The 72089-nt window shown below is 45.4% G+C and overlaps 1 protein-coding gene across 2 annotated transcripts; it reads right to left on the bottom strand.

Annotated features, from left to right (window-relative positions):
* Nucleotides 1-28482: 28482 nt before the first annotated feature.
* On the bottom strand, nt 28483-43859 carry LOC116982415 (tigger transposable element-derived protein 1-like). 2 transcript variants are annotated; one of them, XM_033035624.1, is made up of 2 exons: nt 43818-43859; nt 28483-31377 (listed from the first exon to the last, which is right to left on the bottom strand). In XM_033035624.1, the coding sequence occupies exon 2, from the start codon at nt 31263-31265 to the stop codon at nt 29640-29642; it is 1626 nt and encodes a 541-aa protein (XP_032891515.1). In that variant the 5' UTR covers nt 31266-31377; nt 43818-43859; the 3' UTR covers nt 28483-29639. The 2 variants fall into 2 exon arrangements, with proteins under 2 accessions (XP_032891515.1, XP_032891523.1); XM_033035632.1 differs by lacking the exon at nt 43818-43859 and adding an exon at nt 33278-33327.
* Nucleotides 43860-72089: the final 28230 nt, after the last annotated feature.

The following is a 72089-nucleotide window of genomic DNA, read 5'->3' as shown; positions in this document are numbered from 1 at the left end:
CTAAAGCACTTAGACCGCACCTCCCCAATCCGAGACAGGTACGGAATGAGTGTCGCATCCGGAATACATGTAAGGCAACTCCGCAGGAGAACCGGTCTCACCCTGGACACCCATGGGTCTACCTGTATATGGACCCCCCCCCACTGAAATCCCCCTCTCCACCACTGTGGCCACATCCTCCCGGTTCTTCAATATCATCTTAACCTTTCCCCTCTCGAGCTCGGAAGAGACAATAGCCCCCCTACCAAGAAGGGCATTCATAGCCTTCGTAATTACTCCTCTGGACATCTGGGGCCCAGTTTGAACCGAGATACCAAAACTGTCCCAGTCCAAGTCAACATGAGGCTCATATTCAGATGGCCTCGCTTCCGCTGCTGAAGGGGTCACTGCTGCGTAGCTCCTCTCCTTCAGCCGCGCCCCCGCCATCGCCATCTGGGCAGAGGCACAAACCAGCTCCCGGCAGCCCAGCAGCTCAGCAAATTAATTCCCAGGGACAGTCACAGTCCAAAGCAATCCTCAAAAAACAAAGTCCTCCAGCTGAAGAAGGAAAATTCTAAGCTCGTCCACGCCAGCTCGCCCTGTCTTGCCGAACGCAAAAGCACCTTCTTCACATTAAGCCAGGCAGCCGCACTGTGCAAAATGACTTTAGGGCAGAGAATCAGTGCCAAAATACGGCAAAGGCACCGAAATACTTTAACCCTTGATATCCAGGCACTCTTGGCAGTCCGCCAATGACAGCCGCACCCTGATCCCTCGACAGTGTAGAAAAGTCTCAGGGGATTTTCACACTAAATGGAGGAGTTTTTAAAGCATTGGAAAGTTTCAACAGTCCAACAATAAGTTAAACTATGAAGCCCCTCTGCCTCTGTTCCTTTCCCATCGACAGAATCCTTGAAAGGCTGCTTAAAATTTCTCAGCCACTGGAGCTGAGAAAGACACAGCCTCTCTCTCTCGCTCTCTCTCTCTCTCTCTCTCTTTTTTTGTTGGGGCAGTTACTAAAACATTTAAAATACACTTGGACATTGCGAGACAAGGAACTGCAGGTGCTGGTTTACAAAAGAAGGCACAAAGTGCTAAACTAACTCAGCGGGTCAGGCAGCATTTCTGGAGAACATGGAGAGGTGATGTTTTGTGTCGGGATTGTAGTGGAGAAGGGGAAGAAAGCTGGAAGAGAGGAGAGTCCTGGACCATCATCTGCAGTTCCTTGTGCCTATTGTTTATGTGTAAATGGACCATGGATTACCCTATGGTAAGAGACTGGCACATCAATAGTGGAAAACCTGAGGAGATGAATGAAACAGGTATATTTTATCAGTATTTTTGCTCGAGGGTAAAGGTAACAATAAAGGATTGGACAGACTAGATGCAGGAAAAATGTTCCCCATGTCGGGGGAGTCCAGAACCAGGGGGTCACAGATTAAGAATAAGAGGTAGGCCATTTAGGACTAAGATGAGGAAAAACTTTTTCACCCAGAGATGTAGAATTGTCTGCCACAGAAGGCAGTGGTGGCCAATTCACTGGATGTTTTCAAGAGAGAATTAGATTTAGCTCTTTGGGTTAAAGGAATCAAGGGATATGGGGAAAAAGCTGGAACGGGCACAGATATTAGATGGTCCTGCACCTACTTATTTTTGTTCTTTATTTCTAATACGAAACACCCATGAATTTGTATTGGGAAGGGAAGTACTTTGAGACTCTGGAAAATTCCAATCACCAGAAATCTTCTCTAAACTCTTTACATGCTACAACAGGGTGACCGCTGGCGGACCGTGACTGAACAGTTACGGTGGCGCAGCAGTAGAGTTGGTGCCTTACAGCAAAATGCAGTACTGTAAACCCAGGTCCGATCCCGAATATGGGTGCTGTCTGTATGGAGTTTGTACGTTCTCCCCGTGACCTGCGTGGGTTTTCACTGAGATCTTCGGTTTGCACCCACATTCTCTCGTACGCCGTCAAGACGCTGCGTATGACTGCGATGTGCCTGCGTGCCGACAGGCCGTTGGCGCGTTAAGATTTCGGACACTGTCAGATTTTCGGAGCCCCGCGCGATCTCGGGACCAGCCCCGCACAACTCCGCGCTTCTACGTGGGACCGGCCCCGTGCGGCTATACGGTGCCCGTAAGCCTCAAGCGACCACGTTTGGTCGTGCCACACGCAATCATTTGCATGCAAGTGGGACAGGCCCTTGAGCTTCTTAATGCCACAGCAATAAGAACATTGGTGAAGCAGCCTTTTTCAATGACGCCCCCAAGGTGTGGAATACCCGGCCCAGGGCTATGAGAGACGCCCACTCAGTTGGCATCGTTAAACGGCAACTATAAACTTACCTTGTTAATCATTTTAATTTTTGTCTTTTTACATTCTCAATTTTATATTTTAAATATTTATATATATCTCTGCTTTTTACGCTATAAACTGCATGTGTCTTTACTGTTTTAAATTGTATTTTTTGTTTAGACCTGTGTTTTTGTGAAAGCACTTTGGGTTACATTCAATTGTGTGAAAAGTGCAGCACAAATAAAGTTATAATATATATACACATATATATATTATTATTATTATTATTATTATTATTATTATTATTATTATTATTATTATTATTATTATTATTATTATTATTATTATTATTAGTATTATTATTACTACTATTACCTGTACTCCTAGATCCCACTGCTCTACAACACTCCCCTGAGCCCTGCCATTCAATTCTAGGTAACTAATGTAACTAAACTAATTTTTCAAAATTCTTGATATTCTAATATGCAAATGTTAACAAAAAAAAAGAAGACAAATGAAACCACAGGCCACATGGAAGGAACAAAGGTACTGGTGTGGGGGGACCTCTGTGACGGAGGTGGGGGGGGGGGGGGGGGGGGGGGGGGGAGAACAAATGTGGACATGGCACAGCGGGGGGGAAATTTGAAACTTTGGAAGAGCCCTTTATGGGTGACTAAAGCAAAGAATTTCACTGTGACAATAAAGTATGGAAATCAATTCAATTCAATTCAATGTTGTGGGTAAAATATTAATAGATATTGACTTTACAGCAGGATCGGTTGAAATTTGAGTTAACTAGGCAACGTCAAAATGGTTTTGTGAAAGGGAGCCATTACGAAGTAGCGTCCTCAGTCACCACCTCAAACCTACTGGGTCTGATAGAAAATAGGTGCAGGAGGAGGCCATTCGGCCCTTCGATCTGTTCACTCAGTTGAGGAGTGCTAGCTGCTTATCTAATTACCTCAGAGACTTGAAGGCACCAGTTCTTGATGACCACTGAAAATCAAAGTTGAATGGAGAAGCACACAAAATGGCAACAATAAAATTAAAGAAAAAATTAAACCAGCCTTTAACTCACCAAAGTCTGCACTCAGTCAATGCACCTGCTTTTGTGTTTGAGTTCAGTTTACTGTTGCGTGTACAATACATGATTACAATCAAAGCTCTTATAGCGGACAATCAAGTCAACCAGTGTCTATAGAGCTTGCTGTCACCTGATAATAATGTAGCCAATTGTAGGCTATGTCATCTGAAAATTACCAGATTAACTTGTTGAACCTGATTTGATTCTTGATTCATCTCCCAATAGGAAGCAGGACACATCCCTTTCCAAACATCAACTCCACCTTAATGCTATTTTTGACAGTCAACAACATCAACCACGTAATAAATGAGGACATTACTGAAGGGATGGAGTTGAAAGCCAAAGTGTCAGTAGAGAAGGTTTAAAGCTTATGTATGGTGGTGGTACGTTTAAATTACAGGCCATGCAACCCCGTGAATATAGTGAACGCAGTCTCCACTATCCCCTCAGGAGACTTGACTTATAGGGGTGTACAAAATCAAGAAGGGACTATATTGAGGAAATGCGCAGAATCTTTTACCCAGAGTAGAAGAATCAAGAACCAGAGAATATAGGTTTAATGTGAGAGGTAAGAATTAATAGTAAACTGAGGGGCAATCTTTTCACTCAGAGTGGTGGGTGTATGGAATGAGCTGCCCGAGGAGATTGGTGAGGCAGGTACTACAGGGAAGAAAAAGACAATTGGAGAGGTACATGGATAAGGAAGGTTTAGTAGTTCTCCAGAGATGTTGCTTGATCTGCTGAGTTATTCCAGCACTTTAAATTATTGTATGTATCCACCAGCAGTTCCTTGTTTCTACATTTTGACTAAAGTTTGGAGGAATATGGGCTAAATGTGGACCAGTTGAGATGGGACATCTTTCCTACAGCCCATTTCCTTACAAGTTGATGAGGTGGAAACAGGAAGAAATTGTGAAGCCAGAGGAAGGAATGTAGATGGAAGGGGACAGGGGGAGGGGGAAGAAGAGAAACCGGTGAAGCATGGTGGTGGCAGCATCATGCTGTGGGGATGTTTTTCAGTTGCAGGAACTGGGAGGCATGTCAGGAAACAGGATCGGAGCGAAGTACAGAGAGATCCTTGATGAAAACCTGCTCCAGAGCATTCAGGACCTCAGACTGGGGCGGAGATACATCTTCTAACAGGACAACGATCCTAAGCACACAGCCAAGACAACGCAGGAATGACTTTGTGACAAGTCTGTGAATAGAATAGAATACAATATAATACAATACAATACCATTTATTGTCATTTGAGCCTCAGTGAGGCTCAAACGAAATTCCGTTTCCACAGCCATACAAACAAAGACAATTTCCTACAGACATACACACAATTTAATTCACACAAACATCCATCACAGTGAACCCACTGTGATGGAAGGCAAAGTCTTTTCTCTCCCCTGTTCTCCATTTCTCTCCCGATGTCCAAGCCCCAGGCGGGCGATGATAAGTCCCATGGCCATTTTAGGCCGTGCCGGGCGATTTACGGCCCCGCTCCCGGTCTAAAAGTCACAATGTTGGAGCCCCCGGCGGGCGCTGTAATGTCCCACGGCCATGAAGCCGTGCCGGGCGATGTACGGCCCCGCTCAGGGTCGTTCCAACCCCGCGACACGGGCTGGAGAAGTCGCGTTGTGGGAGCTCCGGGAAGCGGTCTCTCCATCCGGACCCGCGAGCTCCCGATGTCCCAGTCCACCGGACCTGCGGCTGCGTTGCTGGAGCCTCCGAGCCCCAGGAGTCGAGTCGCAGCAGCGAGTCACCACCGCTCCCCACGCTCCGAGGCCGGCCAGCCCCACGATGGTGAGTAGTCTGCAGCTCCGCAGCCTCCCGAGCCCCCGGGTCGTTCAGGTTGGAGGCCGCTCCACGGTGCTAGGCCCCAACGACAACGGAGACCCGACAGGGAAAAGGTCGGGTCTCCCGGACAGGGAAGAGATTTTAAACAGTTTCCCCCTCCCCCCTCCACGCCCCCCACATATACACATTTAAAACCAGTATTAAAAAAACACCAACACTACATTTAACTAGACAAAATATTTTTAAAAAGACAGACAGGCTGTAGGGGCCGCTGCAACGGGTGATTCGCACCGCCAACTTGAATGTTCTTGAGTGACCCATCCATAGCCCGGACTTGAACCCGATTGAATATCTTTGGAGGGACCTCAAAATACCTGTGCTTCAATGCTCCCCATCCAACCAAACAGAGTTTGAGATGATCTGCAGAGAAGAATGGGAGAAATTACCCAAATACAGGTGTGCCAAGCTTGTAGTGTTATACCCAAGAAGACCTGAGGCTGTAATCACTGCCCAAGGTGCATTAACAAAGTACTGAGTGAAGAGTCTGAATGAGATATTTCAGTGATTTATTTTTAACTACTTTGCAAAAATTTCTTTTTCTTCTTCTTATTATTATTTTTTATTATGGGGTATTGTGTCGAGATTGATGATTAAAAATATGAATTTAATCCATTTTAGAATAATGCTGTAACGTAACAAAATGCGGAAAAAGTGAAGGGGTCTGAAAACTTTCTGAATGCACCGAATATCTATGTATATATAGATATTTGTGTGTGCATGTATGTGTGCATATGTAAGTGTAAATATATGTAATTATACCAACAGTGAACCTTATTTATTATATTGTTTACTGTGTTTCTCATGTTACATATTGTGTTGTTCTGCTGGAAGTAAAGGGCCTGTCCCACTATGGTGATCTAATTTGCGAGTTTAGAAGAGTTTGCGTTCGCCGCAAACTCGCAGCATGGTCGACACATGGTCCTAGGAGGTCACTGTAACTCTCCGTCATGTTCGAGAGAAGTTCCTGCATACTCGCAGCCTCAGTTTGGTCGAGGAAAGTTTTTCAACATGCTGACATTTTTTTGCGAGTAAAGTTTTGTCGGCATGGTCTTTTTAACATGTGGTGCAGAGGTAAGTAAGTAAGTAAGTAAGTAAGTTTATTGGCCATGAATTTGCCTTGGTGCTCCGCCCACAAGTAACAACATGACATACAGTGACAGTTACAAATGGCTCAGAAAATACTAAACATTAATAATAATAAGACATTAATGATAAAACACCATTGATCAAGCATGTGAACCAACAAAATACCAGATCAAAGAGAGGCTACAGATTTTTGGCTGTTGAATAGAGCAACTACTCATGGATAAAAACTGTTTTAATGTCTGGCTGTGGCAGCTTTGACAATCCGGAGTCGCCTTCCAGAGGAAGGAATGTAGATGGAAGGGGACAGGGGGAGAGGGGTCAGGGATGATTTTGCCCGCTCGCTCCCTGGCCCTTGCCATGGGGTTGCCATGTAGTTATAGGTAGTCGAGGTAGCCGTAGGCAATCTCCTTTGCTCGGGCATTTTAATTGGCTCATTGGGTAATAAAAATGTAAGCACGAGTTTTCAGAACTAAGGAAAACCGACCGGAAATGTTAAATGCCCGCTAAACTTTATTAAAAGTTGTCTGTTTTCTTAAAAGTGTCTCCATTCCTTCTCCCCCCCTGCTATTCCCTTCTCACTCCTTCTCTCCCCTGCTCTTCCCTTCCCCTTCTGCCCCCTTCTCTCCCTTCTCCCCCCTTCTCTCCCCTTCTCTCCCCTTCTCCCTCCTTCTCCCCCTTCTCCCCCCTTCTCCCCCCTTCACCCCCCTTCTCCCCTCCCACCCCCCCTCTTTTACGGGACTTACCGTACACTGTGCCAGCCGTCGTTTACCTTCCGGTTCATTGCGGGAATCATGTTGGTTTTGCACCATGTGAATTTCAGACAGTGCTCCCCCGCTTTCCCTGGCCCCCGCCTTTGCAATGTGTTTGTCTGTGTGTGCTGACGGTTGATCCAGCACGTGGTTTCATCGCTGACAGTCGATCCAGCTCACGGTTTTTCAGGCAAGTGCCCGGGAGCTTGAAGGTCGAAGACAGTTGCTGAAAAGTCGATAGAAACATAGAAAATAGGTGCAAGAGGAGGACATTCGGCCCTTCGAGCCAGCACCGCCATTTATTGTGATCATGGCTGATCGTCCAAATCAATAACCCGTGTCTGCCTTCTCCCCATATCCCTTGATTCCACTAGCCCCTAGAGCTCTATCTAACTCTCCCTTAAATCCATCTGGTGAATTGGCCTCCACTGCCCTCTGTGGCAGGGCATTCAACAAATTCACAACTCTATGGGTGAAAAAGTTTTTTCTCACCTCAGTCTTAAATGGCCTCCCCTTTATTCTAAGACTGTGGCCCCTGGTTCTGGACTCGCCCAAAATTGGGAAATTTTTTCCTGCATCTAGCTTGCCCAGTCCTTTTATAATTTTATATGTTTCTATAAGGCGCCCCTTCATCCTTCTAAACTCCAGTGAATACAAGCCTAGTCCGTTGGAGCGAGTGGAGGAAGGTCAGGGCGGTGAGTATATAAACGGGCGCGGGGCTTTCTTTCACAGAGGCCCGGGACCGTTGGAGCGAGTGGAGGAGGGTCAGGGTGTAACGTTCCACACTCCATAGGGAGGGTTCTGGTGGAAGCCGCTGATTGGCAGAAGCAGACTAGAGGAAGCAGCTGATTGGGTGCAACCTCAGGTTAGCATTTCTGCTTTCTGGTTAAAGGTACAGTGCTTTAGTAAAGGTACAGTGGGCTAAAGGTACAGTGGGCTAAAGGTACAGTGGGCTAAAGGTACAGTGAGCTAAGGGTACAGTGCTTTAGTAAATGTACAGTGAGCTAAGGGTACAGTGGGCTAAAGGTACAGTGCTTTTTGTTTATATAATAAAGGTGCAGTTTAAAGGTCAAGAGGGAGCAGCTGTTTGTGAGTCAGATACCTGCTGATTTCTCCCAGCAGTTTCTATTGTATTATACTGGTATCGGATCCAGGGTAAGGCGAGAGAATGACAGTCAGAGCAGTGTACTGTTCTGGATGTCAGATGTGGGAGCTCATGGTGTCGGATGGCCCTCCAGCGTCCACATCTGCACCAGGTGCAGAGAGATGGGGCTCCTAAGGGACCGTATTAGGATCCTGGAGCAGCAGCTCGATGACCTCTGTCTGGTCAGGGAGAGTGAGGAGGTCATAGAGGGGAGTTATAGGGAGGTGGTCACTCCAAAACCACGGGAGAGAGACATGTGGGTCACGCTAAGGAAGGGGAAGGGGCAGAGGCAGGGACGAGTGAGTACTCCAATGTCGGTACACCTTGCAAATAAGTACTCCTGTTTGAGTACGGATGGGGGTGACAGCCTACCCGGGGGTAGCGACAGCGGACGGGCCTCCAGCACAGAGACCGGCCCTGTTGCTCCGAAAGGTAGGGACAAAAAGAAGAGGGCAATAGTAATTGGGGAGTCTATTGTTAGGGGGTCGGATAGGCGATTCTGTGGACGCAGTTGGGAGACCAGGATGGTGGTCTGCCTCCCTGGTGCCAAGGTCTCGGACATGTCTCAACGCATCCAAGATATCCTGAAATCAGAGGGAGAGGAGCCTGAGGTCGTGGTACATATAGGTAAAAAAAGGGAAGAGGTCCTGAAGGGAGGATTTAGGGAGTTGGGAGGAGAGTTAAGGAAAAGGACCAAAAAGGTAACAATCTCAGGGTTACTGCCTGTGCCACGCGACAGTGAGAGTAGGAATGGAGCGAGGTGGAGGATAAATGCGTGGCTGAAAGACTGGTGCAGAGGGCAGGGATTCAAGTTTCTGGATCATTGGGACTTCTTTTGGGGAAGGTGGGACCTGTACAGAAAGGATGGGTTGCACTTGAACCCGAGGGGGACCAATATCCTGGCGGGGAAATTTGCAAAGGCCACTGGGGAGACTTTAAACTAGAATGGTTGGGGCGAGGGACTCAAATAGAGAAAGCTAGTAGACAGAATGGGAGGCATGAAGCAGAAAAGGGAAGCACTCAGACACAAGAGGAGAAAGAAAAAAAAGGAAATAAACAGAGAATAAGAGACGGGGGGTTTCTTAAATGTGCATATTTTAATGCTAGGAGCATTGTAAGAAAGATTGATGAGCTTAGAGTCTGGATAGACACCTGGAAGTATGATGTTGTGGCGATCAGTGAAACATGGTTGCAGGAGGGCTGTGATTGGAAACTAAATATTCCAGGATTTCGTTGCTTCAGGTGTGATAGAATTGGAGGGGCAAGAGGTGGAGGTGTTGCATTGCTAGTCAGGGAAGATATTACAGCAGTGCTTTGGCAGGATAGATTGGAGGGCTCATCTAGGGAGGCTATTTGGGTGGAACTGAGAAGTGGGAAAGGTGTAGCAACACTTATAGGGGTGTATTATAGACCGCCAAATGGGGAACGAGAATTGGAAGAGCAAATATGTAAGGAGATAGCAGATATTAGTAGTAAGCACAAGGTAGTGATTGTGGGAGATTTCAACTTTCCACACATAGACTGGGAAACACATTCTGTAAATGGGCTGGATTGTTTGGAGTTTGTAAAATGTGTGCAGGATAGTTTTTTGCAGCAATACATAGAGGTACCTACTAGAGGAGGGGCAGTGCTAGACCTGTTAGGAAATGAAACGGGACAGGTGGTGGAGGTATGCGTTGGCGAGCACTTCGGGTCCAGTGATCACAATACCATTAGTTTCAATATAATTATGGAGAAGGTCAGAACTGGACCTAGGGTTGAGATTTTTGATTGGAGAAAGGCTAACTTTGATGAGATGCGAGATGATTTAAAAGGAGTGAACTGGGACATTTTGTTTTATGGAAAAGGTGTAGAAGAGAAATGGAGGACATTTAAAGGGAAAATTTTAAGAGTACAGAATCTTTATGTTCCTGTTCGGTTGAAAGGAAACAGTAAAAATTGGAAAGAGCCCTGGTTTTCAAGGGAAATTGGACATCTTGTTCGGAAAAAGAGGGAGATCTACAATAATTATAGGCAGCATGAAGTAAATGAGGTGCTTGAGGAGTATAAGGAATGTAAAAAGAATCTTAAGAAAGAAATTAGAAAAGCTAAAAGAAGATATGAGGTTGCTTTGCCAAGTAATGTGAAAGTAAATCCAAAGGGTTGCTACAGCTACATTAATAGCAAAAGGATAACGAGGGATAAAATTGGTCCATTGGAGAGACAGAGTGGACAGCTATCTGCAGAGCCAAAAGAGATGGGGGAGATATTGAACAATTTCTTTTCTTCGGTATTCACCAAGGAGAAGGATATTGAATTATGTGAGGTAAGGGAAACTAGTAGAGTAGCTATGGATACTATGAGTTTCAAAGTAAAAGAGGTACTGACACTTTTGAAAAATATAAAAGTGGATAAGTCTCCAGGTCGAGACAGGATATTCCCTAGGACATTGAGGGAAGTTAGTGTAGAAATAGCCGGGGCTATGACAGAAATATTTCAAATGTCATTAGAAACGGGAATAGTCCCCGAGGATTGGCATACTGCGCATGTTGTTCCATTGTTTAAAAAGGGTTCTAAGAGTAAACCTAGCAATTATAGACCTGTTAGTTTGACTTCAGTGGTGAGCAAATTAATGGAAAAGATACTTAGAGATAATATATATAAGCATCTGGATAAACAGGGTCTGATTAGGAACAGTCAACATGGATTTGTGCCTGGAAGGTCATGTTTGACTAATCTTCTTGAATTTTTTGAAGAGGTTACTAGGGAAATTGACGAGGGTAAAGCAGTGGATGTTGTCTATATGGAGTTTAGTAAGGCCTTTGACAAGGTTCCTCATGGAAGGTTGGTTAAGAAGGTTCAACTGTTGGGTATAAATGCAGGAATAGCAAGATGGATTCAACAGTGGCTGAATGGGTGAAGCCAGAGGGTAATGGTGGATGGCTGTTTGTCGGGTTGGAGGCAGGTGACTAGTGGGGTGCCTCAGGGATCTGTGTTGGGTCCTTTGTTGTTTGTCATGTACATCAGTGATCTGGATGAAGGGTTGGTAAATTGGATTAGTAAGTATGCAGATGATACCAAGATAGGGGGTTTTGTGGATAATGAAGAGGATTTCCAAAGTCTACAGAGTGATTTAGGCCATTTGGAAAAATGGGCTGAAAGATGGCAGATTGAGTTTAATGCTGATAAATGTGAGGTGCTACACCTTGGCAGGACAAATCAAAATAGGACGTACATGGTAAATGGTAGGGAATTGAAGAATACAGTTGAACAGAGGGATCTGGGAATAACCGTGCATAGTTCCTTGAAGGTGGAATCTTATATAGATAGGGTGGTAAAGACAGCTTTTGGTATGCTAGCCTTTATAAATCAGAGCATTGAGTATAGAAGCTGGGATGTAATGTTAAAATTGTATAAGGCATTGGTGAGACCAAATCTGGAGTATGGTGTACAATTTTGGTCGCCCAATTATAGGAAGGATGTCAACAAAATAGAGAGAGTACAGAGGAGATTTACTAGAATGTTGCCTGGGTTTCAACAACTAAGTTACAGAGATAGGTTGAATAAGTTATGTCTTTATTCTCTGGAGCGCAGAAGGTTAAGGGGTGACTTGATAGAGGTCTTTAAAATGATGAGAGGGATAGACAGAGTTGATGTGGACAAGCTTTTCCCTTTGAGAATAGGGAAGATTCAAACAAGAGGACATGACTTCAGAATTAAGGGAAAGAAGTTTAGGGGTAACATGAAGGGGAACTTCTTTACTCAGAGAGTGGTAGCGGTGTGGAATGAGCTTGCAGTGGAAGTGGTGGCGGCAGGTTCGTCGGTATCATTTAAAAATAAATTGGATAGGCATATGGATGAGAAGGGAATGGAGGGTTATGGTATGAGTGCAGGCAGGTGGGACTAAGGGAAAAAAGTTGTTCGGCACGGACTTGTAGGGCCGAGATGGCCTGTTTCCGTGCTGTAATTGTTATATGGTTATATGGTTATATAGTCTTTTCAATCTTTCCTCATATGACAGTCCCGCTATCCCAGGGATCAATCTCGTGAACCTACGCTGCACTGCCTCAATCACAAGGAGGATGTCCTTCCTCAAATTAGGAGACCAAAATTGTACACAATACTCCAGATGTGGTCTTACCAGAGCCCTATACAACTGCAGAAGAACCTCTTTACTCCTATACTCCTATAGGTGAGAAATAGTATTGGGTAGGCTAATGGGACTGAAGGATGATAAATCCCCTGGGCCTGATGGTCTGCATCCCAGGGTCCTCAGGGAGGTGGCTCTAGAAATAGTGGACGCATTGGTGATCATTTTCCAATGTTCAATAGATTCAGGATCTGTTCCTGTGGATTGGAGGATAGCTAATGTTAGGTGGTGGGAAAGTTTTTTCTCACCTCAGTCTTAAATGGCCTCCCCTTCATCCATTTTACTTGTCACATCCTCAAAAAATTCCAGAAGATTAGTCAACCATGATTTCCCTTTCATAAATCCATGTTGACTTGGATTAATTATTTTACTGCTATCCAAATGCCCCATTATTACGTCTTTAATAATTGACTCGTACTGTAAGTGGGACTGGCCCTTCAGAATTTCATTGTTCTATCTGGGACATGTGACAATGAAACATTCTTGACTCTTGACTCAATGTCACTAACAATATACATACACAGGATACATTGCTATCACCTGTACACGCTTTGTTGTTTAATTGATTGTTTGCTGCTTAAAGGTGCAGCTGGAAATTAAGTAGTTTTAATACAGGCAAATGTAAGGAATGTAGAACGACAAGGTTAAGAACTGCAATGGCTTCCTCCTTTTCACGATGCTTGGCTGAATTCAGCAACATGAAGTGTCCATGAGATCGAAAGGAAACGTTAAACAAAGGTGATTCTGGCCATTCCCTCCTCCGCTCTCCCATCGGGTAAGAGGTACTGAAGTGCGAAAACGCGCACCTCCAGATTCAGGGGCAGTTTCATCCCAGCTGTTATCAGGCAACTGAACCATTCTATCACAACCAGAGAGCAGTCCTGAAGAAGGGTCTCAACCCGAAATGTTACCCATTCCTTCACTCCAGAGATGCTGCTTGTGCTGGAGCACATTCTGTTTACATGTATTAATGCCACCTGCTGCATATTCCGGTTCCTACAGCCTTGAGTTACCTTTCCAGTTATACAGGAAGTTATCATAAACTAGGAAGTCCAGCTCAGAGAGAGTACCGCATGGTGTAAGTGTAATTCTCAGTGTGTAATCTATCGCCATCCTATCCCATCGAATTTGTTAAACGCAATGTCTGTGAGTAATCATGTTTGTTAACAGCATCTTTATATGTTACTAGACCAAGTGCAGACCCGTTGGGTCTGTTTCCCCAACGGCGTTTTGCGGGGGGGGGGGGGGCTGCGTCATCACACTCACATTAACCACCCCCCAAACACACAGGTGGGGGGGGGGGATGTGAAGAGGGGAGGGAGGGGGGAGAGGAGGTGGCGGAAACAGGACAGATTGGGAGGGAAGGACAGAGCGGGGTTAGAGGCGTGAGGAGAGGGGGATGGGAGGAGAGAGAATGGATGGGGGGATGGGGAGTATGGGGAGGTAGGGGAGAGGGAGGGAGGGGGAGAGGGGTGGGGGAGGAGCGGGAAAGAGTGGGGAGGGAGGAGTGGTGGGGGGAAGGGGGAGAGGTGGAAGAGTGGGGAGGGAGGTGCGAGAGGGTAGAGGGGAGTGATGGACGAGGGACAGAGGTGGTAGGAGGAAGGGGTGCGGGTGGAGAGAGGGAAGGGGGTGGCGTTGAGAGGGAAGGGGGGTGGGGGAGAGAGGGATGGGTGGGAGAGGGAGAGGGGTGAAGAAGAGGGAAACAGAACCATTGAAATTAAGTGCAGGAGTAGGCCATTCGGACCTTCGAGCCTGCACCACCATTCAATATGATCGTGGCTGATCATCCAACTCAGTATCCTGTACCTGCCTTCTCTCCATACCCCCTGATCCCTTTAGCCACAAGGGCCACATCTAACTCCCTCTTAAATACAGCCAATGAACAGGCCTTCAACTACCTTCTGTGCCAGTGAATTCCAGAGATTCACCACTCTCTGGGTGAAAAATGTTTTTCTCATCTCGGTCCTAAAAGATTTACCCCTTATCCTTAAACTGTGACCCCTTGTTCTGGACTCCCCCAACATCTGGAACAATCTTCCTGTATCTTGCCTGTCCAACCCCTTAAGAATTTTATACGTTTCTATAAGATACCCCCTCAATCTTCTAAATTCTAGCATGTACAAGCCGAGTCTATCCAGTCTTTCCTCATATGAAAGTCCTGACATCGCAGGAATCAGTCTGGTGAACCTTCTCTGTACTCCCTCTATGGCAACAATGTATTTGAACATTGGGCATTGTGACATCATACAATGGAACGTTCACCAAGTGCTTGTGCTCCTGCAAAGGCATATGTAAATTAATCCATTCCGATTGGACATCTGTGAGCATTGGGCATTGTGACATCACACGATGGAACGTTCACCAGGGGCTGGGGCTGTTTCTATGGGTGTGATGCCAGTTTATTTTTGAAATATTTTGGGGGGGGGGGGGGGGGGGGGTGGATTTGTTTAAAAACGTGCACTTAAACACGACGAAATGTAATTAAGTGCGGATACTTAGAAAGATAAGTGAAATCTCTACCAAAATGGAAAAGATGTCGGCTATTCAGCTTTCTCCCTTATCCTTAAACTTTGACCCCTTGTTCTGGTCTTCCCCAACATCCGGAACAATCTTTCTGCATCTAGCCTGTCCAACCCCTTAAGAATTTTATACGTTTCTGTAAGATACCCCTTTAATCTTCTAAAATCTAGCGAGTACAAACCGAGTCTATCCAGTCTTTCTTCATATGAAAATCCTGACATCTCAGGAATCAGTCTGGTGAACCTTCTCTGTACTCCCTCTATGTCAACGATGTCTTTGAGCATTGGGCATTGTGACATCACACGATGGAACGTTCACCATTGGCTGGGGCTCCTGCATAGGCATATGTAAATGAATCCATTCCGATTTGACATATGTGAGCATTGGGCATTGTGACATCACACGATGGAACGTTCACCAGGGGCTGGGGCTGGTGCTGGTTCTTTGCGTGAGAAGCCAGTTTAGTTTTGAAATATTGGGGGGGGGGGGGGGGGGAAGGATTTGATTAAAAACGTGTACTTAAACACGACGAAATGTAATGAGGAGCGGATACTTAGAAAGAAAAATGAAATCTCTACCGAAATGGAAAAGATGTCGGCGATTCTGCGTCTGGTTTCGGAGTTGCAGAGAATCAAAGGAAGAAACGCGGCCGGAAGCCGTACATGTAAATGGATCCATTCCGATTGGACGTCTGCGAGCATCGGGCATCGCGATTGGACGTCTGCGAGCATCGGGCATTGTGACATCGCACGGCGGGAATGAATCGAAAGGCAGAAAGGCAGCCGGACGGATGTCGGACGGATGGGACGAGAGTTTTATATAATAAATAGACCAAGTGCAGCCCCGTTGGGTCTGTTTCCCCAACGGCGTTTGGGGGGGGTGGGGGGGTGAGAAGAGGGGAGGGAGGGGAGAGGAGGAGGAGGAAACGGGATAGATTTGGGAGGGAAAGGAGAGCGGGGTAGGGGGTGAGAGAGGGGGATGGGGAGAGAGATGTGGGGGAGGGGGAGGATGGGGAGGTAGGGGAGGAGGGAGGGAGGGGGAGAGGAGTGGGGGAGAGAGGGGAAAGAGTGGGGAGGGAGAGTGGAGGGGGAAGGGGGAGAGGTGGAAGAGTGGGGAGGGAGGTGGAGAGGGGTAGGGATGTGATGGAAGAGGGACGGAAGAGGGACAGAAGGGTAGGAGGAAGGGGGCGGGTGGAGAGAGGGAAAGGGGTGGCGTAGAGAGGGAAGGGGGGTGGGGGAGAGAGGGATGGGTGGGAGAGGGAGAGGGGTGATGAGAGGGAAACATAGAACCATTGACATTAAGTGCAGGAGTAGGCCATTCGGCCCTTCGAGCCTGCACCACCATTCAATATGATCGTGGCTGATCATCCAACTCAGTATCCTGTACCTGCCTTCTCTCCATACCCCCTGATCCCTTTAGCCACAAGGCTAACCCCCTCTTAAATACAGCCAATGAACAGGCCTCAACTACCTTCTGTGCCAGTGAATTCCAGAAATTCACCACTCTCTGTGTGAAAAATGTTTTTCTCATCTCGGTCCTAAAAGATTTACCCTTATCCTTAAACTGTGACCCCCTGTTCTGGACTTCCCCAACATCTGGAACAATCTTCCTGCATCTAGCCTGTCCAACCCCTTAAGAATTTTGTACGTTTCTGTAAGATACCCCCTCAATCTTCTAAATTCTAGCATGTACAAGCCGAGTATATCCAGTCTTTCGTCATTTGAAAGTCCTGACATCCCAGGAATCAGTCTGGTGAACCTTCTCTGTACTCCCTCTATGGCAACAATGTATTTGAATATTGGGCATTGTGACATCACACAATGGAACGTTCACCAAGTGCTTGTGCTCCTGCAAAGGCATATGTAAATGCATCCATTCCGATTGGACATCTGTGAGCATTGGGCATTGTGACATCACACGATGGAACGTTCACCAGGGGCTGGTGCTGTTTCTATGGGTGTGATGCCAGTTTATTTTTGAAATATTTTGTGGGGGGGGGGGGGGGGGGGGTGGATTTGTTTAAAAACGTGCACTTAAACACGACGAAATGTAATTAAGTGCGGATACTTAGAAAAATAAGTGAAATCTCTACCAAAATGGAAAAGATGTCGGCTATTCAGCTTTCTCCCTTATCCTTAAACTTTGACCCCTTGTTCTGGTCTTCCCCAACATCCGGAACTATCTTTCTGCATCTAGCCCGTCCAACCCCTTAAGAATTTTATACGTTTTTGTAAGATACCCCCTTAATCTTCTAAAATCTAGCGAGTACAAACCGAGTCTATCCAGTCTATCTTCATATGAAAATCCTGCCATCTCAGGAATCAGTCTGGTGAACCTTCTCTGTACTCCCTCTATGTCAACGATGTCTTTGAGCATTGGGCATTGTGACATCACACGATGGAACGTTCAACATTGGCTGGGGCTCCTGCATAGGCATATGTAAATGGATCCATTCCGATTGGACATATGTGAGCATTGGGCATTGTGACATCACACGATGGAACGTTCATCAGGGGCTGGGGCTGGTGCTGGTTCTTTGGGTGAGAAGCTAGTTTAGTTTTGAAATAGTGGGGGGGGGGGGAAGGATTTGATTAAAAACGTGTACTTAAACACGACGAAATGTAATGAGGTGCGGATACTTAGAAAGAAAAGTGAAATCTCTACCGAAATGGAAAAGATGTCGGCGATTCTGCGTCTGGTTTCGGAGTTGCAGGGAATCAAAGGAAGAAATGCGGCCGGAAGCCGTACATGTAAATGGATCCATTCCGATTGGACGTCTGCGAGCGTCGGGCATCGCGATTGGACGTCTGCGAGCATTGGGCATTGTGACATCGCACGGCGGGAACGAATCGAAAGGCAGAAAGGCAGCCGGACGGTTGTCAGACGGATGGGGCGAGAGTTTTATATAATAATAGATAGATAAACGTTATTGAGCAGGATTGCTATTATTAACAAAGTTAAGAATGTTTCATGTACCCTGGTTGGTTTCTCACATAACAGCATTGTATTTAGCGGTGGCATTATAGTTTATGTGCCTATACCAATTGTATAACGTAACTAAATATGCTGTTTCCTTTACTGCTTGTATGTTACAGTTTCACAGTTGAATACAGTAAAGAATCAACGACATCTTGTGTCTACGGGTCTTTATTGGATTAAATATAGAAACATAGAAACATAGAAAATAGGTGCAGGAGTAGGCCATTCAGCCCCGAGCCTGCACCGCCATTCGATATGATCATGGCTGATCATCCAACTCAGTATCCCATGCCTGCCTTCTCTCCATACCCCCTGATCCCTGTAGCCATAAGGGCCACATCTAACTCCCTCTTAAATATAGCCAATGAACTGGCCTCAACTACCTTCTGTGGCAGAGAATTCCACAGATTCACCACTCTCTGTGTAAAAAATGATTTCTTATCTCGGTCCATTATTGTTTAACTTGCTAGATAGCTGGATAGGGACATTCAGCGAGTCCTGTATACTGCTTGAGTTATTCCAGCTTTTTTTGTTTATCTGCTGAACTACTATCCACCTCATTGGTAACTCTCGGACAATCCTTGATAGGAATTTGTTCAAGAAGGAACTGCAGATGCTGGAAGATCGAAGGTACACAAAATTGCTGGAGAAACTCAGCGGGTGCAGCAGCATCTATGGAGCGAAGGAAATAGGCGACGTTTCGGGCCGAAACCCTTCTTCAGTCTGAAGCTCAGTTTTCCTTCCTTCTCCCCCCCACCCCCCATCAGTCTGAAGAAGGGTTTCGGCCCGAAACGTCGCCTATTTCCTTCGCTCCATAGATGCTGCTGCACCCGCTGAGTTTCTCCAGCAATTTTGTGTACCTTGATAGGAATTTGTTGGTTTTACCTTACATTAAACGTTATTCCCTTATCATGTATCTATAGACTTTAAATGGCTAGATTGTAATCATGTATTGTATTTCCCAGCTATCCCCACACAATAGCACTCACTAGGGACAATTTACATTTACACTAAGCTAATTAACCTACAAATCTGTACATCTTTAGAGCGTGGGAAGAAAACGAAGATCTCGGAAAAACATCCATGCAGGTTTGGAGGGTTATGGACCAAGCGCAGGCAAGTGGGACTATGGTAGCTGGGACATTGCTGGCCGGTATCAGCGAGTTGGGCCGAAGGGCCTGTTTCCACACTGTATTACTCTATGACCCTATGACTCTAACTAAATTAAAATAAAAGAGATTTATGTCCCCCAAATTTTTTTTTATTAAAGGCTTAAACAGCCGACAAGATCACTTGTTCTATCTTGCTCAGTTATAGGAAACTATCTCTTGGGTCCCTACTCAATCGTCTTATACAACTTGAGAAGGTGTTACCTCTGGTGAAACTTCGACACTTGAATTCCAGGAAAGACATTTTGAAACATGCCTTCAGTGATCAGACTCTGGGGGTGAGAGTTTATTGTTAACACATCTGCTTTGTTCTGGATCTCAAAGTGAAGAATTTCAGAAGTCACTTTCTTTTGTTCACCCTTTTTCATTTTTTTTTAGGCTTCTGTTTATCTGAAACTGCAGTGTAGCATTTGGTCTCAATTCTAGACTGGGAGATGTTGGAAAGAAATGAAAAAGAGAATATAGATTCCTTTTGTGAAATGTAGAACCTCACTGCTTAGAATCATACAACATAGCAGTCACAGAGTTGTACAACAGGAAACCAGGCCCTTCAGCCCATCTTGCTCATGCCGACCAAGATGCGCCATCTAAATGAACCACATTTTACTGCTTTTGGCCCCTATCCCGGTAAACCTTCCCTGTCCAGGGCGGTTCAGTGGTGCAGTGATAGAGTTGCTGCCTTACAGCGCCAGACACCCGGGGTCAATCCTGACTACGAGTGCTGTCTGTACGGAGATTGTACGTCTCCCCGTGGCCACATGGTTTTGTCTGGGTGCTCCGGTTTCCTGGCACACTCCAAAGATGTGCAGGTTTGAAGGCTAATTGGCTTTTGTAAATTGTCAATTATCACTAGTGCGTGTAGGATAGTGCTAGTGTGCGGAGAAATCACTTGTCAGCGCGGACATGGTGGGCCGATGGGCCTGTTTCCGTGCTGTATCCCTAAAGTCTATCCATGTACCTGCCCAAGTGTGCTTTAAATCTTACTAGACTAAGTGGGACCCATTGGGTCCCTGTCGCACGGGATGCCTGGTCCCCCAATGCAACCCCTTGCCCAGTGCAATATTCCACCACTCACCCGTTCCGCCAATAAAATATTGCACCACTCACCCGTTCCCCCAATGCAACATTCCACTACTCACCCGTTCCCCCAAAGCAATATTCCACCACTCACCCATTCCCCCAATGCAACCCGTTCCCCCAACACAATATTGCACCACTCACACATAGGCCCCAACTGCACAGGCACGGCTCATTTCCCACATCTCCCAGCACTCCCTCACCCTCCTCTTCACTCTCCCTCTTCTTTCACCTCCCATCTCCAATCCCTCCCTTACCTCTCCCTCCCTCTCCTTTCCCCTAACCTCAGTCATTCCTTCCCTCCATAACTCCTCTCTCCTCCCTATCCCCTTCCTATCTCTCTATCCCCCACTCCTCACCTCTCCCTATACCCCCCACTATCCCTCCTGACCTCCCGCACTTCCCCCCTCTCCCTCTACTCCAAATCCCTACCTCCCCCACACCTCTCTCTCTATTCCCTCTCCTCCCCCACTTTACCCCTCTCCCTCACGACCCCTTCCTCTCCCTCAATCCCCCACCTTGCCCTCCTCACCTCCCTGGGATCTTTCCCCTCCCCTCCCCAATCCCTCCCTCACCTCTCCCTCCCTCTCCTTTCCCCTACCCACAGTCACTCCCTCCATCCATAAAAAGCAGCATCTGCAGTTCCTTCCTGCACAGGTCATTGGTTGTTAGCTGTGGTTTAGATCCCGTTGACTTGACGATAGGACCAGTTTGCATCGTGTGTGTGTGTATGTGCGTGGGTTACACAAACTCTGCGCAAACTTCTCAGCCATCCTGCAACCTAACTCTCCCTGCCTCCCTCTGCCCACACCGGCTCTGCCGCCGCTCGGCCCATTCCCCATCCTGTCCGACCGCACGCTGCTGCCACTCGGCCCGTCCCCGCCCTTCCCGCCCACCCGCTGCTTCTTCTTCTCTTCTTGCATATGGCGTGCACAGCCTAAAGTTGTTGGACAACTTGTTCAATTTGATCTTATCCTATCTTGCAAGCCAGGTTGATTGCATTCGTTGAAACAGGGCGGACCATGTGAAGGTTGCAATCTCCCACCCCTGAAATCACCCAACCGCTGCTGCCGCTCGGCCCGTCCCCACGCTGCCCACCCGCTCACCCACCTACCTGCCTGCCTGCCTGCTCACTGCCGCCGAGGGGCCGCGGGGGAGGGGGGGGGGATGGAGCCGGTGTTTGTCACAGTGGGCACCACTAGTTTCGATGAGGTTGTGGAGAAGATCTTCTCCGAGAAGGCCATGAGGGTGAGTTACCGCAACGGCGGCGGCGGAGGAGACGGACCCGGGTGAACGGGTAGACGGGATCGCCATTGCTGCAGAGGGTTGGCAGGGGAGAGAGGTGAGTGATGATGGAGAGAGAGATGGGACCAGGGCCTCCACTGGGCATTCACTTGGCCTCCAATGAACCCCCCCTGTGGATGTCGCCAGTGGTGGGGGAAACGATAGACAAGTTACTGTGCGGAGGGTAGAGTGGAGTTTGTGAGTGAGGCAGGACAGGTCACCGCCGGTGGGGCAAGAAGGGGCGTCGCCATCCTGGCCGTGGCAATGACTGACAGGAGAAGAGACCAATCTGCGTGTCGGTGATCGAAGGCTGAGCATGTGCGGATTTTAATGATTTTTATACAGCGATATCTTTTAAAGTATACCACCGAACGTAACGAAAATTGTTACAATCACAGCACAGGAGAACGGCGAGTAACCAGGCGAAAAATCGTAGCATTATAGCGTACCTTTTTTGTACAAATAGAAAAACCACGCAAACCAGAAGCGCACAAGATCAGAGTTTTAGTTATGTACAGAAGACAGACAGACAGACAGACAGACAGACAGACAGACAGACAGACAGACAGACAGACAGACAGACAGACAGACAGACAGACAGACAGACAGACAGACAATGTCAGTGGTGTTTGTAAGACCTACAATTGTTCAATGTCATGTAGAGAAGAGCCCATTGAGTTTTGAGTTTGTGTTTAGTTTCTTGTCACGTGTAAAAACGAGGTACAGTGAAAATATTTTTTGTTGCGTGCTATCCAGTCAGCGGAAAGACTACACATGAGAGCCGTCCACGTACAGGATAAAAGGAATATCATTTGGTGCAAGATAGCCCAATAAAGTCCGATCAAATATAGTTTGAGGTTCTCCAATGAGGTAGATGGCAGCTCTGGACTGCTCTCTGGTTGTGGCAGGATGATTCAATTGCCTGATAACAGAGAAGAAAAATGGACAAGGGAGAGCCGGTGGATGTAGTGCACCTGGACTTTTAGATAGCATTTGATAAGGTCCCACATAGGAGACTAGTGGGCAAAATTAGGGCACATGGTATTGGGGGTAGAGTGCTGACATGGATAGAGAAGTGATTGGCAGACAGGAAACAAAGAGTAGGGATTAACGGGTCCCTTTCAGAATGGCAGGCAGTGACTAGTGGGGCACCGCAAGGCTCAGTGCTGGGACTGCAGCTATTTACAATATGCATGAATGATTTGGATGAAGGGATTCAAAGTAACATTAGCAAATTTGCAGATGACACAAAGCTGGGTGGCAGCGTGAACTGTGAGGAGGATGCTATGAGAATGCAGGGTGACTTGGACAGGTTGGGGGAGTGGGCAGATGCATGGCAGATGAAGTTTAATGCGGATAAATGTGAGGTTATCCACTTTATTAGCAAAAACAGGAAGGCAGATTACTATCTAAATGGCGTCAAGTTGGGAAAAGGGGAAGTACAACGGGATCTAGGGGTCCTTGTACATCAGTCTATGAAAGTATGCATGCAGGTACAGCAGGCAGTGAAGAAAGCGAATGGCATGTTGGCCTTTATAACACGAGGAATTGAATATAGCAAAGAGGTTCTTCTGCAGTTGTACAGAGCCCTAGTGAGACCACACCTGGAGTATTGTGTACAGTTTTGGTCCCCTAATTTGAGGAAGGACATTCTTGCTATTGGGGGAGTGCAGCGTAGGTTTACAAGGTTAATTCCCAGGATGGCGGGACTGTCATATGCTGAGAGAATGGAGCAGTTGGGCTTGTACACTCTGGAGTTTAGAAGGATGAGAGGATATCTCATTGAAACATATAAGATTGTTAAGGGCTTGGACACGCTAGAGGCAGGAAACATGTTCCCGATGTTGGGGGAGTCCAGAACCAGGGGCCTCAGTTTAAGAATAAGGAGTAAGCAATTTGGAACAGAGACAAGGAACCACTTTTTCTCACAGAGTGGTGAGTCTCTGCCTCAGAGAATGGTGGAAGCATCTCTGGATGCTTTCAAGAGAGAGCTAGAGAGGGCTCTTAAAAATAGCGGTCAGGGGATATGGGGAGGGCAGGAACGTTGTACTGATTGGGGATGATCAGCCATGATCTCATTGAATGGCCTCCTCCTGCACCTATTGTTTATTGTCTATCTATTGTCTATAACAGCTGGGAAGAAACTGTCCCTGAATCTGAAGGTGTGTGTTTTCACACTTTGATAACTCTTGCTTGATGGAAGAGGGGAAAAGAGGAAGTGACCAGTGTGCGACCTATTCTTGATTATGCTGCTGGCCTTGCCAAGGCAGCATGAGGTATAAATGTAGTCAACGGAAGAGAGGTTGGATGGTGTGATTTTCTCAGCTGTGTCCACATTTCTCTGCAATTTCTTGCTGACTTGGATGGAGCTGTTCCCAAACCATGCTGTGACGCATCCCAATAAAAGGGCACAGTGGTACAGTGGTAGAGTTGCTGCCTCAAATGACATGGAATAAATATTGTATTGTATTGTATTGTATTGTATTGTATTGTATTGTATTACAGCGCCAGAGTTCCTTAATATGGGTACTGTCTGCACAGAGTATGTATATTTGCCCCGTGACCTGCGTGGGTTTTCTCCGGGTGCTCTGGATTCCTCCCACACTCCAAAAACATAAAGGTTTGTAGGCTAATTAGCTTGGTATCATTGTAAATTGGCCCCAGTGTGTGTAGTGCAGGCACCGCTGGTCGGCACGGACTCAGTGGGCCGAAGGGCCTGTTTTCGCGCTGTATCTCTAAACTAAACTAAAATGCTTTCTATGCCACATGTTTGGATGTTGGTGAGAGTTGTTGGGGATATGCCGTACTTCCTAAGCCTTCTCAGGGAGTAGAGGCGTTGGTGTGCCTGGGTGGTCCAGGAGACGTTGCCGAAACTGTGAACACTGTAAATGTTTACATTGTTCATTTCACCAAATGCAGCACATCACATTGGAGAAGTACAGGTTAATTGTTATCAGACCTAGAAAGATGTTGGGGTCCCTGTTTGACCGGAAGAGAAGGGATGGAAGGACATGGTCATAAGGCCAGGGCCTATGAGAGAGGGGTGCAGGGGGTCCATTATACCCGGGCCCGGTGTCCGAAAGGGGGCCCGGGAGCCAAAGGAGGGGGGCTGGGAATTTCCTGAAAATGTTTGCATATATATTGTGAAGTCTAGCATTCACATTTTGTGTGAGTCTATATAGCTTTATATATCATAATTTGTAGAAATTATGATCCATAATAAAGGGGGAATATTATTAAAAGAGGGGGAATGAGGAAGACCCATCACTACAGATGGGTCTTCCTTGTAGGATGGCGGGGGAGGGGGGGGGGGAGCACCAGAGTCTGTGTGTGTGTGTGTGAATGAGTCTGTGTGTGTGTGTGTGAATGAGTCTGTGTGTGTGTGTCTGTGTGTGTGTGTGAATGAGTGTGTGTGTTTGTCTGTGTATGTGTGTGTTTGTCTGTGTGTGTGTGTGTGTGTGTGTGTGTGTGTGTGTGTGTGTGTGTGTGTGTGTGTGTGTGTGTGTGTGTGTGTGTGTGTGTGTGTGTATGTGTGTGTGTGTGAGAGAGAGAGTCTGTGTGTTAGTGTCTGTGTGAGGTGGAGGGTGTGTGTGATCAACAAATAACAAATAGTATGAACGAGCGCAACAGAAAGTCCCCCACCCCCCCACCCCCCCCCGACTCCACTGGCCAGCAATATTGGAATTGGTGGAGAGGTGGAATATTGTGTTGGGTGACCAGCCCTTCCGTGTGATGCAGAGACCCAACGGGTCCCACTTAGTCTAGTATTTATTTATATTTATCATGGAGGGAATATAGGAGCATAGGGCCTCAAATGCAGAAAATCAACAGAGTGCTCCATTACACCCTTCTCTCATCTGCCACACCCTTTTTAGCCTAACAGGATTTAGCTCATGGCACAAAATCGTACTGGATCAAAACAGGATGACTAATAGAGAAGGGCAGGGGGCCCGAAAGAAACTGTGCCCACTGATAACATTCCTCTCAGAGGACCTGCATAAAGTCATAATGTCATAAGTGATAGGAATAGAAACAGGCTATTCATATATATGTAACATACATCTATATAATTAAAAGTATCATCTTGACCACTTCCTGTTTGCACTGCATATTGATTTTAGAAAAAACGGTACCACTTATGGCTGTGACTTTTGGCCATCTTGCTCAGAGTCCCCCTCCACTGTGCAGGACAAGATAATTTTTCCCATTGATGAAAAATAAAAGACTTATTAATGTTTTAAAAATGTTGAGATTCTCTCTCCTGTCAATCATACCATGAAGGCCACGCCCCTTCTGGTGGGAGGGGGAGGGACTATAAAACCCGGAAGTGGGGGCGTGGCAAAGTCTCTGCAAGATGGGGGAGCGAGAGGTCAGGACTCTCTGTCTGAGCTGTGAATCAATTGAACACTGAATGTCTACTGAACCATTAGTGTGGTTTTTATGTGGTTTTTATTTGATTTGTGGTGTTTTATGGAGGTTTATGGTGGTTTCACCCTGCTGGAAATGGTATGAAACTGCATTTGAATTTGGTAACCTTGCACCCTGTATGAAATGGTATGAAACTGCACTTGAATTTGGTGGCCTTGCACCCTGCTTGAAATGGTATGAAACTGCCCTTGAGTTTGGTGGCCTTGCACCCTGCTTGAAATGGTATGCAACTGCACTTGTGTTTGGTGGCCTTGAACCCTGCTTGAAATGGTAGAAAACTGCATTTGAATTTGGTGGCCTTGCACCCTGCTTGAAATGGTAGGAAACTGCATTTGAATTTGGTGACCTTGCACCCTGCTTGAAATGGAATTTCAAGGAATAGCCAGCCATCAGCCATGAGTGAATGAGCTGCCAGCACACCAGGCTTGCGTGACTGAGCTGCCAGCCCAAGAATCCATTCGGCCCACAATATCCATACTAGCCCTCTGGAAACCAGTCCCTTCAGCCCACAACACCCATACTAGCACTCCACCCCCCCCCCCACCCCCACTGGACACCAATATTGGAATTGGTGGAGAGGTGAAATATTGCGTTGGGCGACCAGCCCTTTATGTGTACATGTATGTGTGTATACATATACATATATATGTATATGTATATATGTGTTTTTTATATATGTATGTATTTATGTATGTATATATATATATATATATATATGTGTGTGTTTATATATATATGTGTGTGTATATATATGTGTATGTGTATATATGCGTATATATATATGTGTATATGTATGTATATGTATATGTATATATATGTGTATGTATATGTATATATATGTGTATGTATATGTATATATATGTGTATGTGTATGTATATATATATGTGTATGTATATGTACATATATGTGTGTATATATACAGTATGGGTTTGTATATATATGTGTGTATATATATAGGTGTGTATATATATATGTGTATATATGTGTGTGTATATATGTGTGTGTGTATATGTGTGTGTGATATATATATATATGTTTGTATCATACATATGCATATATGTTCGGGCAGAAGTGACTTGTCAGCCTGGGAAGGCAGTCCATCTAGGAATGGGAAACTCTGATCAAAACCCTCCACTTCCTTGAGGCTATATCCAGGCATGGAGAAGGCTCCAGTAGTAAACCTGAAAATCCGGAGTTGGAGTCCCTAAGGCAGTTTGTCGTGTCTGCAACCTCCTGCGATGGTGCTGGTGCCAAACTGTAATGGCCCTGCTGTTCCTTTGGATCGATCAGCGACGTGAAGAGGGGGGACATGCTGCATGGGCAACAGCCTGTCCTCCATATGATATCGCCCAGGCTTGCATCCGATTCTAGGATACATCACTCATGGTCAGCCTACGACAACGACAGTATGTATAACTGTATATCTGTGTATGTGTGTGTTTATAAGTTCATAGGTGATAGGAGCAGAATTGGGTCATTTGGTCCATCACGTCTACTCTACCATTCAATCATGGCTGATCTATCTCTCCTAACCCCATTCTCCTGCCTTCTCTCCGTAACCTCTGACACACGTACTAATCGAAAATCTATCTATCTCTGCCTTAAAAATATCCGCTCTTGGCCTCCTGTTGCAAAGAATTCCACAGATTCACCACCCTCTGATCAAATAAATGTCTCCTCGTCTCCTTCCTTAAAGAATGACCTTTAATTCTAAGGCAATGCTCTCTAGTCCTAGACTCTCCCACCAGTGGAAACATCCTCTCCACATCTACTCAATTCAAGCCTTAAACGCCAGCGAGTACAGGCCCAGTGCCGTCAAACGCTCACCATATGCTAACCCACTCTTTCCTGGGGTCATTCTTGTAAATCTCCTCTGGACCCTCTCCAGAGCCAGCACATCCTTACACAGGTGCCCAAAATTGCTCAAGATATTCAAAATGTGGCCTTACCAGCGCCTTATAAAGTCTGGGCATTACATCCATGTTTTTGTAAACAAGCCCTCTTGAAATAAATGCTAGCATTGAGTTTGCTCTCTGTACTGCCGTTTTGACGTGCTGATAAACTTTACGGTAATCCTGCACTAGCACTCCCAACTCTCTATGCACCAATTTCTGAATTCTCTCCTCATTTAGAAACTAGTCTACTTTGGCGGATCACGGCAACAGACGGTTGATGAATCAAATTTATTCACAATGTGATTCACCGATCACGGTCTTGACATTTGCCACTGAAAACACAACTGACCACAACGGTGGTCTCACTACGACCTCTCACTACAGAGCACTGAAAACCGCGCGAAAACACGACCCCTGCCAGAGTCACGTGCATGCGGATTCCGACCGCAGGGTTCGATACTTGCGAACACCAGCAGGTGCCGCTACACTACGCCTTTATTCCTACTAACAAAATGCATGACTCCACATTTTGCTACACTATGTTCCACCTGCCACTTCTCTGCCCACACTCCCAACCTGTCCAAGTCCCTGCTTTCTCTGCACTGCCTGCCCCTCCACCTATTTTCGTATCATCCACAAAATTGGCCACAAAGCCTTAAAACCCCTCATCCAAACTATTAATATACAACGTGAAGAGTAAGGGCCCCAGCACCGACCCCTGCGGTAAGTATTGCATCTTCTCTGCAGTTTCTCATGAAAGACTCTGACGTATTGCTTAGGTTTAAGTTTATTATTGTTATGTATTTCGTGGGGTACAGTTATTTTGCATGCAATCCGATTAAATCAGAAAATACTATTCATGTATACAATCAAGCCAAACGTAAGTACAATAGGTATAAAAAAGGGGAATGACAGGGTACAGAATATAATTCTCAGCATTGTAGTGCAATATATTATCTGAAGCATCCAACATTGGTGCAACATAGCTGGAAATTGAGTGGTTTTAATACAGGCATTGTCACCACATTCACACATTACCTGGATTTGGCCATAACAGAGTAATACATAACTTGAAATCTATTTCATTCATTCAATATAAAAATGGATACAACTTATGGAAGGACTATTCAGGGGCCTGATAGAGAGAGGAAGAAGCTGCACCTGAGTCTGGCTGTGTGCGCTGTAAAGGAACTGTCCCACTTGGGCGTCATTTGCGTGTCATTTACACGACAGGCTGGTGGTGACTGTCGTATGAAAATCGTCTTGCAGTACGACAGTCACACGATAAATTGCGCTTGAGGGCCCTGATTCTTTTGGGAGACATTTGCGAAGTCGTTCGTACTTAGTCCAATATACGTGGCAAGGATTTTCCCAGTGAAATTTTTTTTTAAATGATTAAATTAGCATAGACAACGTTCGTGCGTCATGGTGCATCACCATGTGCTACACGTACGCCATCGGTACATCAGCGTGCACAAGGGATACGTCATGCAGGTGATGCGCGAGGATTTTGAGCATTCCAAAATCCTGGGGCGTCGCACTTTACCGCTCGTCACTGCATACACCACTGCATACACCACTGCGGCTCACCACAGCGCCTCAGCATGCGCTCGTCACGATGCGCCAACCAATTTTTAAGATTTCGCGTAAATGACGCGCAAATGAAGCCCAAGTGGGACAGGCCCTTAAAGTTTCTTTATCTTCAGCTGGATGGCAGCAGGGCAAACGAGGAATGACCACGGTTTGAAGTACAGGTGTTTCTCAACTTACGTTCCGATAAACCCATCGTAAATGGAAAATATTGTAAGTCGAAAATGCATTCAATAAACCTAACCTACCAAACATTCTCTCTCTTCTGATAAGGCTGGAGAATAGTGGGAGAAGTCACTGGTGCATCAACATTTGTTGATTGTTTAGCGGGCATAGTGTTCTTCAGGAAGATATCAAGTTTTGACGATACAGTTTATTTATTCTTTATTCTTTTCATTATATATTTCCCTATAGCAGGCAAGAGCATCCTGTATCTGCCTGTCAGTTTTTGTGAATCTCTCATAATTGACGTCCATTTCCTCCAACATCCGTACGCCCCTGCTGATAGCAGCAAGCGCCTCCGCCAGTGTCTTTGTTGTGAACGTTTTTGGTGGCTCGGTTATAACTGCTTCTTCCACTGCCTCAGCTTCTTTTCTTCTATCTTCCTCCAGTTCGATCAGCTCTTCATTGGAAAGTTCTTCAGCCTCAATGTCAACAAGCTCATGAATATCTTCTTCATCAATGTCCAATTCTAGCTGGTTCCCAAGCACCAATATCTTGTTTCTTATTATGTTATCAACAGCAGAATCTTTGTTAAAACCTTTGAATGTGTCCACATGTGTCTTCATAACCTTCTTCCAAACGCAATTCATGCATTTCTGTGTGACATCTTTCCACGCTGCAGCGATGTTCCGGATAGCATTTAGAATGTTAAAACCGTTCCAAAAGTCTCGGAGTGTTCGGCCAGATTCAGTCGCTCGAACTGCCTGCGCAAAGGTTTGCCGAAAAAAGTAGGCTTTGAACGTAGCTATTACGCCTTGATCCATTGGTTGAATGAGTGCAGTTATGCTCAGTGGCAAATATACGACCTTTACATCGGGGTGCAAGTTGCCGATATACTGCGGATGTCCTGGAGTATTATCCAAGATCAGAAGAATTCTGAATGGGATGTTATTTTGCCTACAATATTCTCTTGCCTCCGGTATAAAACAGTTTAGATACCAGTCGGCAAACAATGCTAATGTCATCCAGGCTTTCCTGTTATAACGATAATAAATGGGAAGCGTTTCCTTGCTCACATTCTTCAATGCTCTAGGGCTCTCTGAGTGGTAGATCAGTAAAGGCTTTAATTTGAAACCTGCAACATTTCCACCCAAAAGCAGCGTTACACGGTCTTTGTATGTCTTGAATCCTGGCATTGTCTTGGACTCTTGATGAATGTATGTGTGCTCTGGCATACGCTTCCAGAACAAGCATGTTTCATTGACATTGAATATTTGTTCTGGCAAATATTTCTCATCCACAATTATCCTATTCAGCTCTTCCTTAAAAGCTTTGACACCTTCAGTATTGGGACTTGCTGCCTCACCGCTGATCTTCACATTATTAAAATTATTACGCCTTTTGAAGCGTTGGAACCATCCAGGACTTGCTGTAAACACTTGTGGATATGTGGGATCATCGGAATTCTCTTTTAGTGTATTGAAAAAACTTCTTGCCATAGCCTGGATCGTCGATAAGCTGAGCGGTTTGTGCTTCTGTATCTGGTCTTTCATCCACGTGACAAGTAATCTCTCCATATCACCAATCGGCCCAGCTCTTTTTTTCCTGATGACCGTGGATTTAACCGATGCTGACGATTTGGCTGCATCTCTGATTCGCATCCTATCCTTGAAGATGGTCGAGATCGTCGATTGTGGAATTCCTAACTCACGTGCGATGGCTGTTACTGGCATGCCGCGTTCACGCAAGGCAATTATCTTGAGTTTCATCTTAAGAGGAATTATCGTCCTCTTTTTCTTCATACCAGAAGCAGAAGACACAGATGGGCAGTTTGTAGACATAATGGGATGCAAAAACGCACAACACAATACACTGTATCCAGAAAACGTTGGCAACACAGAACACTGTAGATTATCGGTTGTTTTCAGTTGTGATCTCGTGGCTGAGGAGCATCTGTAAACAAGAGATTATTGAATAGATTACTTTAGCTTGGCATCAAGTCCAGCAAAAATATTGGGTCTTCAGGAGTCTATTTCTATGCTGTCTTGTTCTATATACTATATAGAATATATTTAGTATAGCATATATGTTCTATCTATATTACTAAAAGTCTGATCTTGACCGCTTTTGACCAACTGTGGTGCGATTTCCGAGAGAACGCCGCCACCTACGGCCGTCATTTTTGGCCACCACGCTCGGAGCTCACGTCCGCCTTCCTGGACCAGAGGATTGTTCCCATCGATGAAAAATCAGAGAGATATTAATGTTTTAAAAATATTCACCATTCTCTCTGCTGCCCCTGCTGGAGGGAGGGGGAAACATAGAAACATAGAAAATAGGTGCAGGAGTAGGTCATTCGGCCCTTCGAGCCTGCACAGCCATTCAATATGATCATGGCTGATCATCCAACTCAGTATCCTGTACCTGCCTTCTCTCCATACCCCTGGTCCCTTTAGCCAAAAGGGCCACATCTAACCCCCTCTTAAATATAGCCAATGATCTGGCTTCAACTACCCTCTGTGGCAGAGAATTCCAGAGATCCACCATTCTCTGTGTGAAAAATGTTTTTATCATCTCGGTCTTAAACAATTTCCCCTTTATCCTTAAACTGTGACCTCTTGTTCTGGACTTCCCCAACATCGGGAACAATATTCCTGCATCTAGCCTGTCCAACCCCTTAAGAATTTTGTAAGTTTCTATAAGATCCCCCCTCAATCTTCTAAATTCTAGCGAGTACATGCCGAGTCTATCCAGTGTTTCTTCATATGAAAGTCCTGACATCTCAGGAATCAGTCTGGTGAACCTTCTCTGTACTCCCTCTATGGCAAGAATGTCTTTCCTCAGATTAGGAGACCAAAACTGTAGGCAATACTCCAGGTGTGGGGAGGGACTATAAACCCAGGAAGTAGTGTGCCTCACTCAGTCTCTACAAGATGGAGGAAGCCAGAGGGTCTACTCAGCTGTGAGTTCCCTTAATGTGGTTTGAAAATGAAAATATGGTTGGTTTGAAGTAAAAAGGCTCAGCCTGCAAATGGTGGTTTGGGTGCTTTGGGTTGAAGTTAAAAGGCACTACTTGAAATGGTGATATTGTTGCTTTGGCTTGAAGTTAAAAGGCACTAATGCAAATGGTGGCTTGGGTGCTTTGGGTTGAAGTTAAAAGGAACTACTGCAAATGGTTGTTTGGGTGCTTTGGCTTCAAGTTAAAAGGCACTACTGCAAATAGTGGTTTGGGTGCTTTGGGTTGAAGTTAAAAGGCACTGCTGCAAATGGTGTTTTGGGTGCTTGGGGTTGAAGTTAAAAGCCACTTCTGCAAATGATGGTTTGGGTGCTTTAGGTTGAACTTACAAGGCACTACTGTAAATGGTGGTTTGGGTGCTTTGGCTTGAAGTTAAAAGGCACTACTGCAAATGGTGGTTTGGGTGCTTTATCTTGAAGTTAAACGGCACTACTACAAATGGTGGTTTTGGTGCTTTGCCTTGAAATTAAAAGGCACAGCTGCAAATGGTGGTTTGGGTGCTTTGGCTTGAAGTTAAAAGGCACTACTGCAAATGGTGGTTTGGGTGCTTTGGCTTTAAGTTAAACAGCACTACTGCAAATGTTGGTTTGTGTGCTTTGACGAAGTTAAAAGTCACTACTGCAAATGGTGGTTTGGGTGCTTGGGGTTGAAGTTAAAAGGCACTACTGCAAATGATGGTTTGGGTGCTTTGGCTTGAACTTAAATGGCACTACTGCAAATGGTGGTTTGGGTGCTTTGGCTTGAAGTTAAAAGGCACTGCTGCAAATGGTGGTTTGGGTGCTTTGGGTAACTTCCTTTTGCACTGTAAATTGATTTTAAATAAACACTATGACTTACGGCTATGATTTTTGGGCATCTTACTCAGTCCCCCTCCGCTCAGCAGGTGCAGTGAATTCTTCCCTCAATGAAAAATAAAAGTATGATTAGTGTTTAAAAAATGTTGAGGATGTCTCTCCTATCAATCATGCCATTAAGGCCACACCTTTTCTGGTGGGAGGAGGAGGGGCAATAAAACCCGGAAGTGTGGGTGTGGTTCAGTCTCTGCATGATGGGGGAGGGAGAGGTCAAGACTCTGTCTGAATCAACTGAACACACTGAATGTCTACTGAACTGTGAGTTTGGAGTTTTGTGTGGTTTTATGGTGGTTTCACCCTGCATGAAATGGTATGAAACTGCATTTGAATGTGGTGGCGGTGCACCCTGCATGAAATGGTATGAAGCTGCATTAGAATTTGGTGGCCTTGCAACCTGCTTGAAATGGTATGAAATTGCACTTGAATTTGGTGGCCTTGCACCCTGCTTGAAGTGGAATGAAACTGCACTTGAATTTGGCGGCCTTGCACCCTGCTTGAAGTGGTATGAAACTGCACTGAATTTTGTGGCCTTGCACCCTGCTGAAAGTGGTATGAAACTGCACTTGAATTCGGTGGTCTTGCACCCTGCTTGATGTGGTTGGAAACTGCACTTGAATTTGGTGGCCTTGCACCCTGCTTGAAATGGTAGGGAAATGGATTTGAATTTGGTAGACTTGCACCCTGCTTGAAGTGATAGGAAACTGCACGAATTTGGTGGCCTTGCACCCTGCTTGAAATGGTAGGGAAATGGATTTGAATTTGGTAGCCTTGCACCCTGCTTGAAATGGAATTTCAAGGAATAGCCATGATTCAACTGCCAGCCCACCAGCCGTGAGTGAGCTGCCAGCACATCAGGCTTGAGAGTGTGCTGCCACCCCAAGAATCCATTTAGCCCACAATGTCCAAACTAGCCATCAGGAGACCAGTCCATTCAGCCCACAACACCCATACTAGCGCTCCAGAAAGCCCCCCCCCCCCCCCCCCCCACTGGGCACCAATATTGGAATTGGTGGAGAGGTGGAATATTGTGCCGGGGGACCAGCCCTCCCATGTAAACATGGGACCCAATGGGTCCCACATAGTCTAGTATACTATATCGTCTCCAGAGGGGGGATTGCTGTTAGGGAGGTGGGGGAAGAACAATGGACAATTGAGGAGGAGGGGGGAACAAATGACAATGGGGACCCAGTGTGGGGGAACCGCTCTATGGGGGAGGGGGAGAGTAGAATAAAAGGAGGAGCCAGTGTACTTTGTAACTTTGTCAGCGCCATAGGTGGCTGCGATTTGTGTACATTGTGTACATTGAAGGTAGACATAGCAGGCCAGGCAGCACCTCTGCAGGGAAGCAATGGGTGGTGTTTCGGGTCGAGACCCTTCTTCAGATTTGTATACATTGGGTACGCAAGCAAAGAATTTCACTGTGCCTAGTCACGTGACAATAAAGTATTCCATTCCATATTCTATGATCTTTTCTTTGAGAGATTCTGTCTCTCTCGGCTTTCAGTTGTTGCTATTCATGGTTTAGTTTGATTGTCATCCCTCTCTCTCTCTTCTCTCTCATCTCTCGTCTCACTCGTGTGTCTCTCTCTTCTCTATCTCATCTCTCTCTCGTCTCTCTTTCTCTCCTCTCATCTCTCTCATCTCTCTCATCTCTCTCGCTCGCTCTCATCTCTCTTTTCGCACTCATGCCTCTGTCTCTTCTCTCACTCTTATCTCCATCCTCTCTGTCTGCTCTCTTCCCTCTTCACCCTCTCTCCTTCCTTTTCTCCTTCTCTATCTCTCTTTCTTTCTCTTCTCTCTCACCCTCTCTTTCTCCACATCACTCTCCACCTCTCTCTCTCTTCTCTCTCCACCTCACTCTCCACCTCTCTGGGTACAGTTGCATTAGATGCCACACTGATTCCCCCATTATTAACAGCAGCATTGTTTCCGCTTGTTGTCATCTGACTTCCAATGAAACCACGTTCAAGATTTTCTGGCCAATTCATTGTCGAATTTCTTTCCTTTCACAATGTCTTCTCCAAATGTATGCACTGACTAGGCTCCATTTGTAATTTTTTATCCACAGTTTAGCTGGAAGATTACAAAGACAGCATCTTCATTATTTCATCCAAAATTCAGCACACATACTGGCATGACAGGTATAGTCCTCAAACAGAAACATATGATGAGTCTAAAGTGGGTGATATCATAGATAGTGAAGATGATTATCAAAAATGACGTCAGGACCTTGATCAGTTGGGCAGGTGTGCAGAGGAATGGTTCAATTAGTTTTATACGGAGGGGTGTGAGGTGATGCATTATGGGAGCACTAACATGAGCAGGACATTCACAGTGAATGTTCGGGCTCTAGGAAGTGTTGTAGAGCAGAGGGATCTGGGAGTGTCGGTAACTGGTGTCACTGGTAAACAAGGTGGTGAAGAAGATTTTTGGTACATTAGCCGTTGTCAGTCAAGGTATTGACCATACAAGATGGGATATTGTGCTACAGTTGTAGAAAACGTTTGTGAGGCCACATTCGGAGTAATGTGTACTGGATTCGTCTCCCTGTTTTAGGGATGGCCTCAATAAGATAGAAAGAAGGCGGAGAATATTTACATTGCTTTATTCGTGAAATTATGGAATTTAATACGAAATCTGAGGGGCACCTTTTTTACTCAGAGGGTGGTGAACATACAGAACGAGCTGCCACAGGTAGTCGAGGCAAGTACTATAACAACATGTGAAAGATTCTTGGACAGGTACATGGACAGGAAAGGATTGGAGAGTTATGGGCCAAATGTGGGCAGATGGTACCAGCGCACATGGGACATCTATGTCGGCATGGTCAAGGGGCCGAATTCCTGTTTCTGTGCCGTATGACTACGACTATGTCTCTAAATTTGATGCTTCACTTTTCATTCTAATTTCTGGTGAAAAGAGCAGGGGCCAGAATGGAATTGGGCCACCAAGAAATGGGCAATTAATGGGATAAGGATCATATAGCATAGAAACGTTCAAAATATTGTGTACATGTCAATATCAGGATTCTGTCCACATTAATCCTGTATACTAGCACTTGCTCAATGGTCTACTATGCTTCGGTGATACAAGTGCTTATCCTATCACTTCTGATAGATGGAGAGTATCTCTTCCACTGTTTTCCCAGTGAATGCATTCTCTGAGTCAAACTACATTTTTTTCTTCACAGCAACAAGAGATTAGTGTCCAAAATTAGAGCACATGTATTGGGGGTAGGGTATTGACATGGATAGAGAACTGGTTGGCAGACAGGAAGCAAAGAGTAGGAATTAACGGGCCCTTTTGAGAATGGCAGGCAGTAATTAGTGGGGTGCCACAAGGCTATGTGATGGGACCCCAGTTATTTACAATATATATATTAATGATTTAGACAAGGGAATTAAATGCAACATCTCCAAGTTTACGGATGACACAAAGCTGGGTGTCAGTGTGAGCTACGAGGTGGATGCTATGAGGCTGCAGTGTGACTTGGATAGGTTGGGTGAGTGGGCAGAAGAATGGCAGATGCAGTATAGTGTGGATAAATGTGAGGTGGCAAGAACAGGAAAGCAGATTATTATCTGAATGGTGTTAGACAAGGAAAAGGTAGGTGCAACCGGACCTAGGTGTACTTGTACATCAGTCACTGAAAGTAAGCATGCATGTACAGCAGCAGCGATAAGAGATAACATAGAAACATAGAAATTAGGTGCAGGAGTAGGCCATTCGGCCCTTCGAGCCTGCACCGCCATTCAATATGATCATGGCTGATCATCCAACTCAGTATCCCGTACCTGCCTTCTCTCCATACCCTCTGATCCCCTTAGCCACAAGGGCTACATCTAACTCCCTCTTAAATATAGCCAATGAACTGGCCTCGACAACCCTCTGTGGCAGAGAGTTCCAGAGATTCACCACTCTCTGTGTGAAAAAAGTTCTTCTCATCTCGGTTTTAAAGGATTTCCCCCTTATCCTTAAGCTGTGACCCCTTGTCCTGGACTTCCCCAACATCGGGAGCAATCTTCCTGCATCTAGCCTGTCCAACCCCTTAAGAATTTTGTAAGTTTCTATAAGATCCCCTCTCAATCTCCTAAATTCTAGAGAGTATAAACCAAGTCTATCCAGTCTTTCTTCATAAGACAGTCCTGACATCCCAGGAATCAGTCTGGTGAACCTTCTCTGCACTCCCTCTATGGCAATAATGTCCTTCCTCAGATTTGGAGACCAAAACTGTACGCAATATTCCAGGTGTGGTCTCACCAAGACCCTGTACAACTGCAGTAGAACCTCCCTGCTCCTATACTCAAATCCTTTTGCTATGAAAGCTAACATACCATTCGCTTTCTTCACCAAGATAATGGTATGTTGGTCTTCATTGTGAGAGGATTTGAGTTTAGAAGCAAGGGAGTCCAACTGCAATTGCACAGGGCCCTGGTGAGACCACACCTGGAGTATTATGTGCAATTTTTATCTCCCAATTTGAGGAAGGACATTGTTGCTATTGAGGGAGTGCTGTGTAGGTTTACCAGGTTAATTTCCGAGATGGCAGGACTGACATATGATGATAGAATGAGTCAATTGGGTAGGTATCTACTGGAATTTAGTAGGATGAGAGATCTTATAGGAACATAAAAAATTATTAAATGATTGGACAGGCTAGATGCAGGAAAAATGTTCCCGATGTTGGGGGAGTCGAGAATCAGGGGTCACAGTTTAAGAATAAGGGGTGGGCCATTAAAAACAGAGATTGAGGAGAAACCTATTCTCTATTGTCTCTTGTCTCTCTGGTCTTAGACACGTTGACTTTCAGGAAGTTACCTGTGTATACGATACCTATGCCCTCTACTCTCACCAATCTATCAAACAGCCCATTCTCCTCTGGCATAATGAATTCTCTACTTTTTGACAAGTTTAAAAAGATTTGGCATGTCACCAAATACACTAACAATCTTCTTCAAATTTACTGGAGACGATGTTTCCACTCGTGCGAGAGTCTGGAACAGAGGCCATTGCCTCAGAATAAATTAACATACCTTTAGAAAGGAGATGAGGAGGAATTTCTCAGGAATGTCTGAGCCTGGTGAATCTCGATGGTTGTGGAGGCCGTCAACAGATATTTTCAAGGCAGAGATTTACAGATTGTTGATTAGTAAGGGTGTGAGGTGTTGTGGGGAAAAAGGCAGGAGAATGGGATTGAGAGGGAAACATAGATCAGCCATGATTAAACGGCAGAGTAGTCTTGATGGGCTGAATGGCCTAATTCTGCTCTGAGAACGTGGGCGACATGGTGGTGCAGCGATAGTTGCTGCCTTACAGCACTTGCAGCACCAGAGACCCGGGTTCAATCTGGACTATGGGTGCTGTCTGTACGGAGTTTGTACGTTCTCCCCGTGACCTGCACGGGTTTTCTCCGAGATCTTCGGTTTCCTGCCACGCTGCAAAGACGTACAGGTTTGGAGGTTAGTTGGCTTGTGTGTGTGTAGGATAGTGTTAAGGGCCAGTCCCAGTTGGCAAATTTTTCAGCGACTGCCGGCATCATTGACTGACGTATCAGGTCAGCGAAATATTTGCGGCATGATGTGGCATGATGCAGCATGATGACTAGAGCCAGGATGTTTAGGCGCTAAAAATCTCTGAAATAGGCAGGCAAAAAGGCAAAATAAAAGTACAAAAAAGGCACGAAAAAGGTATTTATTGACAAAAAAGGCATAAAAAGGTATGTATTTCCATCACCAAAATATGGTTAAAACTGATAATTATAAAGGTATACTACATTATTGCCTGGTTGCACATAACTACTAGCATTTTTTTCAAATTATCTGGTGTTAAACTATGCCGTCAGACAGAATATGCTTCAGTTGTGAAAAACTTCTTTCTACCCCAGTTGAGGTGACTGGTGCATTCCTGAAACAAGCTACAAACTCTACATTCATGTTGATACCTTTTGCATTACAACAACCTTTGAGAAATTTAGCTATGTTTTGTACTTCTTCAAGATCTTTGTTAGCTAAACTCCCCCTCTCATATTTTCCTCGAATGTCTTTACCTACATCGCCAGGAACTTTAAGTACAAAGTAAAGCAAGTGAAGATGTAAACAACTGAGCAATAGTTGTGCTTTTTGACTTATCCAATACTTCCGATGTCAAGAAATACTCCTTTGATGGTTGACCTGCCTCCAGTTTACCGATAACCACATTGGCAACATATCTCTCCACAGCATTGGTTGTCTTGTCTATGCAATGCGTGCAACTTCATCTCTAATTTTCTGCACAACAATGTTGAAGTTGCTGTCAACATAATTTTTCTGTAATGATGACTCGCTCAGTATAGGTCCCTAAACATAGAAACATAGAAACATAGAAAATAGGTGCAGGAGTAGGCCATTAGGCCCTTCGAGCCTGCACCGCCATTCAATATGATCATGGCTGATCATCCAACTCAGTATCCCGTACCAGCCTTCTCTCCATACCCCCTGATCCCTTTAGCCACAAGGGCCACATCTAACTCCCTCTTAAATATAGCCAATGAACTGGCCTCGACTACCCTCTGTGGCAGAGAGTTCCAGAGATTCACCACTCTCTGTGTGAAAAAAGTTCTTCTCATCTCGGTTTTAAAGGATTTCCCCCTTATCCTTAAGCTGTGACCCTTGTCCTGGACTTCCCCAACATCGGGAACAATCTTCCTGCATCTAGCCTGTCCAACCCCTTAAGAATTTTATAAGTTTCTATAAGATCCCCTCACAATCTCCTAAATTCTAGAGAGTATAAGCCAAGTCTATCCAGTCTTTCTTCATAAGACAGTCCTGACATCCCAGGAATCAGTCTGGTGAACCTTCTCTGTACTCCCTCTATGGCAATAATGTCCTTCCTCAGATTTGGAGACCAAAACTGTACGCAATACTCCAGGTGTGGTCTCACCAAGGCCCTGTACAACTGCAGTAGAACCTCCCTGCTCCTATACTCAAATCCTTTTGCTATGAAAGCTAACATACCATTTGCTTTCTTCACTGCCTGCTGCACCTGCATGCCTACTTTCAATGACTGGTGTACCATGACACCCAGGTCTCGCTGCATCTCCCCTTTTCCTAGTCGGCCACCATTTAGATAATAGTCTGCTTTCCTGTTTTTGCCACCAAAATGGATAACCTCACATTTATCCACATTATACTGCATCTGCCAAACATTTGCCCACTCACCCAGCCTATCCAAGTCACCTTGCAGTCTCCTAGCATCCTCCTCACAGCTAACACTGAGAGATTTGTTTTCCAATTTCCACAGTGGAATTCCAGCATCAATGAATGCTTTGCACAGATCACTCAAAAACTCATATTTGTGATTGGAGCCAGCAGTAAATGTTGTGAGGAGACAAGCTTGCGTATTTCCAACCTACAGTTTCTCTGCCGTCGACTTGTGTTTAGCTGTCTGTACATGCTGGGAGTCTAAATATTTATTCTCATGATTCACTGCTCTCTCACATGCTTTGCAAAACTGCACACAGTTGTCTGTAGAGAATATATCACTCCCGTACACTCTCACCAAATCGTTCAGTTTTTTAGAAGGCGTTGACTTGACTAGGCATTTTGACGCTTGCAGGGGTAGATTCTACAGGAGCGGGGATGCAGACCTCTACAGGCAGGCCAAGTACAAGCTGAGAAGAGGAATCAGAGCTGCCAAGGAAAGGTACTCTTGAGAAGTTGAGGAGCAAGTTCTCAACAAATGACTCTTCTTCAGTGTGGAAGGGCTTGCAAGAAATCACAAGCTACAAGAGGAAAACCCCCCCGCTCCTCGGGAAATTGTCAGCTGATCAATGACCTGAATGAGTTCTACTGCAGGTTCAATAAACAGAAACTTAACCCTGGTACCCTCAACCAACACTTCACACCTACTCACAGCTTGACTCCAGTTTGAAAATACTATATCCTTCCCAACCTACTCCTCCCCAATCACCACTTCATACCTACTTAAAGCATGACTCCAGTCTGCAAAGACTGGACACTTTCCCACGCACCCCTCTCCAATCACAAATTATGTCCAAAGCAGCTAACAGCAATTGCCTTGTAATATCCAGGGGTTGTTCCAACGGAGAGAAAGCAAACACAACCTGAGAGGAACCTATATATCGTAAAACCGGCAATAAGAACTAATGCAAAACTCCATTGTGTTACAGCAAAGGGTGTTAGTCTCTGGAATAACTGCCATGATGAGCTGAAAAAATGTAAGACTCTATTCAAACTAAAAACACTCTTCAGAAACAAAAGATTGAATGGTTATGAGCTGGACCAGTGATTTTCATTTCTGTTTGGTTATTTCTTGTTTGTGAACTGTTCAACAGATTTTGGGTCCATTTGTTCCCATTGTAGCCATGTCAGCAGCACGTTAGCTTTTTTCAACTTTTTAAATTTTTTTTAGTATGTTTTAAAGTGTGTTTTTGATGTTTCTCGGTGTGTCTTGTGTGGGGGGTGGTGTGGGGGGGAAACCTCTTTGGTCGCCTCCTCCATGGAGAGGCGACTTTTTCCAGGTCGCCTCCCCCGTGGCCTAACATCAAGGATCGGCGCGGCCTTTCCCGGAGACGCGCTCGGAGCTTCAGCTGCGGGCACAGCTTGGACTCTCGTCGTTGAGCGGGTGAGCCCTCGCTGGGGCTCGTTGGAGGGGAGCGCTCCGTTTCGTTGGCCCGGGGCAGCCGGCAGCCTGAAGCCGCGGTCTGCAGAGCTCCAGCTGGTGCGGCGTCTACAGCCCGGGATCCCTCGTGGGGGACCCGGGGGGGGGAAGAAGCCATCACTGCCGGCCCGCGGCCAAACGTGAACTTAACATCACCCCTGGAGGGGAGCTTCGACCGCCGGCCCTGCAGTCTACGGTGCTTCTGGCTGCGGCAGAGACTTCAAATCTTGACCGCCGGCCTGCGGCCTACACCAACTTAATGCCGCGGTCTCCGGTGAGGAAGAGCCGATCCTGGACTGGCTCTGGAATCTGGTCCTGTCCACAGGGGGGAAATGGAGGTCTGGCCAAATTTTGTGCCTTCCACCACAGTGATGAATGCTGTGGTGGATGTTTGTGTTACATTTTTATTGTGGTTGTGTGTTCTTTATTATTGTACCGCTGCTGACAACCCAAATTCCACCGACCCTGGTTGTGTGGCAAATAAATACTATCAATTCTATCAATTCAATTCAATTATTTTGTTTTTCCATGAAAATGTATAGAAAATAAGAGGGGGTAGGACCAGAAAAGTTTTCGAACTTCTTCTTACCCCTTTTGAACATGAACGATATTATTTGTATTATTTGAGTTAGTGTTTTATTTTATTTTTTTATTGCTTACAAGTTTATTTGTGTTTGTATTTTTTAACATGTTCAATAAATTAATAAAGTAAAAGTAAAGTAAAATCACCACCACACAGCTGGGTTTTGCTCTGGTGCTGTAAATTATCTTGTAAGTTATGTTAAAATGGGAAAAAAGGCTGATTTAGGCACATGGCATTTATGGCAGAATCCTGGCTCTAGTGATGACGTATGATGCGTAGTGGTTTTTTAAGTGTCGCAACATTTCTTTGTCGCCGCTGGATTTTGAAATGTTTAAAATCTCATGGTGACACTGATATGAGCGAATAAATTGCCAAGTGGGACAGGCCCTTAAATGTGTGGGATCACTGGTTGATGCGGACGTGATGGGCCCAAGGAGCTTTAAGTACGCTGAATCCCTAAACTCAAGTAAACTAAACTAAACTTATGAATTAGAAAATACCCTGCCTGTCTGGTTTCATTTTAACTGTATCAGTCTAGCAAAGAGTCAAAGGTAGTTGTTTGGTACATGAAGATGACATTGAATAATCTGCATGTTAACAACTCCATTGCCCTGCACAGACCAAATAAAAGGTTTACCAAAGTGGTACTGAATGGCCTACTCCTGCACCTATTGTCTATTGTCTATTGATTGAACACTCAATTCACACACTGCTAGAAATGGAGGATATTTTACGAAAGAAAGGGCAGTCCAGTGACACAGCTTGTAGAACTGTTGCTTCACAACACCAGGGAGCTGGGTTCAATCCTGACGATCGGTTCATAAGTTCATAAGTGATAAGAAATGTGTGAATTGGCCATTCGGCCCATCAAGTCTACTCCGCCATTCAATCATGGCTGATCTATCTCTCCATACTAACACCATTATCCTGTCTAATCCCCACTATCCCTGACACCTGTACTGTGTGGAGTTCTGTCTGTGTGGAGTTTGTATATTCTTCCTGTGATTGTGTGAGTTTCCTCCGGGTTCTCCGGATTCATTCCACATCGCAAAGACATGCGGGTTTATAGGTTAATTAACTTTGACAAAATGTGCCCCAAATGTGCAGAGACTGGATACAAAAGTAGGATAACAAAGATCTAGTGTGACTGGTTATATATCGACTCGGTGGGCTATAGGGCTGGCTACCATGATTTATCTCTAAACTAAACAAAACTATAAAGATTTCTAGGTGGCAATCTTGCTTTATCACCAATTCAAAGAATATGTACAAAAATACTTACCAATACAATTATTGAGGGAGGAAAAGAGACTTCACACTTTGGACAAATTGGTGCTCTTCTAATCTGAGGCAAAAAAAAGATAACATGTTAAAAATCGCACTACGCACCTATTTACCATTGGCAAATACCACATTACTTCACCTTGCAGTAATCAGGCAATACACGATATCAGAAACAGTTTCTTCATGACAGTGTTAATGTTAACAACAGTTGTGGAAATGTTCAGTGGGTGGAAGTGAAAATTCTAAGAGGAACACACACTTGGGGGATTTATTGCAACTGTGATCATTTTTAATTGGATATCAAGAAGCACACAGCCAGGCAGGTGAATTATGAAAATAATGATTTATACCAAGTAGGATATGGATGGTAGAGCTGTGTGAGTGGAAGGTCTTTTAGAAGGAGATTGGGATGATTAAAGCAGGAGATGGCCAAAGAAGGGTTGATATATAGGGACGGTTGACATTGGGCAGCACAGCTTTAGAGTGATAGTGTGATACAGTGGAAACAGGCCCTTCGGCCCAACTTGGCCAACATCTCCCAGCTACACTAGTCCCACCTGTCTGCGCTAACCTGTCCTATCCATGTACCTGTCTAACTTTGATTGAAAAGATACACTAGCAGGGATGACAGTGGAACAAAAATGGCATGTGTTTCTAGGAATAATACAGAAGTTGCAGGATCAGTTCATTCCAAGGAGGAAGAAAGATTCCAAGGGAAGAAAGGGACAACCATGGCTGACAAGGGATGTCAGGGACAGTATAAAAATTAAAGCGAAGAAGCACAACTTAGCAAAGATGAGCAGGAAGAAAGACAATTGGGTAATGTTTAAAGAACAGCAGAAGATAACCAAAAAAGCAATATGGGGAGAAATGATGAGGTGCATAGGTAAGCTCGCCAAGAATGTAAGCTAGCCAAGAAGGAAATCCACATTAGGCAGGAAATGGTGTTGGATAGACTGATGGGACTGAAGGCTGATAGATCCCCAGGGCCTGATGGTCTGCATCCCAGGGTACTTAAGGAAGTGGCTCTAGAAATCATGGATGCATTGGTGATAATTTTCCAATGTTCTATAGACTCAGGATCAGTTCCTGTGGATTGGAGGGTAGCTAATGTTATCCCACTTTTTAAGAAAGGCGGGAGAGAGAAAACGGGGAATTGTGGACCAGTTAGTCTGACGTCGGTGATGGGGAAGATGCTGGAGTCAATTATAAAAGATGAGATAGCCACACATTTGGAACAGGATTGGTCCTAGTCAGCGTGGATTTACGAAGGGGAAATCATGCTTGACTAATCTTCTGGAATTTTTTGAAGATGTAACTAGGAAAATGGACAAGGGAGAGCCAGTGGATGTAGTGTACCTGGACTTTCAGAAAGCATTTGATAAGGTCCCACATAGGAGATTAGTGGGCAAAATTAGGGCACATGTTATTGTGGGTAGAGTGCTGACATGGATAGAGAAGTGTTTGGCAGACAGGAAACAAAGAGTAATGGGTCCCTTTCAGAATGGCAGGCAGTGACTAGTGGGGTACCGCAAGGCTCGGTGCTGGGACCGCAGCTATTTACAATATACATCAATAATTTGGATGAAGTGATTCAAAGTAACATTAGCAAATTTGCAGATGACACAAAGCTGGGTGGCAGTGAGAACTGTGAGGAGGATGCTATGAGAATTGAGGCAGTGCAGCGTAGGTTCACAAGATTGATCCCTGGGATGGCTGGACTGTCATATGAGGAAAGATTGAAAAGACTAGGCTTGTATTCACTGGAGTTTAGAAGGATGAGGGGATATCTTGTAGAAACATATAAAATTGTAAAAGGACTGGACAAGCTAGATGCAGGAAAAATGTTCCCAATGTTGAGCGAGTCCAGAACCAGGGACCACAGTCTTAGAATAAAGGGGAGGTCATTTAAGACTGAGGTGAGAAATAACATTTTCACCCAGAGAGTTGTGAATTTATGGAATTTCCTGCCACAGAAGACAGTGGAGGCCAAAACATTGGATGGACTTAAGAGACAGTTAGATAGAGCTCTAGGGGCTAGTGGAGTCAAAAGATATGGGGAGAAGGCAGGCACGGATTATTGATAGGGGACGATCAGCCGTGATTACAATGAATGGCAGTGCTGGCTCGAAGGATTGAATGGCCTCCTCCTGCCCTATTGTCTATTGTCTATTGTGTCTCTGGCCTTAGACAAGTTGACTTTCGGGAAGTTACCTGTGTATACTTTTCTATGTTTCTTTATTTCGATGTAGAACGGAGGTTGACTTGGACAACAGGTTGGGAAAATGGGCAGATGCATGGCAGATGAAGTTTAATGTGGATAAATGTGAGGTTATCCACTTTGGTAGTAAAAACAGGAAGGCAGCTTACTATCTAAATGGCGTCAAGTTGGGAAAAGGGGAAGTACAACGGGATCTGGGGGTCCTTGTATGTCAGTCTATGAAAGTAAACATACAGGTACAGCAGGCAGTGAGGAAAGCGAATGGCATGTTACCCTTTATAACATGAGGAATCGATTACAGGTCCTTCTGCAGTTGTACAGAGCCCTAGTGAGACCACACCTGGAGTATTGTGTGCAGTTTTGGTCCCCTAATTTGAGGAAGGACATTCTTGCTACTGAGGAAGTGCAGCGGAGGTTTGCAAGGTTGATTCCCGGGATGGCGGGACTGTCATATGCTGAGAGAATGGAGCAGCTGGGCTTGTACACTCTGGAGTTTAGAAGAATGAGAGGGAATATTGAAACATATAAGATTGTTAAGGGCTTGGACACACGAGAGGCAGGAAACATGTTCCCGATGTTTGGGGAGTCCAGAACCAGGGGCCACAGTTCAAGAATAAGGAGTAAGCCATTTCGAACAGAGATGAGGAAACACTTTTTCTCTCAGAGAGTGGTGAGTCTGTGTAATTCTCTGCCTCAGAAGGCGGTGGAGGCAGGTTCTCTGGATGCTTTCAAGAGAGAGCTAGATAGGGCTCTTAAAAATAGCAGAATCAGGGGATACGGGGAGAAGGCAGGAACGGGGTACTGATTGGGGATGATCAGCCATGATCACATTGAATGGCGGTGCTGGCTCGAAGGGCCAAATGGCCTACTATTGTCTATTGTCTATTGTCTATTGTCTAACTGTTTCTTACACGATGGGTTATGCCCCTGTCCCACTTAGGAAACCTGAACAGAAACCTCTGGAGACTTTGCGCCCCACCCAAGGTTTCCGTGTGGTTCCCGGAGGTTCCCGGAGGTTTTTGTCAGTCTCCCTACCTGCTTCCAGTACCTGCAACCTCCGGCAACCACCTGCAACCTCCGGGAACCGCACGGAAACCTTGGGTGGGGCGCAAAGTCTTCAGATGTTTCCGTTCAGGTTCCCTAAGTGGGACAGGGGCATTAGTCCCTGCCTCAACTACCTCCTCTGGCAGCTTGTTACATACACTCACCAACTTGTGAAATAGTTACTACTCTGATTCCTATTGAATCTTTTCCCCTTCACCTTGAACCTAAGTCCCTTGGGTCCTCGATTCACCTACTCTGGGCAAGAGACTGTGTGCAAGTGCCTGATCTATACCTCTCATGATTTTATACACCTCTGTAAGATCACCCCTCATCCTCCTGTGCTGGGAATAATGCCACTGCCTACACAACCTCTCCTTGTCGCTCAAAACCAGAGGACTGGCAACATTCTCATAAATCTTCTCTGTACCCTTTCCAGCTTGACAACATCTTTCCTATAACATGGTGCCCAGAACAGAACACAACACACTAAATGCAGCCTCACCAACATCTTATGTAACTTCAACCTGACATTTCAACTTCTATAATCAATACTCTGGCTAATGATGGCCAATATGCCAATAGCCTTTTCGACCACCCTATCTACTTGTGGTTCCAACTTCAAGGAGCCATGGACCTGCACTCCTAGATCCCTCTTCTCCACAACACTCGGCAGAGGCCTATCATTCACCGTGTAGGTCCTGCCCATGTTAGAATTCCCTAAATGCAACACCTCATATTTCTCTGCATTACACTCCATCAACCATTCCTCAGACCAACTGACAAATCGATCAAGATCAGAAAAACTACCAACTTTGTGTCATGAGCCGACTTGCTATTCTTGCCGTGTAAGTTCTCATCCAAATCATTGATACAGATGACAACCATTAACAGGCCCAGCACCGAACCCTGAGGCAGACCACTAGTCACAGGCCTCCTGTCTGAAAAACAACCTTCCACCATCACCTTCTGCTTCCTTCCATGGAGCCAATTTGCTATTCATTCAGCTATCTCCTTGGACCCTTTAGAGTTGCTGCCTTACAAGCCATAGACCTATGTTCGATGTTGAATATGGGTGCTGTCTGTACGAAGTTTGTACATTCTCCCTGTGACCTGCATAGGTTTTCTCTGAGAAAATGGTTTCCTTCCACACTACATAGATGTACAGGTTTGTAGGTTAATTGACTTGGTATGAATGTAAAATTGTCTCATGTTCTCCAGCATCCCTGGAGCACGTGGATGAGGGGTTTGTTGGGGAAGTTACTATCGAACTATCTATACTATTACTAAAACTCTCATTTTGCCCACTTCTGGTCAACACTTTTTTTTTAATTTGCACAAAAACGATACCATATATCTCTAGGATTTTTTCGCCACCTTACTCTCCGTTCTCCTCTGCTCCAAACGCACCAAGTTTTGTTCCAATTGTTGAAATATTAGAAACATTATGAAGGTTTAAAAAAATCATAAGATGAACAGATTGTTCTTCTCGCCAGTAGCAGGATGCACACCCCCACTGGCCCCTGCCTGGAGTCGTCCTGCCCCCAACTGCAGGGCGCCCTCCCACCCCCCCTACTGGTCCCTGCCTGAGTCTGTCCCCATCCCCAGCTGCAGGATGCCCCCCACTGGTCCCCGGCTGAAGCCGGTGGGGTGCGGCAGCAGTAGGCAGGCAAGGGCAGCGGTAGGCTACGGCAGCGGTAGGTCATGGCAGCGGTACCCACCTGCCCTCGACAGGCCCCACCAGAAGCCGCCCCCCTACCCGGCTGCAGAATGCAATAAGAGACACAACAAGACAGAACTGAACTAAATAAATCTCATCTTTAACATTTCATTTGTTGCTATATTATAAGAGTTATTCACAGTTTGAGCTTTAGTAAATAACTTTTCCACTTGCCTTGCCAGTCAGCTGTGCCTGCACAGTAAAGCCTGCGTGTTCTACGTCACATTTGGGAACCCAATGGGCGGGAATGGCTACGCCACCGGAGAGCCGCTAAGAGGGATGAGGCAGAATGGAGTGAGTGCGTGGGGGGGAATGGCAATCGGCAGATTCAGATTCAGATTCAGATTAAGATTCAACTTTAATTGTCATTGTCAGTGTACAGTACAGAGACAACGAAATGCAGTTAGCATCTCCCTGGAAGAGCGACATAGAATATGGTTTCAATAAATAAATCTATTTACATGCATACAGTCATAGTGTTTTTCCTGTGGGAGGAGTGTCCGGGGGGGGGGTGGGGGGGGCGGGGTGATTGGCAGTCACCGAGGTACATTGTTGAGTAGTGTGACAGCCGCAGGGAAGAAGCTGTTCCTGGACCTGCTGGTCCGGCAACGGAGAGATATGTCGTGCCTCCCGGATGGTAGGAGGGTAAACAGTCCATGGTTCGGGTGAGAGCAGTCCTTGGCGATGCTGAGCACCCTTCGCAGACAACGCTTGCTTTGGACAGAGTCAATGGAGGGGAGCGAGGAACCGGTGATGCGTTGGGCAATTTTCACCACCTTCTGCAGTGCTTTCCGGTCGGAGGCAGAGCAGTTGCCATACCATACTGTGATACAGTTGGTAAGGGTGCTCTCGATGGTGCAGCGGTAGAAGTTCACCAGAATCTGAGGAGACAGATGGACCTTCTTCAGTCTCCTCAGGAAGAAGAGAGAAGATTGGGGGGGGGGGGGGTGGGGGGAGGGGAGGGGATCAGGAGTATCACATCGGGGACCGGGCAGCCACTTAGTCTAGTACCATTTAAAATACACTTGGACATTGAAAGACAAGGAACTGCAGGTGCTGGTTTACATAAAAGGCACAAAGTGCCAAATTGAGTGGGTCAGGCAGCATCTCTGGAGAATATGGATAGGTGACATTTTGTGTTGGGATTGTAGTGGAGAAAGGGAAGAAAGCTGGAAGAGAGGAGAGTCCTGGACCATCATCTGCAGTTCTTTGTGTCTATTGTTTATGTGTAAATGGACCATGGATTACCCCATGGTAAGAGACTGGCATATTAGTAGTGGAAAACCTGAGGAGATGAATGAAACAGGTACATTTTATCAGTATTTGTGCTGGAGGGTAAAAGTAAGAATAAAGGATTGGACAGGCTAGATGCAGGAAAAATGTTCCCCATGTCGGGGGAGTCCACAACCAGGGGGTCACAGTTTAAGAATAAGGGGTGTGCCATTTAGGACTAAGATGAGGAAAAACGTTTTCACCCAGAGATGTAGAATTGTCTAGAGATGTAGAATTGTCTGCCACAGTAGGCAGTGGAGGCCAAATAACTGGATGTTTTCAAGAGAGAAATAGATTTAGCTCTTTGGGTTAAAGTAATCAAGGGATATGGGGAAAAAGCTGGAACGGGCACAGATTTTAGATCGAAGGGCTGAATGGCCTACTCCTGCACCTACTTTTTAAAATTTCTTTATTTCTAATACGAAACAGCCATGAATTTGTATTAGGAAGGGAACATAGAAACATAGAAACATAGAAAATAGGTGCAGGAGTAGGCCATTCGGCCCTTCGAGCCTGCACCGCCATTCAATATGATCATGGCTGATCATCCAACTCCGTATCCTGTACCTGCCTTCTCTCCATACCCCCTGATCCCTTTAGCCACAAGGGCCACATCTAACTCCCCCTTAAATATAGCCAATGAACTGGCCTTAACTACCTTCTGTGGCAGAGAATTCCACAGATTCACCACTCTCTGTGTAAAAAAAGTTTTTCTCACCTCGGTCCTAAAAGACTTCCCCCTTATCCTTAAACTGTGACCCCTTGTTCTGGACTTCCCCAACATCGGGAATAATCTTCCTGCATCCAGCCTGTCCAACCCCTTAAGAATTTTGTAAGTTTCTATAAGATCCCCCCTCAATCTTCAAAATTCTAGCGAGTACAAGCCGAGTCTATGAATGTCCTGCCATCCCAGGAATCAGTCTGGTGAACCTTCCCTGTAATCCCTGTAATCCCTCTATGGCAAGAATGTCTTTCCTCAGATTTGGAGAACAAAACTGAACACAATACTCCAGGTGTGGTCTCACCAAGACCCTGTACAACTGCAGTAGAACCTCCCTGCTCTTATACTCAAATCCTTTTGCTATGAATGCTAACATACCATTCGCCTTCTTCACTGCCTGCTGCACCTGCATGCCTACTTTCAATGACTGGTGTACCATGACACCCATGTCTCGTTGCATCTCCCCTTTTCCTAATCGGCCACCATTCAGATAATAGTCTAATTCCTGTTTTTCCCACCAAAGTGGATAACCTCACATTTATCCACATTATACTGCATCTGCCATGCACTTGCCCACTCACCCAACCTATCCAAGTCATCTTGCAGCCTCCTAGCATCCTCATCACATCTAATACTGCCCCCCAGCTTCGTGTCATTCGCAAACTTGGAGATGTTGCATTCAATTCCCTCATCCAGATCATTAATATATATTGTAAATAGCTGGGGTCCCAGCACTGAGCCTTGCGGTACCCCACTCGTCACTGCCTGCCATTCTGAAAAGGACCCGTTTACTCCTATTCTTTGCTTCCTGTCTGCCAGCCAGTTCTCTATCCACCTCAATACTGAACCCCCAATACCATGTGCTTTAAGTTTTTATACTAATCTCGTATGTGGGACCTTGTCGAAAGCCTTCTTAAAGTCTAGATATAACACATCCACTGGTTCTCCCTTATCCACACTACTAGTTACATCCTCGAAAAATTATATTAGATTCGTCAGACATGATTTACCTTTCGTAAATCCATGCTGACTTTGTCCAATGAATTCACCACTTTCCAAATGTGCTGCTATCCCATCTTTAATAACTGACTAGAATTTTCCCCACTACCGATGTTAGACTAACTGGTCTGTAATTCCCTGTTTTCTCTCTCCCTCCCTTTTTAAAAAGTGGCGTTACATTAGCTACCCTCCAATCCTCAGGAACTACTCCAGAATCTAAAGAGGTTTGAAAAATTATCACTAATGTATCCACTATTTCTGGGGCTACTTCCTTAAGTACTCTGGGATGCAGCCTATCTGGCCCTGGGGATTTATCGACGTTTAATCCATTCAATTTACGTAACACCACTTCCCGGCTAACCTGGATTTCACTCAGTTCCTCCATCTCATTTGACCCGCGGTCCCCTGCTATTTCCTGCAGATTATTTATGTCTTCCTTAGTGAAGACGGAACCAAAGTAGATATTCAATTGGTCTGCCATGTCCTTGTTCCCCATGATCAATTCACTTGTTTCTGACTGCAAGGGACCTACATTTGTTTTAACTAATCTTTTTCTCTTCACATATCTATAAAAACTTTTGCAGTCCGTTTTTATGTTCCCTGCCAGTTTTCTTTCATAATCTATTTTCCCTTTCCTAATTAATACCTAATTTGTATGCTTCATCTTTTGTTTTGATATTATCCCTGAATTTCCTTGTTATCTACGGATGCACCACCTTCTCTGATTTATTCTTTTGCCAAACTGGGATGAACAATTGTTGTAGTTCATCCATGCAGTCTTTAAATGCCTTCCATTGCATATCCACCGTCAACCCTTTAAAAATCAATTGCCAGTTCTTGTCTCATACACTCAAAGTTACCTTTCTTTAAGTTCAGGACCCTTGTTTCTGAATTAACAATGTCACTCTCCATCCTAATGAAGAACTCAACCATATTATGGTCACTCTTGCCCAAGGGGGCACGCACAACAAGACTGCTAACTAACCCTTCCTCATTACTCAATACCCAGTCTAGAATAGCCTGCTCTCTCGTTGGTTCCTCTACATGTTGGTTTAGAAAACTATCTCGCATACATTCCAAGAAATCCTCTTCCTCAGCACCCCTGCCAATTTGATTCACCCAATCTATATGTAGATTGAAGTCACCCATTATAACTGTTTTACCTTTGTTGCACGCATTTCTAATTTCTGTTTGACGCCCATCCCCAACTCCACTACTACTGTTAGGTGGCCTGTACACAACTCCCACTAGCGTTTTCTGCCCCTTGGTGTTTCGCAGTTCTACCCATATCGATTCCACATCCTCCAATCTAATGTCCTTCCTTTCTATTGCATTAATCTGCTCTCTAACCAGCAACGCTACCTCACCTCCTTTCCCTTTCAGTCTATCCCTCCTGAATATTGAATATCCCTGGATATCACTGGATGTTCAGCTCCCAGCCTTGGTCACCATGGAGCCATGTCTCCGTGATCCCAACTATATCATATTCATTAATAACTATCTGCACATTCAACTCATCCACATTATTACAAATGCTCCTTGTATTGAGACAAAAAGCCTTTAGCTTGTTTTTACAACACTCTTACCCCTTATACAATTATGTTGAAAAGTGGCGCTTTTTGATTTTTGACCTGGATTTGTCTGCCTGCTACTTTTACTTTTCACCTTGCTACTTATTGCTTCTACCCTCATTTTATACCCCTCTGTCTCTCTGCTCATGCACCTATCCCCCTGCTACATTAGTTTAAATCCTCTCCGACAGCCCTAGCTGTAGTAAGGAAGTAAGTTGAGACTGGAAAATTCCAATCACCAGAGATCTTCTCTAAACTCTTTCCATCCTACAACAGGGTGATCACTGGCGGACCGTGACCGAACAGTCACGGTGGCGCAGCTGTAGAGTTGCAGCCTTACAGCAAAATGCAGCACTGGAAACCCGGGTTCGATCCCGACTACAGGTGCTGTCTGTACGGAATTTGTACGTTCTCCCCGTGATCTGCGTGGGTTTCCTCCGAGATCTTCGGTTTCCTCCCACATTCCAAAGACCTGCAGGTTTGTAGGTTAATTGGCTTGATTAATTGGCTTAATAAATGTTAAAAATGTCCAGTATATAATTGTCCAACTTCCAGTATTGTCCCTGGTGGACATAGTGCTGAGTGATGCTCTACCTAGAGCTCTCAGCATCCTATATAAAGATTCAGATCCAGACCAAAAATGAACACGATACTAAATGTGGAGTCTTGTGCAACTATAACAGGACCTCCCAACTTCTGTACTCAGTACTCTGACTGATGAAGGCCATTGTGCCAAAAGCCTATTGACCAACTGTGACGCCACTTTCACGGAACTAGTACAATTTCTACACGGTTCCTACAAAGTTTTTAAAGAATGTTTTCAACAGTTTATCCAGATTTGCTCTTACAATTAGAAACATCTCACTTGAGTCTGGAATTTTCTCAGATACACTGTACTTATAAAACGGATGTCGTAAAGCCTCTGTTAAAGAAACCAAATTTAAGCAGCTTTTTCACGGGGCGACTTGACGCAAGAGTTAACCAGAGTTTAACATCGTGGGAACCTCGTGCGATAACAGTACGGCATTCGTGGACCACCGTGGACCACCGTGGCGCTAACGGCAGGTAATCGTGTAACTTGGTGACTCGGGAGAAAATTCAAGCAAGTTTGAATTTCTCCAAGAGTGACTTGTACACTTGTGGTTGAGCATTGCAACTTTATATGAACGTAGTGGCCAGTGCGATATCCGTGCGATATCCGTAATAACTCTTGCGCTTACCGTGGGAACTCCTGCGAACGGTGAACCCGGAATCTGGACAGAGGGGACAGAAGGTGAGTAAAAATTGTCTTCTGTGGGATTGAATTTAAAAAATAAAGATTTGCATCCGCATATGGACATCAACTTATTCATGAGTTATGTTAATGAGATTCAAGAAAATAACTATAAACTTTAAAAGGGACTTTAAAAGGGACTTTACTGAAAGGTCCCGCATTTTTATGGTCCGTGAGAAATTTTTCACATGTACTTCTTTGAGAGATACAGCTCGGAGTCCTCGCCGACTAGCGATCGATGCCTTTCCGAAGCAAGGTCCGGAACGCTACCGATCAATGTTCTCCAGAGACCCGTGTAAGGAGTGAACTGCACATGCTGGTTTAAACCGAAGATAGACACAAAAAGCTGGAGTAACTCAGCGAGTCAAGCAGCATCTCTGGAGAAAAATAGGTGATGTTTCGGGACGAGACACATCTTCACTCAATTCCGATTAGGATGTCTGAAGAAGGGTTCCGATTCGAATCGCCACCTATTCTTTTTCTCCAGAGTTGCTGCCTGACCCGCTGACTTACTCCAGCTTTTTATGTTTTTCTTCCCAGATCTGATTTACCTGCTGAGTTACACCAACATTTTGTGTCCTTTTGTGCGTATTAACCAGCATCTGCAGTTCCTTTAGACATTACCTAACTTCAGATTTTAGAGATATAGCGCGGAAACAGGCCCTTCGGCCCACCGAGTCCGCGCCGACCACCTATTCTTATCCGGCTTCAGAACGGTTCTTCCTTCCATTCGTTTGGGCACTGACCCAACCTACCAACCTACCTCAATGCGGACATTGGACTTTTTCCCCCTGGAACTGTCCTGAAAACATATATTCTGAACTCTGGTATTTTCCTCTTCGCTCTACCTGGTGTTCTTGTGCATGTGTCGGAAGGAACAGCAGATGCCGGTTTAAAGAGAATACTGGAGTAACTCGACGGTTCAAAATGCTGGAGTAACTCAACGGGACATGCAGCATCTCTAAAGAGAAGGCACGGGTGACGTTTCGGGTCGAGGCCCTTCTTCAGACTGTACGTGGCTTGGTTATATTCATGTATAGCATTATCTGATATGATTGTATAGCACGCAAACAAAAGTTTATTCCCTGCATAAAATCATACAGCGTAGAAACAGGCCCTTCGACCCAACTTGCCCACACCGACCAATATGTCCCATCTACACTAGTCCCACTTGCCCGCGTTTGGCCCATAACCATCTAAACCTATCCTATCCGTGCTTCAGTCTAATGCGTCTTAAACATTGCGACAGTACCTGCCTCAACTACCTTAACGGATAGCTCATTCCATACACCCACCACCCTTTGCGTAAAATAGTTACCCCTTAGGCTCTCATTAAATCATTCCCCCCGAACCTAAACCTGTATCTGCTGGTTCTCGATATGAGACAATAATAACAAACCAAAGTGAGTTAGGACATCAACGGGGAGATCCTGGATAAACCCAAGGTAGACACAAAATGGAGGAACTCAGCGCAACTCAGGCAGCATCTCTGGGGAGAAGGAATGGGTGACATTTCGGGTCGAGACCCTTCTGATATGCTGCCTGTCCCGCTGAGCTACATGTTGTGTCTATCTTCGTTTTAATCCAGCATCTGCAGTTCCTTCCTGGCCGAACCCGATTGAAAGATGAGAGGCTGGGCGATAGAGCACTGGGTGTGACAAGGATCAGGCTTCAGTAAGCAAAGTAAATAGAGGTGGCAACGTTATGGAAATGAAGCGGGTAATCCGAGTGATGGCGAGACGGTATCCTCTAATGTGTCGGAAAGAACTGTAGATGTTGGTTTGCGCCGATGATAAACACAGTAATACTGGAGACAGACATAAAATACTGGACGGGCAGCATCTGGATAAAAGGAATGGGTGACGTTTCGGGACGAGACTCTGAAGAAGGGTCTCGAACCGAAACGTCACACATTCCTTCTCTCCAGAGATGCTGCCCATCCCGCTGTGTTACTCCAGCATTTCGTGTCTATCTTCCGTATGGTCTGTGATGGTCATCTCGGAGTCAAGTGGCAACTCTGTTCTGTAGACACGAGGAACTGCAGATGCAGGAATCACGAGCAAAACACAGAGCGTTGGACGAGCCTGACCCTTTGAGTTCCTCCATCACTTTGTGTTGAAATCAGGTCTGGACATTGCTTGGCTCAGTCTCAGGCGCCGGCTAACTAGGAAGGTCGAGTCAAAGTCCAGCACTAACACTCAAGAAATAACGTTTGCGGCCTGATGTTCCCAATATTTAATTGAAATCATTAATAAAGTAAATAAATAGATACCGGTCTAATCAGTATCTATGGGATTGGACAGGCTAGATGCAGGAAGAATGTTCCCGATGTTGGGGGAGTCCAGAACCAGGGTCCCAGTTTTACAGTCTACCGTGGGAACTCTTTAACTCAGTAAAGTAAAGTAAAGTAGCCTTTATTGTCATATCAGCGCACAGGCAGCAGTTGATTGTTGCTCCCTTCAGTTTCCCAGGGGGTCGGGACGGGACTGGAGTTGGGAGGGAAAGGTGGGGGAGTCAAGGGAGAGGAGGGGGAGACAGATGGGGGTGTCTTCATTTACTGGCGGCGGGTGTCTGTCACTGAAACAGGCAGGTGAGATTTCACATCCACCTTGTGTGTGCCTCTCTCTCTCTCTCCCTCCTTCCCTCTTACACAGGCTGAGAGACTCTGCCTCTGTGAGTGTACGTCTCTTTCTCCCCCTCTCCCACACACAGTAAGACCGAGGTACTGTGCTCAGTCCATCTGTGTCTCCCACATACACAGTAAAACATGTCTCCAAATGAGCCAATTCAACCAAGGGAGGATATTTATAGTGTGTGAAAAAAAAGTGACATCATTTGTGCCACGTGATGATTTAACAACACTTCACGATGTTCATTCAAGATTTAACGGGAAAGCTCGGGAGACGGACAAGTCACTCGCACAAATAACAGAAATGCCGAGTACCGTGGGAACTCTTTATCTACCCCCCCGTTATATCGTGTGATATCGTGCTAGACCACGACCACTTCACTCTGGTTACATCTTGCGTCAAGTCGCCCCGTGAAAAAGCGCCATTAGACAGTGGGCTACTGAGTAATTACAGACCCACATCAAATCTACCCTTTATCAGCAAGGTACTGGAGAAAGTGGTATCCAACCAAATATAACTCTTTCTGAATCAAAAATCATTTTAGAGAAATTTCAATCCGATTTCAGAGCAAATGACAGCACTGAGACTGCCCTGATAAAAATAGTCAGTGACCTTAAATTTATCACTGACGTAGACAAAGTCTCAATGCTGATCCACCTAGACCTCACAGCAGCTTTTGACACCATAGATCACATTATTCTTATGGATCGCTGGGTCGACCAATCAGATCAGGCACTAAGTTGGTTCCAATCATATATAAGTGGAAGGAAGTACTTTGTTAGCCTTGGGGACTATGTGTCACAGCTACATGATATAACATGCCTTGGTAGCTGCCTTGGCACGTTAATATTTTCCTCGTATATGTTGCCGCTAGGAGGAGTTATCGGACAGCATAATGTAAATTTTGAAGTTATGCCGATGACACTCATTATACCTCTCTGTTGAACCCACTGATGCAAATGCCTTAAATTCTTTGACCTGCCTATTTTCCATTAAAAAATGGATGAATGCTAACTTTCTTAAACTCAACGATAACAAGACAGAAATTTTATGAATTGGTTCAAATCCCAAGAGAGAGATGTTACTCGGTAAACTGGGAAATTTGACTGCCTATGTCCAACAGGAAGTCATAAGCCTGGGAGTAAAAATGGACAATGATCTTAAGTTAAAATCTCACATAAATAAGGTAACAAAGTGTGCTTTCTATCAGCTCAGAAATATTGCTTTCTTAACTCAACACGACTGTGACAATCTCATACATGCTTTCATATCAAGGCATTACTGTAATGCCTCCAAAAGACACCAACAAGTTACAGCTCATTCAAAATACTGCAGCCCGGCTATTAACAAATACCAAGAAAAGGGAACAGATTATTGTGAGATCCAGGATAGACTATAAAGTCTTTCTTGTCTATAAAGCTCAAAATAAGCCGGCCTGTTTGCCTCTCAATGCCGCAGCAATAAGAAAATTGGTGAAGCAGCCTTTTTCAATAACCGCCCCAAGCTGTGGAATACCCAGCCCAATGTTATGAGAGACGCCCACTCAGTTGGCATTGTTAAACGGCAGCTAAAAACATACCTTTTAATCATTTTAATTATTTCCCTTTTACATTCTCAATTTTATATTTTAAATATTTATATAAATCTGTTCTTTTTATGCTATTAACTGCCTATGTCCTTACTGTTTTAAAATGTATTGTTTGTTTAGACCTGTGTATTTGTGAAAGCACTTTGGGTTGCGTTCAATTTTATGAAAAGTGCAGCACAAATAAAGTTATTAATACTATCATTATTATCATTTTTATTGTTATTATTATTATTATTATTATTATTAAAAATATGAATATATCTTGACTTTACAGTGGGGCAGGTTGAAATTTGTGTTAACTAGGCAAGGTCAAAATGGTTTTGTGAAGGGGAACCATTACGAAGTAGCTTCCTCAGTCACCACCTCAAACCCACTGGATCTGAGTGTTCACTCAGTTGAGGACTGCTAGCTGCTTATCTAATTAGCTCAGAGACTTGAAGGTACCAGTTCTTGATGACCACTGAAAATCAAAGTTGAATGGAGGAGCACACAAAATGGCAACAATAAAATGAAAGAAAAAATTAAACCAGCCTTTAACTCACCAAAGTCTTCACTCAATCAACAATGCACCTTCTTTTGAGTTTGAGTTTAGTTTACTGTTGCGTGTACAATACATGATTACAATCAAGCCAACCAGTGTCTATAGAGCTTGCTGTCACCTGATAATAAGTAGCCAATTGTAGGCTATGCCATCTGAAAATTACCAGATTAACTGGTTGAACCTGTTGTCCTTGATTCATCTCCCAATAGGAAGCAGGACACATCCCTTTCCAAACATCAACTCCACCTTAATGCTATTTGTGACAGTCAACACATCAACCACGTAATAAATGAGGACATTACTGAAGGGATGGAGTTGAGAGCCAAAGTTGTCGTTAGAGAAGGTTTAAATTACAGGCCATACAACCCCGTGAATATAGTGAACTACTCAGACAGTGGACACTAGGTAATTTTAATTTAGATTTTACTTCGGAGTCACGTGAGTGACTACGTGAAGAAGGGCCGTCCGTCTGCGTGCGCGTCATTACGTCTGAACGCAACGCGCACGACGGACTGGCAGAGGCACTGCCTCCTCCCAGCCGTCCTCCCAGTAGTTTCAGAGCCCAGATGTCGAGGAGACAGTCCGCGGAGAAGTCGGCTGCCGAAGACCGCAGCATTCCCAGTAGCGGGCGACGGTCTTGTTCCCGACATTACCGCCGGCAGCAGAACCGGCAGGAGAAGACTTGGTGCAGGAGGAGGAGCTCCGTGGTGGTCCTGTGGGACGTAAAAACCACCAGCAAGTCTGACAAACCCGTTGACTCAGATGAGTCCGGGGAAGAGGGATACCCTCCCTCAACGGAGAGCGTCTGAGGACGACTCTCCCACATGGAGCAACTTATGGAGAAGTTGCTCCAACAATGATCTGCTCCGAAGGAGGGAGCAGTATCAGCACGGGCCTCTTCAGCAGGCCGTGCCAGCAGCCTCACACATGGGGAAAACAAAACGGGCCAGTACTTTTTTCACACAGAGAGTGGCGAATCTCTGGATAGACTTGGTTTATCCTCTCTAGAATTTAGGAGATTGAGAGGGGATCTTATAGAAACTTATAAAATTCTTAAGGGGTTGGACAGGCTAGATGCAGGAAGATTGCTCCCAATGTTGGGGAAGTCCAGGACAAGGGGTCACAGCTTAAGGATAAGGGGGAAATCCTTTAAAACCGAGATGAGAAGAACTTTTTTCACACAGAGAGGGGTGAATCTCTGGAACACTCTGCCACAGAGGGTAGTCGAGGCCAGTTCATTGGCTATATTTAAGAGGGAGTTAGATGTGGCCCTTGTGGCTAAGGGGATCAGAGGGTATGGAGAGAAGGCAGGTACGGGATACTGAGTTGGATGATCAGCCATGATCATATTGAATGGCGGTGCAGGCTCGAAGGGCCGAATGGCCTACTCCTGCACCTAATTTCTATGTTTCTATGTTTCTACCTAGGCAAACCCAATTGGAGGGTTAGCCACTATTTGATCTCTCGCTCTGAGGAAGGGAGCGCAAGGAGAAAACCCGCAAACAAGTCGGGCCAAGAGGATCCCGGATGGAGAGGATAACCTCCTTCATGGGTAACGTGTTTAAACGTTCAAAACCCACATGGAGCACCTGATGAAGAGGTGCTCCACAATGATATACTCCAGGAGGGAGTTATCAGCCCGTGTATTATGGAGAACCCGCAGGCAACGGCACCTGTTTCAGGGCTGCACAAATGTCTCCTGCTCTGAGGAGAGGAGCATCCACGGTCAGTTTCAGTCTGACCCAAAGCAAGAACCTCATTTAGGTCCGCTGGAGGGGCCATGTCAGCGCAGGTATCCACAGGGGCCTGCGGCAGCACCTGTTTTCAGGGCTGCCTACAAATCTCACTCTCAGTGGAGGGGAGTGTGAGTGATCTGTAGGTAACTGATCTCAAATTCAAAGTATGAACATACTGAAGCACATGCATATGGCCTCAAGAGCCAGCAGTTGGCAGAATATCCGCACGCTACAAGTGCAAGCAAGGAAACAGCTCTATCAGGGTGACTTTGGAGAAAGCAGCCGCCGAATCCTCTCTTCAGGTAAGACCAGAAGAAGGAAGCAAAAGCTGTCGGACCAATCAAGGTACCAACGACAAGCAAAACTTCATCAGTAGGCGACAACACACCCCACACCTCCATAGGGGGTAAGCGGTTCACTGAAGCCGGTGGTAGCTTGAAATCTGGGCACGGAAATATGATCAGAGTCGTGTTTCAAGGCAGACTCAGAATTATGGCCAGAATTGTCTTACAAGGCAGGCTCAGTATGATGAGGTTTTTCAGATCAAGACCCAAGCAGAGGTCAGGAGAAACATGGAATCCACACTCCCTACCAGTCCTACTCCCAATCAAGGAGAGAAAAGGAACCCGCATCAGGGGCCTTTGGGCTTACCACAAGACCACCGGTAGCCATGGAGGCAGGTGGGTCTGGGTTTACTGAAACAAGGGATTGTGGACCAGTTACATGTTGGTAATTTTTACTCTTGTGTTTTTGTTCAAAATGACAATAACATGAATTTCAGATCTGGTTTTAAAAAACAGATAATAACATGTGATTATTTTTACTGCACAACATACACAGGTTCCAAGCAGACTTGGAACCCGGACCGGAGTTGTCTTCGAGGCAGGCCCAGTATTATGGGCAGGATTGCCTTTCAGGACAGGTGACAGATGGAGGATGTCACTTCATCCAGGTTTAACACATATGTGCAGTACAGACTTTCAGAACAGTAAATTTTTGTTACGGTCTAACAACTATTTTATAGCAGCTTCCTATAAAATGGTCACATGGCATGCACCGACCTCAAAGATGCATACTATTCGGTGTCTATTCACTAAGAGCAGGAGATATTTGAAGTTTATCTGGATGGCATGGCTCTGCCAAATAGGTTGACATCAGCTCCTAGACTATTGACTAAACTACGGAAACCAATTCTGGGTCTACAAAGGTCTCAGAACCACATAGTAATGGCATATTTGGAGGACATTTTCATTTTGGAGTCACCAAGAATTGGCAGAAGCATCAGTCAAAGCAAACCAAAACCCTGTCTGAAAGAATTGGTTACCTCGTCCATCCAGTTAAATCAAAATTGGCACCTACAAGGGTAATTGATTACCTAGGATTTACTATCAAACACAGTAAATATGTTGGTGACTTTGCCTAGGGGCAAACAACAAGATTTAAGTAAGCCTGCAATAACCTGGTAGTCAAATACTAGTCATCTATCAGGCAAACAGCAAGTGTAATTGGCAAATAGTAGCTGCATTTCCAGCAGTACGTCACGGGCCTTTGCATTACCAGAATTTACAACGAGCAAAGGAACGAATACTCAGATTCCATGCAGGCCAAATTGGCAAAACTATGGATTGCCAGCAGAGGCCATTGTTGAATAACTATGGTGGATAACGACCGAGAGAAAGCTCAAGGGAAATCTTGCTCGAAAGCCATCGGGGGTTCTTCAGCGGCTAAGGATGGGGAGCCACAAACACAGTCTAGAGCTGTGGGGGCAGATGGAATGAGCAGGAGTCTGTAAGTCCCCAACACATGGAATCAATTACCTAGAATTGTTGGGGACATAATATGGACTCAAGGGTTTCTGTAGCAACATGCAACCGGTGCTTGTTCAAATTCAGATTTGATAACACCACAGCGGTGGCACATATCAATCACAAGGGTGGTGTAAAATCTGTATCTTGTGACAGATTGTCGAACCTCATTTGGCACTGGTGTAGCGAGAGGAATATTTGGGTTACATCGGTCTATCTACGAGGTAGATATAACACGGTGACAGATGCTGGATCACGAATGTTTAATAACAACACAGAATGGATGTTGAATCGGGCAGTATTTAACGAAATAACCACACGATTTGGCATACCAGATATTGATCTGTTTGCATCTAGACTAAACCATCAGATACCCAGATATGTGTCCTGCGAGCTGGTTCCAGGAGCAAAGGCAGTGGATGCTTTCTCCCTCAATTGGGGAGGAATGTTTATGTATGCTTTCCGCCAATTTGTCTCACAAACCGATGCTTGACCAAAATCAAGCAAGACTAAGCCACAGGCATATTGGTAGTGCCAGATTGGCCTACTCAAGCCTGGTTCCCAAAAAAATTGGGGAATTATAGTCCAGCCAGTTATGGCTGCAACCAACAGCAGGGACCTCCTAGTGAATCCAGTTACAGGGAGCAATCATCCACGACAAGAACGTATTAACTTGTTGGTCTGCAGATTCTGAGGAGGCCATTTCAAGGCATAGGACTGTCCGAACAAATACAACACAGTTCGGATAATGGATGTCTTGGAGTTCCTATCAACTCTGTACTATAACTATAAACAAAGTTATAGTGCAATCTATAGTGCCAGAGGCGCACTCTCCTCCTATCTGATGCTGGAAGCAGGGCACGGGTTGATAGGAATGCAACCCTTTACAACAAAATTCATGAAAAGAATTTACAATTTAATACCTCCAAGGCCAAGGTACACGGACACATGGGATGTGAGCGTGGTACTAACCCTACTTTGACAGTGGGGACCGCCTATAACTAACCCTGAAGGTGGTATGCTGACAAAGAGTCCAGACACTGCAAAAGCTACGGTTGGACTACATGACCACCAATATGAACAACATAACATTCGTAATCAGGAAGCTGATAAAACAGAGCATGCCAGGGATGAAGATCTAGAGGACCAACGGTTGTGTGTGTGGTAACATACTAACACCACTATCTGAGAGTTACGGAGAACCTCAGAGGCTCAGAACAATCGGTCCTCATCAGCCATAAAAAACCACACCAGAAGGTGTCAACTCAAACCATCTCCAGATGGTCAAAGGAGATAATGGCGGTAGCAGGAGTGAACATTTATATTGTTAAATCTCACTCCACCAGGGCTGCATCTACGTCGGCAACAAGAGCTATGGACGTGCCCCTTGACGACATCCTAGTGGCTGCAGGATGGATGAATGAAATAACGGTCAGCTGCCTCCACCTTCAGCCCGGTATCTTTTTGTTTTTTCGTTTTTTTTGTTATGTTGAAGTGTGTTTTTTATGTTTTTTTTTTAATGTTTTAATGTGGGGGAAGAGGGTACGGTAAGGGGGATACCGTCCTTCAGTCACTTCCTGGAGAGGACGCGACTATTATTCGAGTCATGTCCTCGCCCCCCCCAGCGGCCTACCTACTGGATTGGCGCGGCCTTTCCTGCCTGGAACGACCAGAGCTCCAACAGCGGCGGGACAGCGCTGATACATCGCGGGGCTGGCGATGCCTTACCGGGGATCGCCGTCTGGAGCCCGGAGTGCTGGGCCTGCGGCACCGACATCCTGGAGCTGTGGTTCGCGGAGCTCCCAACGCGGGCGGCGCTGACAAACATCGTGGGGTCCTGCGACTCTGCCCGGCTCGGCCTGTGGACTCGGGAGCTGCGGACTCCGGTGGGAGGTGGCTGATTGGGAGGTCCGGGCCGCTGAGGAGGATTTTCACCGTCGGGGTTCGGCGTCGGCGTTCCATCAGCCCGGCGAGAGGGCCTGAGCATCGGGCCGCCCGGGGTAGCGACTGCGGGTGCTCGGAAAGCCCCGACCACGGGTGAACATCTGGGAAGATCGGAGGGGAGGCTGGCTGGACTATGGTGCCTTCCTCACCTTGGTGCCATTGTGTTATGTTGTGTCGTGGACTTTCTGTGTTTGTGCTTTTTTTTTAAATTCTATTTTATTTTTAATGTTTTATTATTTATTATTTATTTATTTTTATGATACTGACTGTAAAGGGAAATTCATTTTGTTGTCTCTAATTGAGACAATGACAATAAATTTGAATACAATACAATACAATACAATACAATTATAACAAACCCATAACCGGACTGGGGGTGTTTGCACGTACCATTTTAAGTTCTGTCCCCTAGTTTCCCCCCAAGATTGGGAGGGGTAACTATTTTTTAAGAACTTTTCTTTCATTTAAAGCATCAGAGTCTTTACTTAACTACGTAATGTCTGAATGCTTTAATGATTACACTCATCCATGGTCAATCCATTCAGTGTGTGACACCTGGAGTCGTAACCGGCGTAAAATCACAGCGCTTTGAAATCTTCACGTAGTCACTCACGTGACTCCAAAGTAAAATAGTAAGATTAAACGAGACTTACCAGTTTGAAGTTTGATCTTGATTTTATGAGGAGTTGCGATGAGCGATTACGTGCCCACGGCTCCCACCCTCATACTATCAAGGTCATATGCAAGTTCTAGTTTCTTCACAATCTTACTATTCTCAGGTCTTCTTTTTATCTGTGATTTAACACCGCTGCTTTTTAGATTGACGCGCACGCAGATGGACGGCCTTTCTTCACGTAATCGCTCATCGTAACTCCTCATAAAATCAAGATCAAACTTCAAACTGGTAAGTTCTCGTTTAATGTTACTATTAAACATCAATCTGGATTACAAAGATACTGTTAATTATGGTGTCCATGAAAACATTACATTGCCCTAAAACAATTTATTCCCAGAGAATGCACGACTTGGTGCACGTGACAATAAACTAAACTAAACTAAACTACAAATAACATACGTTGGTGACTCAAAGGCTCAGTCAAATGGTTCTTAAATTTCGCAATAGTCACTGTATCCACTACCCTCTCGGGAGACTTGACTTATAGGTGTGTACATAATCATGAAGGGACTATATAGAGGGAACGCGCAGAATCTTTTACCCAGATTAGAAGAATCAAGAACCATTTAAGGTGAGAGGTAAGAATTAATAGTAAACTGAGGGGCAATCTTTTCACTCAGGGAGTGGTGAGGCAGGTATTAGAAGCATGCAAAAGACAATTGGAGAGGTACATGGATAAGAAAGGTTTAGTAGTTCTCCAGTGATGTTGCTTGATCTGCTGAGTTATTCCAGCACTTTAAATGATTTTATGTATCCACCAGCATTTGCAGTTCCTTGTTTCTACATTTTGACTAACGTTTGGAGGGATATGGGCTAAATGTGGACCAGTTGAGATGGGACATCTTTCCTACAGCCCTTTTCCTTACAAGTTGATGAGGTCGAAACAGGAAGAAATTGTGAAGCCAGAGGAAGGAATGTAGATGGAAGGGGACAGGGGGAAGAAGAGAAACCGGTGAAGCATGGTGGTGGCAGCATCATGCTGTGGGGATGTTTTTCAGTGGCAGGAACTGGGAGGCAAGTCAGGAAACAGGAACGGAGCAAAGTACAGAGAGATCCTTGATGAAAACCTGCTCCAGAGCATTCAGGACCTCAGACTGGGGCGGAGATACACCTTCTAACAGGACAACGATCCTAAGCACACAGCCAAGACTATGCAGGAGTGGCTTTGTGACAAGTCTGTGAATGTCCTTGAGTGGCCCATCCAGAGCCCGGACTTGAATCCGATTGAATATCCCTGGAGGGACCTCAAAATACCTGTGCATCAATGCTCCCCATCCAACCTGACAGAGTTTGAGATGATCTGCAGAGAAGAATGGGAGAAATTACCCAAATACAGGTGTGCCAAGCTTGTAGTGTTAAAGGGCTTTCTCATTGTGCGACCTGAAGCAAGACCTAACAAGATTTAACATCGTGGGAACCTTCTGCGATAGCAGTACGGCATTCGTGGACCACCGAGGACCTCCGTGGCGCTAACGGCAGGTAGTCGTGTGACTTGGTAAGGTCGGGAGAAAATTCAAACATTTTTGAATTTCTCCAAGAGTGTCTTGAGCAGCGTTGCAACATTGTATGGACGCAGATGCCAGTGCGATATCCGTGCGATATCCGTAATGACACTTGCGAATACCGTGGGAACTCCTGCGAACGGTAAACCCGGAAGCTTGACAGAAGGGACATAAGGTGAGTAAAAGAGGTGGTCTCAATATCGCCAATGGACCATGTGTCCATCGAGGACGTCCCACCTAATTGTCATTGTTTGATAATCTTTTTCACAGTAAGACTTGCAGAGATGCCTCTCAGAAAATCGCAAAGAAAGGGGTCAAAGAAAGTCGGAAAGTTTTTAGCCATGCAGGTAAATGAGGAGGTAACTCAGCAAGCGAGACAGGTGGAGAGGCAAGAGGAGATGCCAGAGATACCACTGCCTGTGGGCTCCTTGGAGCAGGGAGAGGGTGATCAGGGTGTATTTGAGATTGCCTCCCCAGTAGCTGTTGCCTCCACAATATTCTCAGCAGACGAGAACATAAAGGTTAGATGGCAGAAGGTAACGCCATATAACTTCAACAGGGAACAAGAGGGTGAACTGGTGGAGTGGTACCAATTCAATGAGATTCTCTATGACAAATCCAGAGAGGATTATAGAAATAGGGAGAGAAAGCGCAACCTGCTGGAGACGAAGGCTGCTGAGTATCCCCGGTGCTCATGTGAGTAACTATAACAATATATTAGTTTATGTACAGGAGAACAATTTAATGTTATCCATGATTTTAAAACATACAATGCTACAGATGTAAAAGTGCTGTTTTTGCAGTCACCTTTAATTTATCTTATAAGTCTGTCTGTTCCCTGCAGCTGCAATGTAAAAGTAGTGGCAGACAGCTTTTACACCCTCTTCGTTTGAAGTGGGAATCATGTCTCTTTTAGAGCCATAAAATAAATTATGCATGAGGTCCCAAATTATTCTTTAACTCATTAAAGAGCTCGGGTGAAATTCTGACAAAGTTTTTGAATGCTCTTTTATCCTCTTCGCACAGCACATTAAGCAGTTGCTCATATTGTCCTAATTGAGGTCTCCGTTGAAACATGGGCTTAACCCAGTGAGACTTCCTCTTAATTATCTTTTTAATTAATCTCACCCTTCTGCCTTCACGCAAGCGTTTTCGATGCACATGTTGCGCTAATGCATACAGCACGTCAATGAAAATAACAACCAGCCTGTACTCGAACCAACTTTGTATAGGCATGTCTGCAAATGAGACAATTCTACGAACGGAGGATATTTATATAGCGTGTGAAAAAAAAGTGACATTATTTGTGCCACGTGATTAACTACACTACAGTCCACGATGTTCATTCACGATTAACGGGAAAGATCGGGAGACGGACAAGTCAGTCGCACAAATGACAGAATTGCCGAGTACCGTGGGAACTCTTTATCGTGGGAACACTTTATCGTGCGGAACTCGTGCTGGACCACGACCACTTCACTCGGGTGACATCTTGCTTCAGGTCGCACCGTGAGAACTCGCCATTATACCCAAGAAGACTTGAGGCTGTAATCGCTGCCCAAGGTGCCTCAACAAAGTACTGAGTGAAGGGTCTAAATGAGATATTTCAGTTATTTATTTTTAACTACTTTGCAAAAATGTCTTCTTCTTATTATTATTTTTTATTATGGGGTATTGTGTCGAGATTGATGATTAAAAATATAAATTTAATCCATTTTAGAATATTGCTGTAACGTAACAAAATGCGGAAAAAGTGAAGGGGTCTGAAAACTTTCTGAATGCACTGAATATCTATGTATATATGGATATTTGTGTGTGCATGTATGTGTGCATATGTAAGTGTCAACATGTGTAATGATACCAACAGTGAACCTTGTTTATTATATTGTTTGTACACAAAATTGCTGGGGAAACTCAGCGGGTGCAGCAGCATCTATGGAGCGAAAGAAATAGGCGACGTTTCGGGCCGAAACCCTTCTTCAGACTGATAGGGGGTGGGGAAAGAAAGAAGGACAAAGGGAGGAGGAGGAGGAGCCCGAGGGCGGGCGGATGGGAGGGTGGGAGGGTGGGGGGGGGGGGGGGGGGGGGGGGGGGGGTGGGAGGAGACAGCTAGAGGGTGAAGGAAGGGGAGGAGACAGCACGGGCTAGCCAAATTGGGAGAATTCAATGTTGATGCCAAAGGGACGCAAGGACCCCAGACGGAATATGAGGTGCTGTTCCTCCAATTTCCGCTGTTGCTCACTCTGGCAATGGAGGAGACCCAGGACAGAGAGGTCGGATTGGGAATGGGAGGGGGAGTTGAAGTGCTGAGCCACCGGGAGGTCAGGTAGGTTATTGCGGACTGAGCGGAGGTGTTCGGCGAAACGGTCGCCCAACCTTCACTTGGTCTCACCGATGTAAATCAGCTGACATCTAGAGCAGCGGATGCAGTAGATGAGGTTGGAGGAGATACAGGTGAGACCAAGCGTAGGTTGGGCGACCGTTTCGCCGAACACCTCCGCTCAGTCCGCAATAACCTACCTGACCTCCCGGTGGCTCAGCACTTCAACTCCCCCTCCCATTCCCAATCCGACCTCTCTGTCCTGGGTCTCCTCCATTGCCAGAGTGAGCAACAGCGGAAATTGGAGGAACAGCACCTCATATTCCGTCTGGGGTCCTTGCGTCCCTTTGGCATCAACATTGAATTCTCCCAATTTGGCTAGCCCGTGCTGTCTCCTCCCCTTCCTTCACCCTCTAGCTGTCTCCTACCACCCACCCAACCCCCCCCCCACCCTCCCACCCTCCCATCCGCCCGCCCTCGGGCTCCTCCTCCTCCTCCCTTTGTCCTTCTTTCTTTCCCCGCCCCCTATCAGTCTGAAGAAGGGTTTCGGCCCGAAACGTCGCCTATTTCCTTCGCTCCATAGATGCTGCTGCACCCGCTGAGTTTCCCCAGCAATTTTGTGTACCTTCGATATTCCAGCATCTGCAGTTCCCTTTTGAACACTTATTATATTGTTTACTGTGTTTCTCATGTTACATATTCTGTTGTTCTGCTGAAAGTAAAGGGCCTGTCCCACTATGGTGATCTAATTTGCGAATTTAGAAGACTTTGTGCTCGCCGCAAACTCGCAGCATGGTCGGCACGTGGTCCTAGGAGGTCACTGTAACTCTCCTTCATGCTCGAGAGAAGTTCTCGCATACTCACGGCCACGTTTGGTCGAGGAAAATGTTTTAACCTGCTGAAAAATTTTCAGCGAGTAAATATTTGTCGGCATGAGCTTTTGAACTCGTAGTGCAGTGGTAGTGGGGTTGCCATGTAGTTATAGGCTACCTAAAATGTAGCCTTGGGCAATCTCCTTTGCTGATCGGGCATTTTAATTGGCTCATTGGGGAAAAAAAACGTAAGCAGGAGTTTTCAGAACCAAAGAAAATCGACCAGTAATGTTAAATGCCCGCTAAACTTTATTAAAAGTTGGCTGGCTTCTTAAAAGTGTCTCCACTCCTTCCCCCCCCCCCCCCCCCCCCCCCCCCCCCTCCCCCCGTTCTCTTCCCTTCTCTCCTCTTCTCCCCCCTTCACCCTCCATCTCCCCCCTTCTCCCCTCCCCAGTGACTGGTGTACAAGGACACCCAGGTCCCGCTGCACCTCACCCTTGTCTAACCTAACACAATTGAGATAATAATAAAAGGTACACAAAAATGCTGGAGATACTCAGCGGGTGCAGCAGCATCTATGGAGCGAAGGAAATAGGTAACTTTTCTTGCCAAAACCCTTCTTCAGACTGATCTGTCCAGAATAATAATCTGTCCGTTGTTTTTGCCGCCAAAGTGGATAACCTCACATTATCTATATTATACTCTTCTGCCCACTCACTCAACCTGTCCAGGTCACCCTGCATCCTAATATCTTCTTCACAGTTCACACTGCCACCCAGCTTTGTGTCATCCACAAACTTGCTAGTGTTGTTCCTAATTCCCTCTTCCAAATCATTAATATACATGATAAACAGTTGCGGCTCCAACACCGAGCCTTGCGGCACTCCTGCCATTCTGAAAAGGACCCATTCACTCACTCCTACTCCTTGCTTCCTGTCTGCCAACCAACTTTCTATCCATGTCAACACCTTACCCCCTATACCATGTCCTCTTATTTTAGTCACCAGTCTCCCGTGCGGGACCTTATCAAAGGCTTTCTGAAAGTCTAGATACACTACACCCACAAGCTCCCCTTCATCCATTTTACTTGTCACATCTACAAAAAATTCCAGAAGATTAGTCAAGCATGATTTCCCTTTCATAAATCCATGTTGACTTGGATTAATCATTTTACTGCTATCCAAATGCCCCATTATTACCTCTTTAATAATTGACTCGTAAGTGGGACAAGCCCTTCAGAATTTCCTTGTTCTATCTGGGACATGTGACAATTGAGGGAGTGCAGCGTAGGTTTACAAGGTTAATTCCCGGGATGGCGGGACTGTCATCTGTTGAGAGAATGGAGCAGCTGGGCTTGCACATTCTGGAGTTTAGAAGGTTGAGAGGGGATCTCATTGAAACATATAAGATTGTTAAGGGCTTGGACACGCTAGAGGCAGGAAACATGTTCACGATGTTGGTGGAGTCCAGAACCAGGGGCCATAGTTTAAGAATAAGGAGTAAGCCATTTAGAACGGAGACGAGGAAACACTTTTTCTCACAGAGAGTGATGAGTCTGTGGAATTCTCTGTCTCAGAGGGCGGTGGCGTCAGGTTCTCTGGATGCTTTCAAGAGAGAGCTAGATAGGGCTCTTAAAGATAGCGGTCAGGGGATATGGGGAGAAGGCAGGAAAAGGGGACTGATTGGGGATGATCAGCCATGATCACATTGAATGGCGGTGCATGCTAGAAGGGCCAAATGGCCTACTCCTGCACCTATTGTCTATTGTCTATTGACAATGAAATATTCTTGACTCAATGTCACTACTTTAGAGTGTGGGAGGAAACTGGAGCACCCAGAGAAAACCCATGCAGGTCACGGGGAGAACGTACAAACTCTGTACAGACAGCACCTGTAGT

This window comes from Amblyraja radiata, chromosome 1, assembly GCF_010909765.2.
Source record: "Amblyraja radiata isolate CabotCenter1 chromosome 1, sAmbRad1.1.pri, whole genome shotgun sequence".
NCBI classification, from domain to species: domain Eukaryota; kingdom Metazoa; phylum Chordata; class Chondrichthyes; order Rajiformes; family Rajidae; genus Amblyraja; species Amblyraja radiata.
Note: the sequence above shows the minus strand (reverse complement) of the source record. Positions and strands in the feature narration are given on the sequence as shown.

Bases quoted from the DNA above. Each gene is read 5' to 3' on its own strand.
- LOC116982415 (XM_033035624.1), bottom strand. From the start codon at position 31,265: ATGTCTACAAACTGCCCATCTGTGTCTTCTGCTTCTGGTATGAAGAAA.